Source organism: Euphorbia lathyris, chromosome 8 (assembly GCF_963576675.1).
Source record: "Euphorbia lathyris chromosome 8, ddEupLath1.1, whole genome shotgun sequence".
Taxonomy (NCBI): Eukaryota; Viridiplantae; Streptophyta; class Magnoliopsida; order Malpighiales; family Euphorbiaceae; genus Euphorbia; species Euphorbia lathyris.
Genome location: NC_088917.1, coordinates 14,296,127 through 14,368,215, shown reverse-complemented (window position 1 = coordinate 14,368,215; position 72,089 = coordinate 14,296,127). Strand labels below are relative to the sequence as shown.

The following is a 72,089-nucleotide window of genomic DNA, read 5'->3' as shown; positions in this document are numbered from 1 at the left end:
AATAATAATAATAATGAAAAAAATAATTATAATAAATAATTATAATTATAATAAGTAATGATAAATTACTGAACTAAACTGCACTGATTGATACTGAAATTAATTAATAAAGAACAAAGTCTAATTCCATATACTGAATGTTCATCTTTATCAGGCATCTTAGTATGCTCAACTTTAAGAGTCTTTCATTCTTTTATATTCAATAATCAACCATATAAATTGATATTCATACTTAACTAAAAATGACATAAATAGGAAAATATTACTCAAATAGGAATCTTATATATTTAGACAATAGATGATATGCAGATAATGATTCTTATTATTACTTTATTTACACTCCCCACATCAAGCTGAACATGACATGAAAAAACTATCAACTTGCTCCGAAGAAACAGAAAATGGATCTGTCTTGAAGAAACAGAAAACAGCCTCTGGCCAGTGGGAGTCACCATATTATCTAGGAACCCCTCTATATCTAACTCACCCCGAACGAAGACAAGTTAATTTTAAGCTTGAAGGCATCATCCTGATCGAAGTTTCCGACATCCTCCCCTGGCATGATCATCATCAAAATATGGGTTTCCCCCAACTATATCCACATTCTATTACCAACTAGACCAACATGTAAGTACAAAAGAGGGAATCGAAATAACTTATCGGAATTAAAAGCTGTGTCGTGGGCAGAACCACTGCGTTGAAAACGATTACGGCAGACTCTGATGCAATCTGGAAGTCCGATAGTCAACCAAGGTTTACACAACGAGCGTCGCACTAGTGCACTCTAGGGCGAAGCTTTGGAACAGCAAAATAATAATTGCCCAGAGAAGAAATCGTAATTGAGATGAAAATTGTAATCGGAAAGTTTTCTGTGTATATGAACTCTGTAGAGTTCGTCTTTTATTTTCTGTAAAACGAACGTTGTAGTGGACAACGTTTTAGGAGAGAAAAACGTAATGGTTGAGTAAAATCAGGGATAGTGGAGATAGGATTTTAACTTGTTGAGAAATAGTCAAAAAGGTTTAAAATATTTAAGGGCCAAATAAAAATCGGGTCCAGTCCAGTCGGGACGGGCGGGCGTCGCGCGAACGAGCGAGCGCACGCGTGTGGTTTATTTTGTAAAACCTACTAAACACAATTTAATAACTCTTTTGGCCCAACCCAATATAAACTCTTCAACTATCTCAAAAGTTTCCCATGTGGGATACTTAAAGTCACAAAAGACAAACAAAGGCTAAAGAGCCATTTTACCAAAATCTCTAACAATCCCCCACAAATGGCTTTATAGCAAAACAGTTTTAAGAAAAATCTTTTCTGGGCAATAAGTTACAGATTTTAAAAACTTAAGCATCAATATCTTTCGATTGAATTGATACATAGTGATGTGAGGCAACATGTTATAGTTTTAGAAGTGAATTGCTCTTGAACTTCTACAACTCTAACTGAGACCCTCACAACACGTAAAGAAAACCTTTAAACGAAATTTTGCTGTTCCGCGATAATAACAATAGCGCTTTTAATGGCCATGCGCACACCTTGGATCTCATGAGTGCTCTAGAAAGACAGCCCAATGTCTTTCATAGAAGGCGGCCCACCTTCACACACATGTAGGTGATCTCTATAAGAGACCATTAAGAGTTTCTCATAACTCAACCTCAAAAGGAGCATCCATCAAGTTCATATAAATGAACCACCACACCACGGGCTATGGATTATACACACACTATCACTAGTCATAGGAATGGGTAAAATATAGAGTATAAAAAGATAGTATGGTTTCGTTTGACCACGTATGGTATCCACCATATTTTCTTTAATCAGTGGGCTTTAGGCCTATTCCCCTCGACGTTTCTAGAACCATTCTTCTAGGTAACCCTTTGGTGAACGGATCAGCTAGATTCTTCTCTGATCTCACAAAATCTAAGGCAATTACCCCATGTTTCAAGAGTTGTCTTAATGCACTATGTCTAATGCGAATGTGTCTTTTCTTTCCGTTGTAGACACTGTTTTTTGCAGTACCCATGGCTGCCTGTGAATCACAATGAAGTGAGATAGGTGCATTAGATCTCCCCCACAATGGGACATCTGCCAATAAACTTCTCAACCAATCTGCTTCTTGACTAGCTAGTTCTAGTGCTATAAATTCTGATTCCATGGTTGAGCGTACAATACAGGTTTGTTTACATGATCTCCAAGAGACGGCACCACCACCCAAAATGAAAACATAACCATTAGTGGAACAGACCAAATCATTTTTGGATGACCAGTTTGCATCACTATATCCTTCTAAAACAGCAGGAAATTTATTAAAATGCAAATTAAAGTTCATGGTACCTCTCAAGTATTTAAGTAAACGACGAAGTGCATTCCAATGTTCATCATTTGGATTGTGAGTATATCTACTCAATCTATTTACAGCATATGCAATGTCAGGTCTAGTATGAGTCATTAAGAACATAACACTCCCAATAATCTTAGCATATTCTTCTTGTGAGACACTATGTCCTTTATTTTTAGTAAGACATATGCTAGGATCATAGGGTGTTCTAGCTGGCACTACATCAAAGCTATCAAACTTTTTCAATAACTTCTCAACATAATGTGATTGTCCTAAAGAAAAGCCATTTTCAGTTTTTGTAATTTTGACACCAAGAATTACATCAGCTTTTCTCATGTCTTTCATGTCAAATTGTGATGATAAGAAGGCTTTGGTGTTATTTACTGCTTCTAAATTAGTACCTAAGATAAGCATATCATCCACATAAAGACATACAATCACATAATTTGATCCAAATGATTTAGAATAAACGCATGTATCTGATCCATTAGCTACGTACCCATCAGAAAGTAAAGTGGAGTTAAACTTTTCATACCATTATTTGGGTGCCTGTTTCAGGCCGTACAATGACTTCCTCAGTTTGCATACCTTATCTTCCTGACCGGGTACAACATTTCCCTCAAGCTGTTGCACATAGATTTCTTCTTCTAAATCACCATTTAGAAAAGCTGTTTTTACATCCATCTGATGTACCACCAAATTATGTATTGCTGCAATTGCAATTAAGATTCTAATAGTAGAAATTTTAGTAACAGGACAGTAAGTATCAAAATAATCAATTCCTTTCTTTTGACTATAGCCCACGGCAACTAATCTAGCTTTGAACTTTTCAATGGATCCATCAGGTCTTCTTTTCCTTTTGAAGATCCATTTAAGTTTTATAGTTTTGGACCCTTTAGGCAAGGAGACTAGATCCCAAGTGTGATTGACCATAATAGAGTCTAATTCATTTTTTATAGCCTCTTTCCAAAAATTAGCATCTACAGAGGTCATGGCCTCGTTATATGTCTTAGGATCTTCTTCTATTAGATAGGCAGACATAAAAGCATCATCTATTCTATCTGAATTTTCTAGCAGAAAAGAGGAAACAAAGTCGGGTCCAAAACTATTAGCTATTTTCCTTCTTTTACTTCTTCTAGGTTCATGTTCACATTCATCATGTTTTTCCAAGGAACTAGAAGCAAGAGAATCACTAACAGATATAGTATTAGAGGGACCAACATCATCACTCACAATATTTTTCTTTAAAGGAAAAATATTTTCGAAGAATTCTGCATCTCTAGATTCACATATGTTATAGTCATTTAGTGCCATAAATCTAAATGCAGCACTATTAGAAGCATATCCAATAAAAACACAATCAAAGGTTTTTGACCCTATGTTGGGTTTTCTAAAAGATGGAAAAGCAACTTTGGCAAGACAACCCCAAACCCTCAAGAAATTTAAATTAGGCGAATACCCCTTCCAAAGCTCATAGGGAGCTTTGTCTAATTTTTTATGAGGAACTCTATTTAAAATGTAGCATGCAGACAAAACAGCTTCCCCCCACATATTATCAGGCATACCAGAACTAATCAACATGGCATTCATCATTTCCTTAAGCGTTCTATTTTTCCTTTCCGCTATACCGTTTTGTTGTGGTGTATATGGCGCACTAGTTTCATGTATAATGCCATTTTCCTCACAAAACGTTTTAAGAAAATTAGTTCCGTATTCTCCACCTCTATCAGATCTAAGCCTTTTTATTTTTCTATCTAGTTGATTTTCTACTTCCATTTTATATTTTAGAAACATACTTTCAGCCTCATCTTTTGATCTTAAAAGATATACTTTGGTGTATCTCGAAAAGTCATCAACAAAGGTCATATACCATCTTTTACCACCCCTACTAATGGAATTCTTAAAGTCAGCTAGATCAGAATGAATTAATTCAAGCAATTCAGTACTTCTCTTAGTAACAGATGGAAAAGGCTTTTTGGCAAATTTAGCTTCTACACAAATAGAACATTTTCTTTCATGCTCAGAATTGACAATATCAATAACATGCATATTTTTCAACCTTTTAATAGAAGCATAGTTCACATGTCCTAATCTACCATGCCAAACATCCAAAGACTCACATAAATAAGCAGAACCAGAAGAACTTGCATTAATTCCAACAGAGTTAACATCAACAGTGTTCATGATAAAAAAAGCCCATCACCTAGATACCCTTTCGCTACAAAGGTCCCATTCTTAGTAAGAATCACCTTATCAGCCTCAAAAGTAATTTTTAAACCAGCCTTATTTAATAAACTACCAGAAATAAGATTCCTACGAAGTGAAGGCACATACAGAACATTATTCAATGATAAACTTTTTCCAGAAGTTAATTTGAGTAAGACTGTTCCTTTACCAACAACACCAGCAGTTGCAGTGTTACCCATGTAGACGCACTCTCCATCAGCAGCATCCTCAAAATGATGAAACAGCTCCCTGTTTGAACATAAGTGTCTGGTAGCTCCAGTATCCAACACCCAATCAATTTTGTTTTCCACCAAGTTCGACTCTACCACCACAGCAGCAATGATTTCATCGTTCTCCACCAAATTGGATTGTCCGGTAGGCTTTGTGTGAGCATTTTGATTTGAATTTTGTTGGTTCTTCCTTTGGAAACATTGAAATGCTCTGTGCCCGGGTTTTCCACACACAAAGCATTCAACCTTTCGCTTTTGAACTTTTCCATGCTTGAAAGACTTATTCTGTTTGAAACCTTTTTGGGACTTGTTTGCATGCCCTTTTGATCTGTCTTTTGGAATCACAGCAGATTCAACCACATTAGCATTAATAGAAACAGAAATAGAGGAAAGTTGCTTATCTTTCATTCTGTTTGCTTCTTCAGTTCGCATATGACTAACAAGCTCCTGCAGGCTGAAATCTTTCTTTTTGTGCTTCAGGTGGTTTCTGAAGTCACTCCAGGAAGGAGGGAACTTCTCCAGCAGAACATTAGCTTGAAGCATATCGCACATATTCATCCCTTCACTGAGAACTTCAGCAACAAGGTTCTCATATTCGTGAATTTGATCAATAATTGGTTTCTGATCAACCATCTGATAATGTAACCACCTGCCAACAACATATTTTCTTTTTCCAGCATCATCAGACCCATATTTATCTTTTAGAGAAACCCAGATTTCTTTCGCAGACTTTTTGTTGACAAATATATCGAATAGTGGGTTCGACATATGATTAAGGAGATGTCCTCTAACAGTTTTGTTATCTTTTTCATATTTAGCAGACTGATTATCGTATTGTTGAACGATAAGCGACATAGCAGAACCGTTTGGGTCGACAGGGGGATCAGACAGGACGACATAATCAAGGTCTAATTGTTCAAAAAATATAAGCATTTTCTGAGACCATCTTTTGTAGTTCAGACCGTCTAAGGGCTCTAATTTTGAGAGATCGGGAATATTTTTTGAGATTAGAGCAGACATGATGACGGACAGAAATAACCGTTTTCAAATTGTAAGTACAAAAGAGGGAATCGAAATAACTTGTCGGAATTAAAAGCTGTGTCGTGGGCAGAACCACTGCGTTGAAAACGATTACGGCAGACTCTGGTGCAATCTGGAAGTCCGATCGTCAACCAAGGTTTACACAGCGAGCGTCGTACTAGTGCACTCTAGGGCGAAGCTTTGGAACAGCAAAATAATAATTGCCCAGAGAAGAAATCGTAATTGAGATGAAAATTGTAATCGGAAAGTTTTCTGTGTATCTGAACTCTGTAGAGTTTGTCTTTTATTTTCTGTAAAACGAACGTTGTAGTGGATAATGTTTTAGGAGAGAAAAACGTAATGGTTGAGTAAAATCAGGGATAGTGGAGATAGGATTTTAACTTGTTGAGAAATAGTCAAAAAGGTTTAAAATATTTAAGGGCCAAATAAAAATCGGGCCCAGTCGGGTCGGGACGGGCGGGCGTCGCGCGAACGAACGAGCGAGCGCGCGCGTGTGGTTTATTTTCTAAAACCTACTAAACACAATTTAATAACTCTTTTGGTCCAACCCAATATAAACTCTTCAACTATCTCAAAAGTTTCCCATGTGGGATACTTAAAGTCACAAAAGACAAACAAAGGCTAAAGAGCCATTTTACCAAAATCTCCAACACAACATTCCCAATATTTCCAACATTCCTAGCATTTCTAGCATGCCCAAAATCATGAAAATCATTGCTATCGCTATCCTCATTATGAAGAACAACATAGTTTGGTCTCCTTATCTCGTGAGCTCTAGGACCCACTTGTTGTGGTTGTTGGGGTGTTATATTCCTCCTTAGTGGTGGTGAGCATGGTGGTGTGAGTTCTCTTTGTGGTTGGGGTATCAGAATCTCCTCATCCACCGATTAGGCCTCTAGTGGGTTGTTGTGTTATAGTCCGCACCTCTAGCTTGAAGCTTTCTATGAAGGCTTTTATATGCTCTTTGAAACATCTTTGTCCTTCCATTTGAGTCCGACTTTTCTCCATTATGAACTCTCGAAGCTCTTCAAATCTCTTCTCTATAGATTCCATTGATTCTTGCGGTAGCCTCGGTTGAACGATTTCTATAAAAGTCTTGGGTTAGGAAAATGATTGGCTCAGATACCAAGTTATACTGATTCATCACAATAGATTTGATTTTGATCTTAAATCAACAAAAGAAGTTCGTCACTAGCGTAACTAGTAGGAGTTAATCCCTAAGATATAGGTTTGAAACCTTCTTGCAAAAGGAAAATAATGTTTGATTCATAAACCATTGACTCCATAACTCTAGTAAGAGTAACGAATCTCTAGTAAGAGTACCGAAATCTCCAAAGTTTAGCAGTTATGTCCTCGAAATTTAACAGAATCACAAGTCGATTTAGCTTTCCTGCATCACTTGGGGTCACTAATATATCAAACATATGTTCCTTCTGTATCGTAATTGGAGTAGCAGCTTGTTTTTGACGCGTTCTTCTTCTTCATCATAGATAGATAATATCCATAAACTCAAGCTTGGGTGAGTCGGGATTGATGTCTTGGTGGTGTTGTGGGTCATACTTTGTGCCTAACCAAGAATCCATCTGATGATTATCGTAGATTTGAGATAAAGAGATAAGATTAGGTTTGTGGAGTGAGGAAGAAGACGACGGTGGAGAAGAAGAAGATGAGTCTGAGAAAGGAAGCATAGTTATTGACGTTTTCTTCCAAGTCCGATCCAAATACGAGTATTTTAGTAACGGTATCAAGGATAAGAGTATTTTAGTAATTACATAACGAATGGATCTCACTTTTTTAAAAGTGTAGAATGAAAAATGCCACATTAACTTCGGATTGACCGGTCATAATTACCATTTATACACTTTAGTGTGCGGTAACTAAAAGATTATACAGTTGGTTTCAAAAAAAAAAATATATAATTTTGTGTGCAAAATTGAAAGCTGTACAACAAAATGTGAAAAATATCAAATATTGTACACCATACATGTAATTTACCCATCTTATAAAATTATACCACTTTTTTTTTCTAACTAATTGATTATGTATTTTATGACTATTCTTAAATTTCTTATTATTAAAAGTTTCTTTTCCTTGTTGTCTTAGTTGAGTTTCTAAACCCAATTCCCCTAGTTTAGTATACACATAACATTCATCTCAACTATTATAACTATTATGCATTTTAAACCAACTCAACCACTTTGAAATATTGAAATAATTAATACTATAAAGTGTAATTATAAACCAATATTAGGGTGCTACACGGGGCGGAACCATTATTACTCAAAGGTGAAACCAATCTGAGATGGCTCCACCCCTGACGATATGGATTCAAATATGCCTCCGTATTTATTATCTTAATAAATTAACATGATTATCTAGTCTTGTGATCGTATTGAATGATGTACATGATATTTTCCAATAATATGTTATTCTTGTATGTGTAGATATAGGTCTCTTGTAGAGCCAAAGCTAGAAACTTGAGAACTTAAAGTTTACACATCCTAATTAGGTTGACACATTCATCAAACCTTAAATTAACATGGTTCGAATTTTATTAAAAAGAAATAAAAATAATAATAGAGTCAAAACAACAACCCTAGTACGAGCAAACTAACAAAAAAACGAAACTACCGTAGATTACAAAAACCATCACTAATAATACCCATTAACCTTAGCCATCCAATTCAAATATCCTTGACCAAAACATCAATTTGTACCCTCTTACTTGCTAAATGTTACTAAGTATGTAGCCATCTGGTCCACCCTACCGATCTAAGTCTACCAGGCCAATGACACGACAATTGGTGTGACACCATTAGCCCACTTGGCAATGTATAAATTTTTTGACAGAATATGCAAGTCATGTGATAGTGAGATATTGGCTGCCATGGATGCTGCAATGCAATAGAAGATGGTGTCGATATACTTTCGCTTTCTCTTGGAATTGGCTCTCAATCGTTCTACGAATATGTGCATATGCAACTATTATAAAGTGAATCTTTTCGAGTTGTTCAGCTGGAAATTATAGGCCTTATAGTAGCTCCTTATGAAATGAAGCGCCATGGATTCTAATTGTTGGAGCAAGTACTATTGGTAGAGCTATAAGAGCAACAATATTACTTCGCACCTCCAGGCTCCACTTCGGGATCCTTTGACTTTGCGTCCTATGCAGTTTGAGTATAGTCTGACCGCTTTGGAGAACAACCTGCACAAAAAATGTTTTCATTGAGTTTTAAGGCAGAACAACTACGATTTCACTCTAATTCTATATTAAATTATCTAAAATAATCACGTACATGTTCCAAGTAATATTGTTGTTGTTATAGCTCTATCAATAGTACTTGCTCCAACGGTTAGAATCCATGACGCCTCATTTGATAAGAGGCTACTATAAGGCCCGGAATTTCTGGTTGAACAACTCGAAAAATTCACTTTCTAATAGTTGCATACGCGCCTAATTCGACCACGTTCTATTTCAAGAGAAAGTGAAAGCACATCAACACCGTCTTTGACTGCAACATACATATGGGAGCCAATATGTCACTACCAGAAGCCTTGCTTATTCTGCTAGAAACTTTATACATTGCCAAGTGGGCTAATGGTGACCAGAAAGCTATCTACTCAGTAACATTTAATCAAGCTAGAGCGTGCAAATGGATCTTTTGGCCAAGGATATTTGAATTTGGTGGCTAAGGTTAACGGGTATTATTAGTGATGACTTTGTAATCTAGAACAGTGGTGCGCCTCTTGCAGACCTCCTAGACATCCTTCATGAAGACCGATGCGGCTCTGCTCTTAGTAGAATTGTCTGTCTTTGATCTTTTTCTTGCTGCCGGGCTTCTGCCCTCTTCTGTAACGAAAAAAAATGAGTGAATGAAGAAGCCATTGTGAAAAGCCTCATATATAGGCAACACAAGAATCATTGAACATGGTTTAAAAAGAAGAAGTGAATCAAGAAGAAGGCATTGTGAACGAAGTGCCATTGCTGATTTCTGATAAGAAAGAAGGAAATGCACATGTTAAAGTGCTTTCTATTTATGATTCTATGAGGTGACTTTTCACCTAACAGAATATTAAACTTGCTGGATACCACTTCAACAGATTATTAATAGAGTTTCTAACTTTTTCTTTTAATTAACTACTTATTCCCTCCTCCGTTATAGATATGGCAACGGGTACTGTACCCACGGGTACCTGGTACTATCCAATTCTAATGGGACTATCTGTACTCTGTATAAAAAGTATGGGACGGGTATGAGATCAAAATCATTACCCGTTAAGGTAGTGGGACGGGTATGGGAATACTCCCAGGATATATCCCGTCATAAATTTTTTATATATTAATAAATATCATTGTTTTTTAGATGTAAGACGTGATATTTGAACCACAACCTTTTGTTTTTCAACTATTGAGTGATACTACTAAGCTAATTTATTTTTATTCATTAAGGTTCAATTTATTCAATTTTTAGATATATGATTTATTAAATTTATACTTTGTTAAATTTGTAATATTTTTTGTTTTATTTATTGATTATTAATGGGTAAGGGTATCCGCGAATTAAATGGGATGTGTATGAGATGCAAAAAGTATACCCGTTAGGGTAATAGGACGGGTACGGATAATTAAAAAATAAAAGGGTAAGGGTTTGGGATTGACATTACCCGCGGATATCATACCCGCTGTCATCCCTACTCCATTCATCTGCCTATAATTATGTCAGTTTGTACAAAATAATAAGTTCACGGAATGTTATGATACATTAAAATAAAGGATAAGCTAAAAATTATTCCTAACATTGACAATTAAGGACAATTTTATATCTAACATTTTAAATGGTGCAGTTCCATCTCTGGAGTTGGCAATCAGGATCAATTTCACTCTAACATTGACAAGTTGGATCAATATCAAATATTATTAAAAAAAAATACAAATATTTTATTCGCATATTCTATATCAATTGCATATTATTAGTTATTTGTAAAAAAATTTAGGTTATTAAATTTTCATAAGAAAATTAGAGATTAATATTTTCAATTCGATAATTATTTGGATTTATTGATCCAACTCTTACCGAATATATATATATATATATATTAATTTTTTTCAATTTTAAATATTTTTGATATTAATATTATAATGTATATCAATCAATCACATTTGATGTCGGTCGTATAATATCACATTTTTGGGTAATTTAGATGGTAATTAGCACATTCATAAAAAGAAATAAGTGGTTTTCAAGTGGAAAAGAACTCTTGTAAAAGTGAATAAACAAGTTGTTTTTGGTGTAAAATATTATATAAAAATTGATGCAATTAAGTAAATTGGTAAAATATTGTAATAGTTGTAACACAAACATTTAATGGTCTTATATATGCGTTGATTTTCATCTAAATTCAATCAAATGTGATTGATTAGTATTCTTTAATATCATAAAACAATAGATCAAAATCTAAGTAAACACAAATACTTTTAATGGATTTATAGTTTAATGTAACAAAATAATAGATTCGAAGAAAAATAGAAACATTTTTTTTAATAGGTGATGGCTAAATATTACTTTAACCCACAATCTTAAAAGCAACCAAGTGGAAAATAATTGATACACATCATTTTTTTTATTTCTAACCTTGTTGATTGCTTTTCTTTTTTAATCATGAATAATTTTTTAGCACATATATGTTTACATATGCAAAAGAAGAAAAAACCACTTTTGTTATTGATCACCCACTCAGCTTGCTAATTATAATTTTCTAATTAATCCAAATGGAAATTGATTTCTTCAAATACGAATAATATTCACGACCAGTCTTAAGAAGATCTGAATATATAACAAACGACTAGGAAGGAGCCGGGGTCCGGCGTCCCCTCTCCAATGCTTAAGTTAATAGTGTATTTTGAGGAAAGTGATAATAGTATGTAACCGAGAGAATGAATAATATACCTTATGATGTTTGACTTGAGGATATTTATAGAGATTTGTTCACATACCTAAGGCGAGTACCTTTCCATGTGTAAGCCTTTGATTGGCTCCGGCTTCGGCTCCTATCCATTCTCACTATTCTGTAATATACAACATGTTCTTAGGAATAAGAGTGTATATTTGAGGTTTGGATTGCTCATGCTTTTCCTTTTTAAGAAAATGGTTCCACCTTTTAGACTGAATTTTCAACCTGGCGTTTCTCTTAGCTCACTCATCTTATTTCGCTTCATAATCTGTAATTATTGCCCTAATGTTTGAGAGAATCGAAAAGACTTTTAGGAATATTACAAACTCTTGGCATTCTTCTTCTATATTTACGAAGAAGTGAAACTTCTTCATTTACTTTCTGCTTCGATGTTCCTTCTGTAAGTTTTCTGATCCTTTCCTCCATTTTCACTCATTCCTTTTTCTTAACTTTCACTCTGTAAGTTTTCTGATCCTTTCATTCATTTTTACTCGTTCTGTTTTCTTAACTTTTACTCCATGGCTCTAAAGTCACGAACAAACACCTCTAAGAAACCTCTACTTCTTCCACTTCGAAAAACCCTAAGAAATCTCCTATCAAAGTTCGTAATCTATAGTATTAAATGGCAAAAGACGGTTAGGTAGTTGTGAAAAATAGAAAAAGACATAAACCAATGTAATATATAGTTTGTGCTTTTTTTTTTAAAGAAGTCAAACTAAAGGTATTTATTTGAGTTTCCAATTTAAAATCATGTTACTTTAATGTATATTTTCCTTTAGATTCAAACATCGATATTTAGTTTTTAGAGAGAGAATGATATAAACGAGAAAGATATGAACAATGCGGGAGAGCTTAAAGAGAAGGGAATGATAAGAAAAAGTAAGAGATATAAAGAGGGTTAGGAAGTGGATATTAAAACTTTTGAAATTAAAAACATATTTTTTTTTTTATGTTAGATGAGATGAATTTTTGAGTTTCAAAGAGATAAAAAAATGATGATATAACGCATTCATATACATCATATTGGGAGGTCATCAATAAGTTGAGATATATTTACGTATAAAAACGAATGTTATACACCAACATGTAAAATAATGTACATTAGATATGCAGCAAGTATTTATTTACTCCATTGCTTTTTTCATATTAAAATTGAGAGTTTTCAGTATTTGGATAGGAGCTATAAGAAGTATTTTTTTACAAGAATTCTATTATCGTATTTCTACATGTTGAATTCTTGATTAGAACGTTGATCACCAGATAACACAACAACCGTCAGAAAAGGGGCCGGAGACCGGCGAATCTTCTCCGATGATTAAGTCAGTTGATAAACTTGGGGATATCAAAGACTAAGAAGAAAGTATTTTTTTTTTTTTTGTGATTAGAAATGAGTTACCTCAATTCTGGGAGCGCCTCAGCTATTTATAGATAATTAAAGTGATATCTCGGACACGTGGCAGCTTACGATAGGTTAGTGGACCCTAGCTTTGCGTGTCACTATGTGTTATGAGAATGAGGAGCGTGTATTTAGAATCCAGTGTTTTGATTGGTCCACGTGTCTTCCAGGATACATTTTAAGGAGTTGCGTTTGGCAACATGAAGATGACTGAACGATTGCCTTCGGTCAAGGTTGTAAAAGACGCTAGGTGTTAGTCGGGCGGACAGACCCTTACTAATTAATCGGAGATTAATCAGATTTGTATTTTTTGTATTTTTGTATTTTTTTATTATATAAATACAATTAATATATAAATTATACTATGTAAAAATAATAATATAAAATATTTAGGATAGAAAAACATACGCATTTTAATATTATTTACATTAATATCATTAAAAAATAACAAATGGATCAATAAAATAACATTTATAATAAAATGTGTCAAAATAAAATAAAATAAAAATTCTTAAAAATAAATTTAATAGTTTAAGGTTTTTTTTGTTATTTAATATTTTTTAAAATTAAAAAAAATTGGCATAAAATTTAAAGACAAATTTTTTCAAAAAAGTCGGCTGGGACCGTCTAGGAGCCGCCAAGGACTGCCTAGGACCGCCTGAAACCGTTTAAGAGCCTAAAAATCAGTTAACCGATTTATGCCGCCCGATAAGTGGAAATCGGGACGATGTTCTAAAAATCCCCATCTTGACTGATTTTTAGAACACTGTCTTCGGTTCATACCTACATCACGTCAATATAACTCTTAATTCCTCTTTATGTTGAAGAAAGTCCATTTCAACTTTCTAAATCATAGTGGGCTCATTTATCATAAACTCAAATGATTTAATACTATAACAGATTCCAACATCAAACAAAATGTAAACCAAACGGTCGGTAATTTACTCCTATGCCCATATCAGATCCATTGCTCCCTCAATTCGATCAATCACTATTTCCTTTTTACAAGGATATGAAACTAAAACATTTTTTATTCCAATTACAAGCAGCATTTTTGAAATTCCGATCCTAGATTCTTAAAATTAGGATGAATCTCTTCCGCTGACCAGATCTTCAAGGGCCAATTTTATTAATTAAAAGGGAAATAATAATTATTTATAATTTTCTCAATTATCTTTTATTTAATCGGATATTTATTTAGTTAAATTATGAGTCCACGATTTACTAAAATTCTAATTCTCAACTACTTCCCTAAATTGATTAATTTCATAATTAAATGAAATAATCATTCAATCAAATCCCCAGAAACCCATATCCATGGCTATCAGCTGCTCTTCTCCTCCATTGCTACTCTACCCTACACTTTTTTTCATTCTTTTTTTCTCTACCATTAACAATCATAATTTCCATTTTTTCACCCACTTCTCTTCTTCTTCTTCAAATAGAACCAATATTTCTGTAAAGGAATCCACCATCATTTCTCCATTTCCAAGTCCGATTTCGGACTCTAACACTGAAATTATAGCTAATAATAATGTTTCAGATGTGAAAATGAAGACTCGGATTGAGGAGATTGAAGAAGGTTTAGCTAGAGCGAGATCCGCGATTTGGAAGGCGAGTCGAACTCGGAATTACTCGAGTTACAGCCAGAAGAAGAGGTTTATTCCGAAAGGAGATGTCTATATTAACCGTTATGCCTTTCATCAGTTAATATCTTCTTCCCCTTCATTTATTTTTCTTTTTATTTTATATTTCTAAGGGTTCTGTTTGTTTCACATGATCTTGTTTGTTGTTTGTTGCTATTGCTTTAAAAAGCAGCTGTTTTGAATTTTAGTGATGTCAGATGTTATGGGCGTGACATTTGCCACATAATCTGATGATTCAGTCAATGGATCTTTATTTTGAAAATCGGTATACATCTGACACCAAAACCCCACTAGGATTGCACCATGTGGCGTTTTACGCCACATCATGCAATTCCGCCTGAACAGCCGGAGTTTCCAATAAGTTCTTACACTAAAATATCAATTTGTGGTAACGAGAAAACTAATTACATATATAGGGTGTTTATAAAACAATTTGCAGTGTATGTCCACTAATTAAAATAGCGGAAATTGATATATACATTAAGGGGTGTTTGGTTGCTCATTTTCATGCTAATGTTTGTCTTTTCACTTCAAAAGTGGGAGTTTTAGGTGTTTGGTTAGTGACCTCCTGTTTGACTTTTACATTCGAAAAATAGCTTTTTATAAAACAGCAAACAATATGTAAAACAAACGGGCCTTAAAATGTCATTCTATTCACGAATGGAATAAAATAATTATAATTATTCTGATAAATGGAATATAAAAGAATAGAATATATATTCCTTAGTAGGAGCATCTCTAATGTCATTATACTCCTTTAACAAACTCTCAGTCATTGGAGTGAGTTTAATATATTGAGTTTTTATCAACCACTCAATGTTTATTGAGCTTTTGATTATTTATATATATATTTTTTATTTTTAAAATAATATGATTGGTTTAATTAATTGATGAATTCATTATGATTGGTTTAATTAATTGGTAGATCATTTGTGATTGGTGGATCCATTATGATTGAGTGGTTATAGAGTTTAACCATTGGAGTTAGATAGTTTAATAAAATGATGTTTATTAAATTGATCATGTGGCATGTAAATTGAGTGGTTGTGAATATAAACCATTAGAGATGCTCTAATAGTTATTCCTATATTTGACAGAATAATATAAAATGAAATAGATTTGGATTGATCTTAGGGTTTGTTTGGTTCATGAAACTTCGTCATTTCATGAACCAAACAAGCCCTGGGATCAATCTAAATCTATAAAATGTTTTGCAAACACTGAAATTTTAGATAGAATTGGATCATATGGCGCAACATGGGATTTTACGCCACATGCTATAGGACCCGGTCTTACCTAAAAACCCTAAAATATATAATTAGTTTTCTCCTTTACTACAAACTAGTATTTTACCCGAAAAGAAATACCGCTCTTTCCCATACATATTTACTATTCCCTCCATTCCTTTTTAACCGTCGTTTTTTAATTTTGAATGACAGGAGCTACATTGAAATGGAGAAAAGATTTAGGGTTTGGACATATGAAGAAGGAGAGATACCATTATTTCATAATGGACCAATGACAAACATATATTCAACAGAGGGTCAATTTATTTCTGAAATGGAAACTGGAAAAAACCCATTTTCTACTTCAAATCCAGAAGAAGCTCTTGTATTTTTTATTCCAGTTAGTGTTGTTAGCATCATCAAATTTATTTATACCCGTCAGATTCATCAAAGTTTTGCCCACAGATTTCAATCCATTGTCTATGACTATATTCAGACCATTTCTACCAAATACCCCTTTTGGAATACTAGCTCTGGTGCTGATCATTTCTTGGTTTCTTGCCATGATTGGGTAAGCCTAATCTTTTTTTTGTCCTTTTTCTTGTAGTCCGGGGCGGATGTAACAATTTGGTCCAATATCATATAGACGCGTTTTAAAACCGTGAGACAAAGTGTGAGACTACATAGTAGGGACCCTAGATATGTATAATTGTATAAAGATAATATGAAAGACGCAGATAAAGGATATTATGATAGTAGATGAAGATATGTATATAGTCATAATATCCTTTATCTGCGTCTTTCATATTATCTTTATACGATTATACATATCTAGGGTCCATACAGGGATTATACATATTGGATCAGAGTATTATAATTGGTATCTGAGCTGACTTTCCACTTACAGTGTGTTAATTAGTTCATAGATGGAATGAACTGGATCTCACATCGGAATTGGAAAGAAGGTGATTGAGCTATATTAGTAGAGCGTTTTTGATACATATAGACGTGTTTTATAGTCGTGATATCTAATAAGTTGGATTTTAGGAACAAAGTGTATAATACCTATATGATATTGGATCAGATTGTTACAACGGATCTAAGTGAATTTTAGGGTATGTCGATCTTTTAGCATGTCGACAACATATGGGATTCCGCTCAAGGAGAGATCGGTTGTTTCAACCCTTATATCTCCTTCGGGAATCTTAGGGTTTTTGCCAACATTACGTTGTATCCCGTCATCTACACTAGGGATATCGGGATATCTCTCAAGGAGAGACCGACTATTTCAGAGGGAATTATTAGAAGCATTCGGTTCTCCATGTCACTCGGAGGACCGTCTATACATATTTTGACATGTGTAATACGGATCCACACATATTATAAGAGGCTCCACTATTTTATTTATTCAGTATGGTCACAAAACCCGTGTCCAAATGTGAAAGTGACATGGAAAATCAGGTGCTTAATATACAAACTCCTATTTCAGACCGGACATCTCCTTTAGCACCCCCGCAATTGTTGTCCTATCTCTGCCCTTGTTTACAATTTAGCAACTATGTTGCGTAAAAATTTTGATTTTAAAGCGTTTCACGTTTCAAAACTTTTCACTCCATATTTCCATAATTTATAGGGTTCATTTTTTAAAATTTGGAAACTCGAATGTAATATGTTTTCAAAAGTTATCGATGTCACTATTATAATTGTTTTAAAAATTTATAGCTATATTTTTATTATTTACGCGTTTCCTCACAAAATTCTAATTTTCATTTTCGGTTTCGATTTTCAGTTTCTGTATCCGTTTTTGTTTCCGTAATCTTATGTGTTAAATGTTTTCAGGCACCGGATGTTTCAGTAGCACAACCTCAATTTTACAAGCACTTCATCAGAGTACTTTGCAATGCCAACACATCAGAAGGCTTCATTCCGACAAGAGACGTCACCCTGCCGGAAATTAACCTTCCGAGTGGAAAACTAAACCCTAAACCCATAAGAAATTCTCCGGCGAATCGCACAATCCTCGCTTTCTTCGCCGGACAAAATCACGGATTTGTAAGAAAGATATTATTCAAGCATTGGAAAGACAATGACAAAGATGTTCAAGTTTACGAACATCTACCGGAAAACCTTAATTACACCGGACTAATGAGCCGGAGTAAGTACTGTTTATGCCCTAGCGGATGGGAAGTTGCTAGCCCGAGAGTACCGGAGTCAATTTACGCCGGTTGTGTTCCGGTGATCATTTCAGATAACTATTCTTTACCGTTTAGTGATGTTCTTGATTGGGGTAAATTTTCTGTTCATATTCCGATCTCGAAGATACCGGAAATAAAGAGGATATTAGAGGGGATTCCGATGAGCAAGTATTTGAAAATGCAAAAGAGAGTAATTCAAGTTCAAAGACACTTTATTCTTCATAGACCAGCTAAATCTTATGATGTTTTGCATATGGTTTTGCATTCTATTTGGCTTAGAAGGCTTAATGTTAGGCTTCCTTTATAAATTTTAATTTTTTGTTTAATTAGTGGTGGCTTTTTTACACTAATTTTTCTTAATCAATGTTTTAGAAATACTAATCTATTAATTATCAATGCATCATTGTGTATATAGAGAATTTATATTAATTATATTCTGGAAGTAATACACTCGATTAATTACAAAAAGATATGCGTAGTATTTCATAAGAGATAATTGGTGTTAAGAAATAAATATATATAGATGTGTACATAGATAGATCTACACTATGACTAGGGGGCTTGACGGAATAAGCCACAAAATCCATTTTATTTGTAATGATGGGTGAACTATTTCGGGCCCTTCAAAACCCCTAACTCGCGAAAAATAATCTTTTGTCCTTAATTTTCTGTCTCCATCCCTGTTTCTCACACACTCGTGAAAAAAAAGTTTACAATTTCATGTGCGGATTTTGTTGGCCGTTTTATTGGATGACAAGCGAATGTGTTGGCCCATGCATTGGCACAGTCTTCTAGCTCCAATACTTGTCTCGTTATTTATGATGTCATTCTGAGCTTTATTCCCCTATGATGTTAAACTTTTATGTTTCTCATTAATTGATTTTTCTTTTGACGTGGTTGAAATCCTAAAACCGCATAAAAGTAAGGTCAAAAGGGGGCTGTTTGTATGACAAACTGTTTTGATACCTAAGTCAGATTGTAGAAAAGACTGGAGAATATAATATAAACTTAATGTAAAAATGAATGGATCTTATTAACACGATGGTCTTACTTTATTTATACTAATGTTGAGTTGTAGAAGATGGTTACAGATTGTGAACCATGTGTTTTCTATTAATAGGAGAGATATCTCTCAAAGCCTTGGCCTAAGATTTCCATAGTCGGATGTGATTATGACGATGATGTTTAACGAGATTTTCTGAGTCAAATTTCTAATATGCAATCATTTTATTGTACTTCAATAAAAAAAAGACCGTACATGTTCTATTTTTGGAAAGTAGGTTCAGATTTCGACAACACAATTATATTTACTTGATATAGCTAAAATAAATAAACCACGATTTGCATATAATTATATATAATTTCATGTGCGGATTTTGTTGGCCGTTTTATCGGGTGACAAGCAAATATTTTGGCCCATGCATTGACACGGTCTTCTAGCTCCAATACTTGTCTTGTTATTTATGATGTCATTTTGTGCTTTATTTCCCCTCTAATGTTGAACTTTTATCTTTCTAAAGCTCATTAATTGATTTTTTTTTGACGTGGTTGAATCCTGAAAGTCCATGCGTTAATCTCCAACTGCACAAAAGAAATGTCAAAGGAAGGTTGTTTGTATGGGCGAATTGCTTTGATGCCTAAATCAGATTGTGGCAAAAACTGGAGGATAATATAAGTTTAATGTAAAAATGAATGGATCTTATTAATTCGAGGATCGTACTTTATTTCTACTGATGTTGAGTTATAGATTGTGGAACAGATGAATCACGTGTTTTCTATTGATAGGAGGGAGTGAAACAGGGACAAATATCTCTTAAAACCTTGGCTCGAGATTTCCATGGTCGGATGTGACTGTGATAACAGTGTTTAACTGAGATTTTCTAAGTCTAAGTTTGTAGTATACAATCGTTTTATTGTACTTCAATAAAGAAGACCATACATGTTCTATTTTTGCAAAGTAGATTTAGACTTCTCTAGTTCTACGGGCAAAATTATTTTTACTTGATATCGGCTAAAATAAATAAACCACAATTTGCATATGGATAAATTACACCCATGGCTATTGAACTTTACCCATTTTTACATTATGGCCACTGAACTTCATTTCTTTTCGGTATGGTCACTGAACTTTACACTTTTTAACACCGGTGGCCACTCAACGCCTTAAAACGACCGTTGACGGCTAAAAATAAAAAATCCAAAGCGTTAATAATATTTCAAGGAACTTTAATTCTTGAAAATTTTCGTTTTGAGGTCATTTAGGTGTTGTTTGGTTAGGAGGGAGAAAGCTTCAAAAAATGTGATTTTTGAAAATAAATGTCGTTCTGAACAACTTTAATTCTTGAATATTTTCATTTTGAGATTGTTAACTATTGTTAACGGTCATTTTGAGAAGTTAGTTAAAATTGAGTGGCTATTGGTGTTAAAAAATGTAAAGTTCAGTGAACAAATGAAGTTCAGTAACCATAATATCAAAATGGGTAAAAGCAGTGGCCATGGGTGTAATTTACCCATTTGCATATAATTATATATATTTCTTTTTTTTCGGTAATGAGGTTGGATTCTTTTTTTTCGGTAATGAGGTTGGATTAATCGTTTTTTCTCACTTTCTTAGTGAGCTCTCTCAATTAAAATAGGGTAAATTACACCCATGGCCACTAAATTTTATCATTTTATTATTATGGTCACTGAACTTTAATTTTTAACAATATGACCACTGAATGTAACACTTTTTAACACCGATAACCACTTAATTTTAACTAACTCCTCAAAATGACCATTAACGACCTTAAAATGAAAATATTCAAGAATTAAAGTTGTTCAGAACGATAATTACCATGAAATCATATTTTTTATTTTCCAAAATCATCTTTTTTAGAGCTTTCTCTATCTAAAAATTTACATTCTCTCTTAACCAAACAAAACTTAAATGACCTCAAAACAAACATTTTCAAAATTTAAAGTTTCTTATAATATCATTAACTCTTTGAATTTTTTATTTTCAGACCGTCAACGGTTGTTTTGAGGCATTGAGTGGTCACCAGTATTAAAAAGTATAAAGTTCAGTAGTCATATTGTTAACAATCGAAGTTCAATAGCCCAATGATAAAATAGTTAAAGTTCAGTTGCCATTGATGTAATTTACCCAATTAAAATATAATGACTTGAGTCAACTCGATTGGTGCATATATTTGTTTATAGAAAAAAAAAATAAAGTTTAAATAAAACTCCTATGGTTTCACTAATTTTCAGATAAAGGACTGTGGGTTACTTTTTGTCAAAACGAGGACTGAGGTTTTCAACTTTAGCAAAATAAGGACTTTTTCGATTGATACTATTAAAATCACTCTTAACAACTTCAAAAATGACATATTTTAAGAACTACTAATATTCTAAGCAATTTTAATTCTTCAACTTTTTTATTTCAAGATTATTTAGATGATGTTTGGTAAAGAGAGAGAAAGTTAATGTTTAGAGAGAGAAAGTTCCAAAAAAAGATGATTCTCTAAAATCGAAAATGTAGTTCCATAGAAAATATGACATTGAACAACAATCCTCGTTTTGACAAACAGTAAACCACAGTCCTTTATCTGAAAACTAGTGAAACTACAGGGGTTTTATTGAACTTTACCAAAAAAAAAATAATAAACATTCGTCTTCTTCCTCATTTCAAATCTAGTAACAGACAGTAGAATTCAGTTCCTCCGTGCCGAGAGAGAGAGATAGAGATACCACAAAACCAATGGAGAGTGATCAAGTGAGAAATAAGCAGGTAATATTTAGGGATTACGTATCTGGTTGTATTCGAGAATCAGACATGTACATCGCCACTGATTCTGTCAAAATCAAGCTTCAATCCGGTACGAAGGGGGTTCTTGTGAAGAATCTCTACCTATCTTGCGATCCGTACATGAGAATGCGGATGAAGAATCTTCCCGCCGACTTTTTCATGAAACCCTTCGCACCTGGTTCGGTAAGTGCTTTTTTTAGTTCCTTCTTTTTTGAGATGGGTTTGTTCAAACCAGAGTAATTCTATGGAATTTTGATAATTTTATTGTGTCTTAAGTTCAGATATTGAATTTTCTGGGAATTGTTTTGCGCCACTTCAAGAATCATTGGGAAATTATTAGCAGTTAATGCTAATTTTTTTTTTTTTTATGTTTTGGGGGTTTTCTGGGCTTCTATGATTGTCCATGTATGTGTCTGTTTGTTATGGAATTAAGGGTCATAATGAGTGATAAATTCAATTTATTACAAATTGAATTTCAGTTGATAAATTTTGAATTAGCTAAAATTTTATAAATTTTGAGATATTAAAACTGATTATATTTTGGAGTAATTTGTTAAAATTTACCTAATGAGTTGGTAAAGGCTATGCTTAAGTCTTACTTTGACTGTTTTTACTGTTACATTAATTTTCTAATCCATCATCCAATGATGAAAACATAGAAGGCACCATGAGTTGATACCTAAAATCGTTTTGGGCTAAATTCATCCTAACTGACTTGAAAAGGCGCATAAAATGTGTAAATAATAAAATCGTATATGATTCCAAAAAAAAAAACTCGTATAAATATATATGTAAATTTCAAAATTACAAGGATGTATGTTTAATTTTTCATATAAATTCGTTAAAAAAATTACATGTAAATCACATAATGAAAGAAAAAAAAGCTTTTTTTTTTTCATTTTGAAAGTTTGTAGATAACATTAATCTACTTCTGAAAACATGTTATGTTTCAGAATTACATCCTAGAAAATGAGATTTCAATTTTAAGTTATGCAAACATGACCTGAAACATTCTGTACAAGTTTCTAAGAGTTTCAGTTTCGGTTTCCGAAATGGATGTGGAAAAGTTTTTAAAATGGCTTAATACATGTGTTTCCCTTTATACTTGGCCTAAACTTTCAACTGCTCTCTGAATTTTTATAAGTTTCAGATGACTTCCTAATCTGGTCCATTATTAAGCCTTTTAAAATCAAAGTTTCCGTGGTAATAATGACGGATCCAGGAAGGCTTGAGTATACACTAGTCATTGGAAAACTCCGTAGAAGCTATGTAGGGTGCTTTAATTTTCATGCAAAAGCATTCAAAACTTATCATAGATCATCAGAGAACATCATAAATACCTAGGGCTGTAAATGAGCCGAGCCGCTCATGAGCGGTTCGGTGGTCGGCTCGATAAAAGCTCGGTTCAACTCGGTTCGATTTGTAAACGAGTCGCTCGTGAGCACGATTTACTGGCTCAGTTCGTAAACGAACCGAGCTTGAGCGGGCCAAAGCTCACGAGCAGCTCGATTAGAACATTTATGAACAAATTTTAGTTTTGTAGAAAACTATATAATTTTATGTTAGTTCACAAATATCTAAACTTAATATTATTACATTTGCTATTTGCTATTAGATGAGTTCGTTCACAAATATAATAAACGAGTAATAGACGAACTATTTGTAAACATCTTGTTTATTTATTCACGAACTTTGCTTGTGATCTTGTTTAAACTTTATGTACACAATTAAAGAGCTATTTGCGAGCAAACTTCATAAATATTCATTATTAGATAATTTTCTTAATGAACCAAATTCAAATAGGGTTTTGGACTCGAAGCTAGGCTCGAGCTCGTTTATTTTCTAATGAGCTGAGCCGAGCTTAAGCAAGCCAAAGCTCGGCTCGGACTTGAGCTCGTTAATTTTATAGCGAGAAGAACTTGAGGTGGCCAAAGCTCGGCTCGGCTCGATTACAGCCCTATAAATACCCCACCCCGTATTAGTGAATCTTGAATCCGTCGCTAGATCTAAATAGATGTGTTGTTTTCAAAAACAAAAGTTTATATTTGGCTTGAAAGAGTTGTTACACTATCTCCATTATTGACTTTGAGATGGTTTGCAGCCTATTGTTGGAAGAGGAGTAGCCAAAGTTTTGGAATCAGAGCATCCAGAATTCAAGGAAGGGGATATAGTTTGGGGAATGACTGGGTGGGAAGAGTACAGTCTAATAACATCCACAGATACACTATTCAAAATTCAGGACAGAGATATCCCTCTATCTTATTATCTTGGAATTCTTGGTAACTTTTTCCCCCCTCAAAACTTCAAATGAATCTATTGAACTTGGATATTTGGTACTATGAAAATGTTAATAGACCTTCCCTGATGATGATTGTTAACAGAAGCAAGTAAAGCATGTTTTATTCCAGAACATTTGCAGATGAAATTAGTTTTAAAGGCCCTGCTACTTCTTAATTCTTATCCAAATCTCGATATATGAACTAAAAGGTTGTCTAATTGATTTCATAAAAATTGTAGGTATGCCTGGTTTGACTGCTTATGCTGGTTTTTATGAGATATGCTCTCCTAAGAAAGGAGAGTTTGTGTTCGTTTCAGCAGCTTCTGGTGCTGTTGGTCAGCTAGTTGGCCAGTTTGCTAAATTATCAGGTTGCTACGTTGTTGGAAGTGCTGGAACCAAAGACAAGGTAATATCGGTTTTTCATCCTCCATACAGTTAGGGCTGTAATGGAGCCGAGCTTTGTTATGCTGATGCTCGGCTCGGTAAAAAATAGACGAGTTTGAGCTCAATATTTTGTTTGTAAACCGTTCGCGAGCAGCTTATTTATTTGTTCACGAGCTTTGCTTGCTAATTAATTTTGTTCATGAACTTTGCTCGCGAACAATTAATTATGTTTATTTGAAATTTTTTAACGCAAAACTACGTAGTTTTGATACCTAGAAAACTAGGTAGTTTTACATTTTCCCCTTTATAGAATACTATTATTAAAAAAAAAAATCTTTGCTTACGAGCATGTTCATGAACATTATAATCGAGCTTATTCGTGAACCTGTAACCAAGGTTGCTCGCGAGGTTTGGAGCCGAGTTTCGCCGTGCTCAAGCTCCGCTCCTTTATTAATCGAGACAAAAATGGTCGAGCTTTTATCGAGCCGCTAGTATCACCTCAACAAGAGTATATTCTGTATGCTTTTTCTATGCATAATACAAATAGCTTGTTGTTATAAACAGGTAAGATTATACAAAACGATTTACCGTGTTATAAAGGGCAGCCCGGTGTATTACGCGTCCCCGCTAAGTGAGGGTCGGGGAGGGGTCCCACCACAAGGGTGTATAAGAGGCAAGCCTTCCCCTGCCAAACTTTTTGGCAAGAGGCCGCTCCTACAACTCGAACCCATGACCTCTCAGTCACACGACAACAACATTTTACCGTGTTATGTAATTTATATATTCCACATGATTATATATTGATGTAAATGACAAAAAAATAATAATCATATCAAGTAATCATGTTGTCGTGTAAGAATTCGACGGCCCTTTATAAATGTTTTCAGGCAAACAGGCAGCAGCAGCCTCACTAACTAGCTTTTTCTGTTTTGGTTTGACTTGAAGGTTGATCTGTTAAAACATAAGTTTGGGTTTGACGATGCTTTCAACTATAAGGAAGAGCCAGATCTGAATGCAGCTTTGAAAAGGTCAGTATCCGTCTGACACGATTTGTTTTACACGATTATCATATTTGTTACATTTATATCATATATATAATAATGTGAAATATATAGATTATTAGATAATACAACTATGACACGACAATCCATTTTAACAATATCCTACGACTTTTTATAGGTACTTTCCTGAAGGCATTGATATATATTTCGAAAACGTTGGAGGGAAGATGCTTGATGCAGTTCTATTGAACATGAGACCCCGAGGACGAATCTCAGCCTGCGGAATGATCTCTCAGTACAATCTCGAGCAACCAGATGGTGTGAACAACTTAATGCATATCATTTACAAACGGATTCGAATCGAAGGATTCGTTGTTTCCGATTACTATGATCAGTACCCGAAATACCTGGAAATGGTGCTTAAATACATCAGAGAGGGGAAGATTGTGTATGTAGAAGACGTAGCAGACGGCCTGGAGAATGCTCCGGCCGCTTTAGTAGGACTCTTCAATGGCAACAATATTGGGAAACAGATTGTTGCAGTTGCTTCTGAATGAGTTTGTCAAAGTCTATAAATGCAGCATCGGATTGTGAACTATCGAATTGCGGGAAAAATACATCCATATGCCCCGAAATATAATTGTGTTAATATTATGACTCGTATAAAAATTCTTAAAGTTTGCATTTTTCAATATTAAAGTCCCGAAGAAAAACCGTTAAAGAATTAAAAAAATGATGATCTGAAAATAAGTATTTGATCGTAATTTATAGTGATATTGATTAAAAAGAACGGAGTCAAGTCAAACTTTGTCAAGTTATCATTTGGTTAATTTTTTACGGATTTCAGTTAATATCTACCAACAGCAACCAACAACTAAGAAGGATAAATGTAAACAATAACTAACTAAGCCAAGCATGTTCTTAATTCAAATTTGTTGTTCACCAATTCCAATTCGAGCTATTAATTAGGGATGTAAAATGGGGCGGGATGAGAAGGAATACATTTTCTCATTCCCATTCCAGATCTAACAGGGGATTCATTGTCCTCATTTCTGAAATAGGAAAATTTTTCTTCTTATCTTCGTAGGGATCTCCATTCCCCAGTTCCTTTCTCCATTTAAAACATCAATTTTGTTCTTTAAATTAAAAAAAATAAAATAAATATACTATTAATTACATAATTTTCATGGAACATTCAAATTTCAAAAGAAAGAAGATGTTAGAAACAACACAGTATACTTAACATATGAAAATAATAATCATAAAAAGGAGGTAAAAGTTTTACGGAATCTGCTAGGACATATTGGGAGAGGGTACCTATCCTCATCCTCACCTAGATTACGGGAGTAAAAAAATCTCCATCCTCGATTGGGACGGAGATGGGGAATTCCCGTCCCATTTGCAACCTTACTATTACCATTTTATCATTTCACTTACAGCATACATATGAGGGGATTAATTACAAATTTGGATCTATTTGAAAGCTCTCCCACTTCTTACAAATCTAAACACTTTCACTTGATTTGGACAAAAATACCCATCTGAATTAATAGCGGTTGGGACTAAATTTGGATTAAGGGGGCGTTTGGTTCACAAGGGGTAAGGGAAAAGGAATCAAGAAAGAAAAACTAAAGGAAAGGAAAGGAAATGAATAACCATTAATTCCCTGTGAGTTTTATTTTTTCTGGATTTTTATCAGAGCATCCGATACCCTGGTTCTAGGGTTCCTTCGTTTCTACCTTTGCTTGAGGTTTAAGTCTTCATTATCCCATCCTACCTCCGTTCGATTACTACCAATTACCCTCATCCATACCATAATCTCCACCCTAACCTATTTCGCCCTCCCCTCCTATCACGGAATATCACAATCAAACCTCCCAAATCTGAAACCATGAACGAACTCGCATCCAACTATCTTCAGCTATCGCTTGCGGATGAAGACACAGGTCATGTTATTGTTCCAGACAATAACCATCTCCCGGAATACGACTTATGTTGGAGCTGCATAGGTAGATTCATCTCGGACAAACCTATCAATGCGGAAGGTATGAAAATAACACTCTCCAAACTCTGGAAACCTGCAGGTGGTTTGTCAGTTGTCGAAATATCAGACGACAGATTTCTTTTCCAGTTCAATCACATCTTCGACGTTAGTGCCGTTTTAAACGGAGGACCCTGGTCCTTCGAGAACAAACTCCTTGTGCTTAAAAGAGTAAGTTGCCAGGAGGAACTCCTTTCGATAGAACTTAACGAAGCCGCCTTCTGGATACAGTTACGCGGATTGCCAGTGGGATTCAGAACCGAAAAAATTGCTATAGCCTGTAGCAGCCTGGTTGGGAAAGTATTACGAACAGATCCTAGGGACTACTCTCAGAATTTTGTGGGCTACCTTCGTGTCCAAGTCTTGTTGGATGTCAGAATTCCTCTAAAACGTCGCACAAAGCTGGGGAAAACAGCCTCAGAATGGGTCTGGATCAATTTTCAATATGAGCGGCTTCCCCACTTCTGCTTCTTCTGCGGTTTACTTGGCCATAATGCGAGAGACTGTGCGCCCTTCAGAGCACTGAACGACCCGGAACTTCAAACCGTATATGGCCCGTTCCTCCGTGCCGCTCCCCGCCGATTTACTCAGAATGCCTCGCCTTGGCTAAATAAAACCCCCGCCCTAGCATCTCACACTTCGGATCCAACAGCAGAACACGATTCGACTCAGACATTTAAACAGGTACAGGAACATCTACAAAACCAGATGGAGGAAGAGGAAATTACTCAATTTGTTACAGACACCAAACGGAAATGCACAGTTGATGAAAACAGTGACACAGACAACGTGATGGATACCACAATTGAAATAGAGATATCGGCAGGCTCTGAGGGGGCCAGTCGGAAGCTATGAAAATCCTCAGTTGGAACTGCCGGGGGGTGGGCAACCCGGCAACAGTTCGCGAGCTCCGGGAGCTTATTTCGACCCACAAACCTTCCATTATCTTTCTGATGGAAACAATGATCAACAAGACAGCAATGTTACAGGTGAAAGAAAATTTGAAATTTGACAGAATGTTCGCTACCGATAGTATCAGGGGTGGAGGTGGTCTAGCGCTTCTCTGGCAATTAGAAGTTGACATCAAACTGAACAAATATGGAACTAACTTTATTGATGTAATCATCACCCAGGAATCATTCCCTCCGTGGCGTCTGACTTGCTATTATGGCTTCCCCGAACGAGCATGTCGACAGGCTTCATGGCAGTGTCTGAAGGATCTCTACAGAATCTCCAATCTACCTTGGCTAGTCGTCGGGGACCTAAAGGACCTTCTTTTTTCATTCGAAAAAAGAGGTGGCAGAAGCCATCCATATAATCTCATTGCAGGTTTCGCGTCTACCCTTAGCTATTGCGAGTTATCTGAAGTTCATTGGCACGGTTATCCCTTCACCTAGTCTCGCAAATGGAATAATGAAGTAACTATCGAAGAAAAGCTAGACCGCGGACTGGCGAGTCAAGCATGGTTGAATCAATTCCCTCTGGCAACCGTACATAATCTTGTCGCTACCTAATCGGATCACTCAGTATTACTAATCTCAACGACAGACACACAGGCCTCTGATCCAGCTCCGTTCAGATATGAGAATGCTTGGGGCAGAGATGATGAGTGTAGGAATCTGATCAATCAGACATGGGAGCAATCAGATAGCATGACCTTTACGGATCGAATTGAAAACTGTAGGCGACGAGTGCAGGTTTGGGGTGCAAACTTCAGAAAGCAGTTCCGTGGTAAGGCGGCACGGTTACGACACAAACTTGAATACCTGAGAGGAACACACAATGAAGCAGAAATTAACAACACTATCAGAGAGCTTGAGGAGGTCCGCGTAGCCCAGGAACCTTATTGGAAGCAACGAGCTAAGATTAATTGGCTCCGAACAGGCGATAAAAACTCACAATTTTTTCATGCTGCAGTCCGAATGAGAAGAAGGAGAAACGACTTTGCTGGCCTAAATACGACGGATGGTGTTTTTCACAGCTGGACATCAGGACTCGCGGAAATTATACAAACACACTTCAAACAGCTCTTTACCTCGCAAGGAGTTCGAAATCTATCAGCTATTGATACGGTAAAGACAAGGCTATCGCAGCTATAGAAACAGCGCCTCTCGCGTGAGTTCATGGAAGAGGAAGTTAAATCGGCTCTATTCGCGATGCATCCAGATAAGGCACCAGGCCCAGATGGTCTCAATCCGGGGTTTTTCCAACAACATTGGGAACTACTTGGCCCTACGGTGTCTGATTTCTGCATAAATTGTCTCAATACAGGTACGATTCCGGAACAAATTAATATTACAAACATTGTTCTAATACCAAAGAAGCAGGCTCCTCTCGCTTTGACAGACATTAGACCGATTACCCTTTGCAATGTCCTTATGAAAATCATCACAAAAATGTTGGCCAACCGTTTGAAACCCGTGTTAGATACTCTAGTCTCTCAAGCCCAGAGCGCCTTTGTCTCGAAAAGATCCATTACGGATAATATTATGTTGGCGTTTGAAGCTGGCCATGCACTCAGATTAGGGAAGGGTGGAAAGAAAGGGTTCGCAGCTCTAAAAATTGACATGTCAAAGGCATATGACAGAATCGAATGGGACTTTCTCAGAACAGTGCTAACTAAAATGCAGTTTCCAGATCATCTAGTGAATATAATCATGCTCTGTGTCTCTTCAGTTGAATATCAGATTATAAACAGAAATTCCTCCTTTGAGCGCTTCAAACCATCAAGGGGCCTCAGACAGGGAGACCCTCTCTCCCCATACCTCTTTATACTCTGCACGGAAGTTCTCACCTCCCTACTCAGACAAGAGGAGGAAGACAATAGCATCCATGGTTGTAAGGTGTGCAGAGGTGCTCCATCGATTTCTCACCTACTATTCGCAGATGACAGCTACTTCTTCTTCCGTGCCACGGTTGAGGAATGTGAGGTAATTCAAAATATATTTCAGGTCTATGAAAGCGCATCTGGACAGAAGATTAACTTTGACAAATCAAAAATCATGTTTAGCACAAAAGTACCCGCCGACCGCGCGACCGTTTTGGCTCAACTACTCGGAGTCCGGTGGACTGTCAGGATATCTATCTAGGACTACCATCTAGAGTTGGAAAAAATCGGACATCCACCTTTTCTTACATCCTAGATCACCTGCGCCGAAATTTGAGAGGTTGGCAAGGAAAGAAGATATCCCAGGGTGGTAAAGAAGTGTTGATTAAAGCGGTAGCTCAGTCATTACCTTCCTACATTATGCAGGTATTCTCCCTGCCTAAAGCTATCTGTGTAAAAATGGAAACTCTTCTGAATGCTTATTGGTGGGGACGGGGTATAAAATGGAAAGCCTGGACAGCTCTGTGTTCAAGGAAAGCGTGGGGGGGTATGAATTTCAGACACTTTCATGTGTTTAACATAGCGTTTTTGGGGAAACAAGCATGGAAGTTCATCACCCGCCCTAACTCTCTAGTGTCTCAGATCTTCAAGGCCAGATACTTCCCCAACACAGACTTCCGTGAAGCAGTCATTGGCTACAACTCGAGTTACATCTGGTCGAGTATATTAAAAAGCCGCGAGCTACTTTTCTCAGGCACCTGAAATCGGATTGGTAACGGCAATCGAACACGGATATGGCGGGATAAATAGTTCGATTCCGACATTGGAGGCCCGAGCCATATGACGGACGCGGATTTGACGTGGACGGTTGATAAATTAATACAGAATGGGCAGTGGAATTGGAATATCATCTCGGAAGTTTTCTCTCAGGAGGATCGGCTTCGTATTCAAAGCATACCGCTCCCGATGCGTGATATTGAAGATAGAGTTTGTTGGCGGTGGGAGAAGAAAGGGAATTACAGTGTAAAATCGGCTTACTATGCCTTGGCGGAAAGCTACCCAAGGCCCCCAGAGGAGATTTGTAACGCTCCATGGAGTAAGCTATGGCTACTTCCTTGTCCCCCGAAAGTTAAAAACTTCCTTTGGCATACAGCCTGGAATATTCTCCCAACAACTGATAATCTTCAGCTTCGGAAGGTTAGTATCAATCCTACTTGCTCATTATGTAATAATGCTATGGAATCTATCAGTCATCTATTCCTTGGTTGCGCGGCTACTGTGAGCATCAGACGCCTTTCCGCTATGGAACCCCCCGATCAGTTATTGACGGACAGGAACTTCTTCAGCGAATGGCAAAGAATTCTTCATGAGCAGTCTCCCGAGACCGCGGGTCAATGGGCCGTGAGGATGTGGTTCTGCTGGTTTGGTAGAAACAAGTTGATCTGGGAAAACCTGCAGTTCTCGGCATCCAACATTGCGCTAAGGGCAGATGCGTTCCTATGCGATTGGAAACAGGCGCAACAACAAGTCCATACTTCTAGCACTCCCTGAGCTCATCGACATAGTCGCTGGTCACGTCCAAAATTGGGGATTAAAATCAACTTTGACGCCGCAGTAAATGCCGAAAGAAACCGTATCGGTTTAGGCGCTGTAATCAGAGATGTTACAGGTACTTTTATTGCTACCAGGTTTACTGTTGTTGAAGGGACCTTTAATCCTGTCCTGGCTGAAGCTATGTCATGCCGGGAAGCTCTCAGCTGGATCAAAGCGCGCGGGGATGAGATCGTAAGCATCGAAGGGGATTCACAGATTGTTATTAATGCATTACAAAGAGCAGGCAAGGAAGGCGTCGAAGAGTGATAACAAGTAGAGAAATTCTGATCAACTTTCGTCCCTGTGGGGGCGTCGTTGGGTTCGACGGGGGGAAGCTCTGATGCCAAAGTCAGTAAGATGATTCAAGGAAACAAACTGAATTGACAAAGGTTGTGAGAACGTGTACCTTGATAGCCTAGGGAACCAGGCTATATATAGCTGAGAAGTCGTAACCTTCAGGTAACTAGAAAGTCTCCATTAATGTTCCATTAATGGCGGTTACGAGTTATCTCTAACCTGGCAGTTAGCTAATTGATAACTCATTAATGATCTTTATGGCCGAGTCGGCGGCCAGCCGTTATAATGGCGAATCAGGTGAATGAAGAGATTCGCCCCATAGGTCCGCCAGTGGATCTCTCAGAGCAGATCCGTGGAGATCCGCCTGCCAGTTCCCCTTTGGGGATCACTATGCGGCGTTCTTGAGGTGAATATCCCTTTTAGTCCTCGGGTTAATATCTCGATGTTATCAGAAGCCCCCCCAAAATGCCCTTAAAGTCCTTTAGGGCTTTTGAGCTTCCGCACGCCGTCATAAACACTTTCTTCTTCCTCTTTCGTTTTCTCTTTCTTCTTCACTTCTTCGTTTTTTCTCCATTGCTCGAAGCTTTTTCCGGGAATTTTTTCAGAGTTTTGCACCAAGCTTCCGATTTCCCATGTAAGTTCGTTTTCTTTTGTTTAACTTTTCTCTGGATGTTTAGAAGTTCGTCTTCATCTTCTAGGTCAACTTCAGAACTTTTTAATTCAACCTCTTCTCCTGAAATAGAAGTCGATTTTAGTTGGACCACTTCGTCATCGGAGAATTCCTCTTCTTCCGAGGGTACGATTAACTCTGTTTTAGCTGGGTTTAGTGACTCGGCGCGTAATCATTATCAAACTCGTTCCACTAGGAACCCGACTCTTTTTACTTCTGTCTCTGGCGCCGCTCCGGCCGGTGCATCTGGGTGGTTTCCGGGGACAATGGCCTCTTCTTCGATTCCTCCTAGGAAAAAAAATCCCCGAGCGGAGTCTACTCCGTCTCGTATGAGCGCCGCGGATCTAGTGGATCTGGCGAATCGCTTTCCCTGGATCAAGAACTATGAGACCCAGCTTGCCGCATCTCATCAACGTCCTTCCTGTCCGCCTAGCGATTTCCTTACAGTATACTGTAGTCACGTGGAGAGAGGGTTCCGACTTCCTCTTCCGAAGATGATGGCGGACATCCTCTCCTATTTTGACATCACGGTTAGCCAGCTACATCCCAACTGCTGGTTGGATATCGCTTTAGACTGCTACCTCGCCTCAAATTTAGGAGTAGTATATACGGGTCATATCTTTAGAGCTTTTCACAAACCATCAAAACGGAAGTCCGAATCCTATCTTACGTTCGCCAAATTTGGAGTGTATTCGCCCTTTAGTGACAAAATGTCTAATGTCCATTGCTGGGATGAGAGATTCTTCTACGTGAAGATAAAAGATGGCGAACCACTGGGTTTTCCTTCGTTCTGGAATCCCAGGCCGTTACATATGGCGGGCGATATGCGAATTTTAACGGATAGTGATGAGAAGGTGGCGGAGCTCATGAAGCAGATCAAGGCGGATGCATGGACATATGCGGATGCCTTAGCTTGCATGATGAGTGATATTCCATTGATTCGCCGGGAAGGGGATCAATTCATTTACTCAAAGATTACGCAATTTGACCAAGGTACCTTTCATTTCTTCGTGAACTTTGATTACTTTAATGTTTTCTTTGGCAGGGGTTTATCAAAGGCCAATCACGCTCTTGCAGAGAAGTGTAGGAAGTTTCTGGAGGCTGAAGCACGTAAGAAAGATCAAGCGGCGAATCCTCAAACGGATACTGGAAAACGTCCTGCGGAAACAGTGGTTGAGCCGCCACTAAAGAGGAGGAAGCTTACCACCACTGGAGGCCCTAAGCTTATGGTGAATGCCATGAGGTCCGCCAGGCCTGCTGGGGAGATTGCACAGGTAGTTTACCTTTTATTTTTATTTGTTCATCAGGTTTTGGGCTTGAGTTCTGACCCCTGAACGTTTATGTAGACGTCGAAACCCGATATTGGTGGATACTGGTCCGCCAAATTTGGAGCCCAAGGTTCTTTCGAGAATGAATCCATCCTAAACGATTTGGATGAGGCCTTGGGTCAGGTGGGCGAAGTGCAGAGGAACCATAACCAGATTCCTGGTTCCATTCATGCGTAAAAGGGGAAAACGGAGCTCCTCATTGTGAGTTCCTTTAGCAAGGATTTTGTTTTGCAGAAAATACTAGTCCTTCATTCCCTTTTGCTTTTTGACTGAATTGTTTGTTTTTGACAGTTGTATTCTTGCATACGTACCATGGAAACAGAGCTCCTTCAAAATGTGGCGGATAAGGCAACCATCGAGAAGTTAGAGAAAGAGATAGCGGAAGCCAATGCGAATATCGCCTCTGTTAATGCAAACCTCGCTTCCGCTAATGCAAACCTTGCTTCCGCCACAGCCGCCTTGGTTCTTAGGGACGCAGAAATTGAGAAGTTAAAGGCAAAGATCGTGTCTGATGCCAAAAACCACGAGGACGCCCTTGGAGAAGCGGAATATATGGCGGGTGAGCAAGCCTTTTATTATGGCGAAATGCTCATGGCGTACTTCTCACTGGCGCATCCTGAGACTAATTTCACAGATCCGCAATTTGCCGTCCCCGAACCAGAGGATGTGGCAAAATTCAACAAAATGTTAGATGCTAAGGAGTACCTCCGTGATTATGTTCGGAGATGGATGAAGGGGCCTATGGAGGAAACCAAGCCGTCCACTACTGTCACGTTAGATGAGCTTGAGGAGGTGCCCCCTAAGGCGGGTGAAGAACCGATTCCTGACTAGACTCTTCCCCTTGGTCCCACTTCCTCTGTGGATAAGGAGGTATCTCCGGCTGGCGTATCTGTGGATGTGGAGAAGGAAGATCCCCAAGCAAGCGCCGTGAGCAAAGAAAGCGCAAAGGAGGATGCTCCCATTGTTACTTAGTTTGTTTTTATCTGTGATATTGTAAAAACGCCTTTAAGTACAATTTGTTTTAATCCTTCATGGAAGCTATGTTATTTTACCTTTACGTTTGCGTAAGGAAATATATAGGCATCTAGGATTTGTGTTGGAGTCGGTGGCCAGCCATACTCCATTGTATGAACCTTTGTGAAGGTTAGAAGCTGTTCTATTCCTTCTAGAGGAAGTAAAGCTGCCCAGGGGATCAATTTGCTACCTATTTTTGAGGTGAAGTGATCCGCCCGTAGGACTTGTGAATCCTTCTCTGGGAAGGATAAGAGAGTGTAAAGACCTTGCGTCCAAGGATCGTTTTAACTCTATTGGAGATTGGGATCCGCTTAGAGACGGATCCGCCCATAAGGTTGATGCTCTTATGTCTTTAAGGCGAAAATAAAGTAGCTATAAGATAGCGATACGTTGTAAATATGGAGAGCGTTGGATGCCCCCCTTCTTTTTAAGACTGGAATATTGATATTGCTGCAATAAACTTTAAAAAGAACATAGACAATAGAACAAATGATGTTTATTAATGGGAGAAATGCTTTATTACAGCAAGTAGGTCTTATAGGTGAGCCTCGTTAAAACCTTTAATAAGAAAAACCACATGGGAAAAAGCTTATTAAAGGAAAAAGAGTACTCAAGACCGTGTGTACACTTCATTTTCTGACAAAATATTTGCGGAGATTTTGGAGGTTCCATGTGCGTGGCAGTGTGTTGCCCTCCATGTCTTGGATTTTAAATGTGGCGAATCCAATCTTGTCCACTATCTGATATGGACCCGTCCAGTTGAGCCCTAACTTGCCCTTGCCTTCTCGAGACTGGACTTTGTCAGCCTTTCGGAGCACAAGATCACCCACATTTAGATCCACAAGCTTGGCGTTTTTATCATGGTAAGCTTCGATCCGCTGTTTATATGCCGCCATGCGCACATAGGATTGGTCTCTGCGATCTTCTATCTGATCTAGGTGCTCCCTTAGCCGTTTACCGTTGTCCTCTTCACAATAAAAGGCCACTCTGTCACTGGGGACCTGTATTTCGACTGGGATCACAGCTTCGACACCGTGAGAAAGGGCGAATGGTGTTTCCCCTGTGGCCGTCCTTGGGGTGGTGCGATAAGCCCATAGAACGATTGTCAGCTGGTCTGCCCACTTCTTATCATGCTCTCCTAATCTCTACTTTATCCCTTTTACGATCGTCCCATTTGTAACTTCAGTCATCCCGTTGGACTGGGGATAATAAACAGAGGCAAATCTGTTCAGGATGCCCAACCCTTCACGGAAAGCTTTGAATTCGCTACAGTTGAACTGTGTTCCATTATCGGTGATGATGGTATGTGGAACACCATATCTTCCCACGATGTTGTCTCTGACGAATTCCACCATTCGTTCTACAGTGATGGAGGAAACAGCTTCGGCTTCTACCCACTTGGTGAAATGGTCCACTGCCACTACCACGTACCTCTTCTGTCGGCGAGTCGGAGGAAATGGGCCAACAATGTCTATTCCCCAGAGGGTGAATGGCCGTCCTTCTATGATGGGCCTTTGGATATGTTTGGCAGTATGTGATTCATTCGCATGAATCTGGCAACTGTGACAAGATTCTACCAATTTTTGGGCATCCAATTCTGCCGTGGGCCAGTAGAAGCCCGCTAACCTGGATTTCTTCAAGATGGCGGCGGATGCTTCATGAGCCCCACATGATCCCTCATGTAGCTCTTTGAGGATTTGTTGTCCCTCTTCCGGCAGAATGCACTTCAACCAGGGATGGCTAAAGGATTTTCTGTAAAGGCCGTCATTGATCATGGAGAAATAAGCCGCTCTCCTAACTATCCGTCGTGCTTCTTCTTTGTCCTCAGGTAAGGTTCCATTTAGCAGATATTGGCGGATGACCGATCTCCAATCATCTTCTACCGTTGTGAGTAGGGATACTTCCTCTGAGGCGAAGGCTGGAGCTATTTTAACTTCGAATGGACAATCCGGATCTGTCCAGTTCTCCTCACAATAGGCCATTTTGGCCAAATGATCCGCCTCTGTGTTGGACTCCCTTGGTACGTGAATCAGTTCCCATTTAGTTTCTTTAATCTCAAGGTGATCCAGCAATTTTTTGACTTCTGCTACGTATTTGGCCAGAACCTCGTCTTTCACCTCGTAATTCTTGATTACTTGGTTGACCATTAGCTTAGAATCACTATAGATCACAATCCGCTCAGGAGTGATTTCTTTGAGTAGGCATAATCCCAATATCAGAGCTTCATATTCAGCAGCATTATTAGTTGCATGGAAATTTAATTTTGCTGCGTACCGTAATTTTATGTATTGGGGACCCTTGATCACAACACCTACACCAGCTCCATCCGCCGAGGAAGCGCCGTCGGTGTACATTGTCCATTCCTCTACTGGAGGCTTGGGATGATCTATCCCTTCATCAGTGAATTCATTCACAAAGTCTGCCAAGACCTGACTCTTTAAAGCTGACCTGCTTTCATATCTTACATCGAATTCGCCCAGGCGAATTGCCCATTCCATCAACCTTCCCGAAGTGTCTGGTTTCTACAACACCTTTCTCATTGGTATATTTGTTCGAACCACTACAGTATGCGCCTGAAAATATGGCCTAAGGCGGATTGCCGTGGTGACAACAGCCAGCGCCATTTTATCAAGTTTAGAATATCTGGTTTCGGCGTCTTTCAGAATCTTTCTCACATAATAAATTGGAAATTGCTGGCCATCCTCCTCTCGTATCATGACCGTGCATACGGCTTTATCCGTAACTGATACATACATGTAGAGGTCCTCTCCCTTCAAAGGTCGACTCATCATGGGTGGCTCCGTGAGGAACCGCTTGATTCCTTCGAAGGCTCTTTCACAATCCTCATTCCACTCGAATGCCTTTTGCTTCTTAATGACCTCGTAAAAGGGCTGACATCTGCGAGCTGAACAAGAGATAAACCTTCCCAAGGCTATGATATGCCCATTAAGGCGTTGTACTTCTCTGATATTCCGTGGTGCTTGCATTTCTAGGACAGCCTTAACCTTGTCAGGATTTGGGCTAACTCCTTTTTCGCTGATCATGAACCCTAAGAATTTCCCATACGTCGCACCAAAAGTGCACTTCTCTGGGTTCAGTTTAATGTTGTGGCGTCGGAGTACGTCCAGTACCTCCTTTATATCATCTGCATGCTTTTCTATAGTCGTACTTTTGATGATCATGTCATCTACATAGACAGAATAGTTGTCCCCTTTACTATCTGCGAATATCTTGTTCATCATCCTCTGATAAGTTGCACCCGTGTTCTTAAGCCCAAAGGGCATAACTTTGAAACAATAAGTGGCTTGGTGTGTTACGAACGAGGTCTTGATTCTATCTGAGGGCTCCATGGGGATCTGATGATAACTTGACTTCACATCAGTAAAGGAGTACATGGCGTGACCGACGGTTCCGTCTACAAGCATGTCAATACATGGCAAAGGATAGTTGTCTTTGGGGCAAGCTTTGTTGAGATCCGTAAAGTCAATGCACATGCGGTAAGATCCGCCCGCTTTTTTCACCAAAACAACGTTCGCCAACCACTGTGTGTAAAGCACCTCCTCAATGGCGTCCGCCCGCTGGAGCTTGGTGATTTCTTCTTCTATCACCTTCTGCCTTTCCGGACCATGGTTTCTCCGCTTCTGAGCCACAGGAACTGCATCTTTATCAATGTTGAGCTTGTGAGTGATCACGTCTGGACTGATTCCGGGGAGAATTTCATCCTTCCATGCGAAGACATCCTCCGCCTCACAGAGTACCTTGGTGATTGCATTTTTAATTTCGCCTTTGAGCCCTTTAGCCATTCGCACCTGCTTTTCATCCGCCATAAGGTACATTTCGGTCTCGCCCAAGGCCATTATGACGCGCTCCTCTTCATCTTCCTCCTTAGATTGTGGGCGAATCATTAGTGATGCCGAATATGTCTCCTGGGCCACCTTTTGGCTAGCTCTGATCATTACGCCTCCCTTGGCCGTGGGAATGTAAAGTGTTAAGTGGCGTATGGAGATAAGGGCTGCAACTTCGGAGATAAAGGGCCGTCCGAGGATGATATTGACTGACCATCCAAGACAGAAAATTCCAGATCACCCTTCCAGACCTGATCATCGTCTGTAAGCTCACAATCCAGAGTGACTTGGCCTTTTGTTTGGATAGTATGTCCCGTCACTCCCAAGATATCGACCACATTTGGCTCTACTTGAACATGATCAATCATGAGTTTGGTAAAAGCTCCTCTGGTAATGACATTGCATGAACTCCCAGTATCAATCATTACTCTTTTCATCTCCCAGCCTTCTACCATTATAGTGACGACCAGTGCATCCACATGGGGAGATATTTCAGGACCTACATCAGAAAATGGGCGATTTAACGACGTCCTGTCAAGGGCGGCAGTCCTTGCCTTTTTTAGCATTGGTTGGTATCCAGGTCCGCCTGCTATGACATTGATGGTACCCTTTCCTTTCTTCTTTGGGTCCTCCTTAGATCTATCACCATCTCCTCTCTTGCCTTCAGTTTGGATGAACCGATCCAATTTGCTCCTCTCTATGAGACGCTCGATTTCTCGAGCTAACTCCCAGCATGCGTCAGTGTCATGGCCATTTTTCCTGTGATATTTACAATAGTTTTTAGGATTTTTACCATTATTGGTGTACTCCCCTCCCTTCGGTTCGGGGTATGAAATGCTCCGTTTGTGTTGACTGTTCTCGATCCACATAAGGACTTCACTTTTAGAAGCATTGAGAGGTGTGAAAGAGGTGACAAACGTTGATTTGTTCTTAGAATCTCTCCGCCTGTTTCTAGAGGAAGAGTCCTGACGCTTGTCCCTGTCTCTATCTCGGGGACGAGATTCGCCCTTGTCCCTTTTCGACGATGATGGTGAACCTCGTCGAATGTCATCCACCTCTATAAAATCTTTACAACGCTCCATCAACTCTGCCATGCTGGTGGGTTTCTTTCGAATGAGATCTTCCTGCAAACTCTTACAGGTGGTGTTTCTTACGAAACATTCCACAGCTACGGAGATATCCACATCAACGATTTGTATGCACAACTGGTTGAAAGTGTCTACATACTCCCGAAGGGATTCATTCGCCTTCTGTTTTAACTCAAAAAGCTTCCCAGATTTCACCACTGCAGGAATACAGCCGGCGAATTTAGCGCAAAATTCCCTGCTCAATTGATCAAAGTTGTTTATCGAACCTGGAGGCAAAGATTGAAACCACAAATAGGCTGGGCCCCCCAGCGTGGTAACAAACATTTTGCAGAGCACGGGCTCGGTGGCACGGTTGAGCCTAAGCAGTATTCGATATTTTCTAACGTGAGCTTCTGGATTGTCACTTCCTGTGTATATTGCAAGATTGGGAATTTTAAAAGCTCTATCTGTTTCCTCCGCCTCAATCCAAGCTGCGAAAGGCGAATCCCTATTGGCGAACGGGTTATGCCTAGCATTTTATTCATTCATACGGAGCACCAGGGCCCTAACTCTATCATCAAAATTTTCCGGATCCGCCCTGGGACGACCTCTTTGTGGCGATCTGCTTGGAGAAGAAGAAGAACTTGAATCAGACGATGGATCTGATGGCGAATGCCCTCCTTCATTACCGCGTCTGCCTCCTCCTCCGCTTCCTCCTCCACCACCACCTCCTCCTCCGTTCCCTCCACCTGGGGGAGCCGGCCCGTTACCTCCCCCTTGGCTTCCCGACGGGATGTGTCCAACAGTTCCTAGAGGTGGCGGCGACGGCGGTCTACTTGAATGGGGTGTCTTTTCTGGCCTTTTATTCCGTCTACGACCGGTAGATGGGGGCGATCTGCCACGACGGGAGGATCTCGCTCGTCGGGGCGAGGGTGACCTTGACCGCCTATTTTTCTCCTTTCTATGCTTCTTGTGTGTTCGCCCTTTAGATCCGCCAAGGGATGAATTCGTCCGTGGACGCCTTGGTACATTGGACCCACCAAGATTTAACCCCGGACCCTTAGATCCGCCAGGAAGGGTCGAATCGTTTCTTTGACTTCCTTCTGTGCCACCAGGGAATAACTCCCGATTGATTGGTCGCTCGCCAATCAGTGCCGTGGTGGTTACCATAGAATCCGTGTTGTGAGCTTGGAGGAACGAAGAACTTTGGGCGCCCGGTCTGAGGCCGAAGTTTAACAGAGGCCAAGATGAAACGGCCGATGTGGACGCCATGCTCCAATGCGGAGGAAGGGTCATAAATGATCGGAGGCGATTCCCTACCTCGGATCCATACCGCTCTCCAATATCTTGAGCACACATATTGATGAAAGCATCCGGGGGCATGCTACTGTCGACGTGCGTTATAGGAGCAGTTGAATCGGTGCGGCCAGCACTAGACGGTGTAACTAAAGGTGTTTCAATCCTTGAGGAGGGATTTTGATCTCCGTTTGTCATAGTTTTTTAGTGTGAACGAAAAACCCTTTGTTTGATTAAGGATTCCACCTTCACCGCACCAATTGATAACAAGTAGAGAAATTCTGATCAACTTTCGTCCCTGTGGGGGCGTCGTTGGGTTCGACGGGGGGAAGCTCTAATGCCAAAGTCAGTAAGATGATTCAAGGAAACAAATTGAATTGACAAAGGTTGTGAGAATGTGTACCTTGATAGCCTAGGGAACCAAGCTATATATAGCTGAGAAGTCGTAACCTTCAGGTAATTAGAAAGTCTCCATTAATGCTCCATTAATGGCGGTTACGAGTTATCTCTAACCTGGCAGTTAGCTAATTGATAACTCATTAATGATCTTTATGGCCGAGTCGGCGGCCAGCCGTTATAATGGCGAATCAGGTGAATAAAGAGATTCGCCCCATAGGTCCGCCAGCGGATCTCTCAGAGCAGATCCGTGGAGATCCGCCTGCCAGTTCCCCTTTGGGGATCACTACGCGGCGTTCTTGAGGTGAATATCCATTTTAGTCCTCGGGTTAATATCTCGATGTTATCAAAGAGGATATCTCAAGCATAGGAGTTGTATTAGCGGACTGTCACGAGCTAGCTAGTACCATCCCGTTCTGTAATTTCCTGTTCACTCCAAGAGAAACTAATAAGGTTGCCGATGAAGCTGCTAAATTAGGCCTCCTCTCTAACTCCCTGATTGTAACCGATATTATTCCCCCATCTTTTGTAAGCCTTTTGGCTATTGATTAAATCTATTCAATTCATTCTTTCATTCAAAAAAAAAAAAACCATTAATTCCCTGTGTGTTTGGATATGTTTAGGAAAGGGAATGGGGTAAAGGGAATCCAATTCCCTAGAGGGCATGAGGTAATGGCTTAACCTAAAGTGGGGTAATGACTTAACCTAAAATGGATAAAGGGAATGAATTTTTTTTTTTTTTTTTTGTAAACAAACAAGAACAAATGGAATGAAACCCTTTCATTCTCATTCCCATTCCTAAAGACCCCAAATCAAACGCTTTACATAAAAACCCGTAAGGTCCGGCCCGAATTCAACCCATAGAAAGTCTATTGACCACTATTATAAGACGTGGTTTTCGATGGTCGGATGTATCGGCACTTGAATGCCCCTCTACATGGATCTCTGAGTTCAGGTAAAAATTTAGATTTATGTATTTTGTTAGCTACCTTAATAAATTGATGTACTAGAAACTCAAAAAAACAAATTATCCCAAAAATTAAATTTTTTGTCATCCTCAATGGTAAAGAATCCCGGCACGTGACTGAACACGTGCGATGATTTTTGTGCATCTGTGGATTTTGTCCATGAAAATGTGTGGATGAAAGATCAGATAAGGCCTTTTTCTCCTCTTCACTTCCACAAAATCTTAGCTTCAAAATTCCAAAAATAAAAATCAGAGATTACACTATCATCACTCTCTCTTCACAAATCCATAGCAAAGATCGAAACTTGAATCAATCGCCATGGCCGCCGCCGCCGCCGTGATCATGGCCGCCGCCTCCAAACCCTTAATTTCACTCTCTTCACCACTTCCCTCAACTTCCAAACCCAAATTCCAAATCCCCAAAATCCCCAAATTCACCAAACCCCAACTCCCCTCCTCCTTCAAATCCCTCTCCCTCCTCGCCACCGCCGCCACATCCCTAACCTTCGCACCGCCGTCACTCGCCGAAGAGATAGAAAAAGCAGCACTATTCGACTTCGATTTAACCCTCCCAATCATGATGGCTCAGTTCTTACTCCTCATGGTTGCCCTAGACAAGCTCTACTATTCTCCACTCGGTAATTTCATGGACCAGAGGGACGCCTCCATTAAAGAGAAGCTCGGAAGCGTTAAGGACACTTCGACGGAGGTGAAGCAATTGGAGGAGCAAGCGGTGGCGATTATGCGAGCTGCGAGGGCGGAGATATCGGCGGCGCTGAATAAGATGAAGAAGGAGACTCAGGCGGAGTTAGAGGAGAAATTGGCGGCGGAGAAGAAGAAGATTGAGGCGGAATTGGAAGAGGCGTTGGGTAATTTGGAGAAGCAGAAGGAGGAAACGATTAAATCGTTGGATTCTCAGATTGCTGCTCTGAGTGAAGACATTGTTAAGAAGGTTATTCCTGTTCAATGATTTAGTTTTTTGTTTTTGTAATTTTTATAATTTTGATTTGAATATGTATATGTTTTCCAATACGATTATGGGTAATTAAATGATATTGATGAAAAGATTTTAACTTTGATGTGTTTTTTGGTTTCCAATTTGATTTTTGTTCGTAAAATTTTGGGTAGGAGATGAAATTTTGTAAATGATTTTGGGAAATTGGAATTTGCATTTCATAGATGCTAATTCTGTTAATGACCAAATACCGTCCGATCATGGAGTTAATGACCAAATACCGTCCGGTCATTAAGGTCTATACGATCAAAATTGTGCTAATTCAGTTCCTATTAAGGGTTATGATGATCGATTTTTTTTTAGAGTGAATGATGATGATCGAGTTTATGATACGATAACTGCCTATCATATTTACGATAATTAGGGCTGTAAATTAACCGAGTAGCGGTGTTTGGCTCGATAAAAGTGCAATTTATAAGAACAGAAAAGTGCGGCTCAAGGATCATATTTACGATAATTAGGGTTGTAGATTAACTGAGCTATGTTGTTCGGTTTGATAAAAGCTTGATTTATAAACAAGTCGAGCTTTAGAACGGTAAAACGTGATTGGAAAGCTCGCGAGTAGACTTGATTATATTTTCATGAATAAACTCAAACTTATTAAATGTTTATGAATACGTTCATAAACATTTAAAGGGAAATGTAAAACAACATAATTTTGTGTAAATTTTAGTTTTGTAGATTTTAAAACTGTGGTTTTATATTAAAGAAGTTCCAAATCAATATAATTAGTAGATATAATTAATGAGTTGTTCGTTAGCGAAATTAATGAAATGAATTAAAGAGCTGCTTGTGAACAAAGCTCTTGAACATACTTATTAACAAGTTCGCGAACAGCTCATGAGCAGTTCAAAGCTTGGTTCGGTTATAGCCCTAACATGTAGGCTAAAGTTCGGTTTAATTATAGCCCTAACAATAATGATTTGATTACGGATAAGCTGCAAAAAGGGATAATTACAAATCTAGCCCAATTAAGAGGGGCCTTTTACATATCTAACTCACTTTGCTTCCATCTTACTAAATTAGACACTTTCAACCATTTTGGACAAAATTACCTTTAGTTCTATTCAATCATCGATCTACTTCTTCCGCTTCTTCTTCTTCTTCTTCTTCCGCTGCTTCTTCTTTTTTTCTTCTTCTTCTTCTTCTTCGGTTCATCTTCTTCAATTTCTGATACCAATCATTAGCGATTTTTGAAATTATTGACGTATTATGTTCAATTTCTCGTAGAAATGGTATGTTTTTATCTTATACGCTTGCTTTTCTCGTTGGTCTTGCCTCTTTCTTCATCTGTAATGGTATTGTTTCAATTTCCTCTATTTTCCACAATTTTTCTCAATTTTCCTCCATTGCTGTTGCATTTGTGACGTAATTTGTCGCATTTCGTCACAAATGCGACAAGAGTTGTCGCACTTCGTCACAAATGCAACATGTCGTATTTGTGACGAAATGCGAGAACAACTCTTGTCGCATTTCGTCACAAATGCGACAAGAGTTGTGCGACGAAATGCGACAACTCTTGTCGTATTTGTGACAAAATGCGACAAATTTCATCACAAATGCGACAGCAATGGAGGAAAATTGAGAAAAATTGTGGAAAATAGAGGAAATTGAAATGATACCATTACAGATGAAGAAAGAGGCAAGACCAACAAGAAAAGCAAGCGTTTAAGCTAAAAACATACCATTTCTACGGGAAATTGAATATAATACGTCAATAATCTCAAAAATCGCTAATGATTGGTATCAGAAATTGAAGAAGATGAACCGAAGAAGAAGAAGAAGAAGAAGAAGAAGTAGATCGATGATTGAATAGAACTAAGGGTAATTTTGTCCAAAATGGTTGAAAGTGTCTAATTTGGTAAGATGGAAGCAAAGTGAGTTAGATATGTAAAAGGCCCCTCTTAATTGGGCTAGATTTGTAATTAGCCCCTGCAAAAATATCCTAACGTTTAAAATGTTGCAATTTTACCCCTAACGTTGGTAGAGAAGAGCAATTTTACCTCTAACGTTGACAAGTTGAGCCAGTTCCAGACTTTATTATATAATACATATATTTTGTTTTTTATTCTGCACCAAATCCATATCCACTGTTCTAAAAAAAAAAATCATTTTTTTTGTGTTTTAATAATAGAATTAGAGATTAGTATTTATAAATTCAGCAAAATATTTGAATTTTTTGTCGAACTCGTACAAAAGACTATATTTTTTATTTTATTTTTAAAAAATTTCACGTTTAATCTTATTTTTGTAATCTGTTACTAATGGGTGATAAAATGACGCACATGTGAAGTCTAGATGATAAGATTCATGGTCGAGAAGACAGTTTGATATATTATTTCTCAAATTGACCAAACTTGACAACGTTAAGGGTAAAATTGCTCTTAACTGCTAACGTTTAGGGTAAATTGCACCATTTTGAACGTTAAGAGTAAAATTGCTCCTGACTGTAAACGTTATGGGTATCTTTACACCTTATCTCATTTTATTATGATCCGATAACTTATTTTAACATTCTTAATTCTTATGAATTGCTCTCAGTTTTTTAGTAGATTCAATTATTAATTGTTTTAACTCTTAAGGGGTGTTTGGGTATTCATTTTCTCTTCATGTTTACATTTTATAATTGAAAAGTAGCTTTTTATAAAAGTATATAATCTCTGCTTTTTAGAAACAGTTTTTTTTAATGGCAAACATCAAATCGTAACAAGAAAACGGTAGCAACAAACATAAAGTAAATCAAACATATCATTAATTTAGACCTTCTTTTAATTATAGAAATTTGAAATTATTATTTGAGTTAGCGATTATGTGATGCAAAAAGGATATCTTTGTTTTATTGCACTGTAAATTTATGGGATTGTGTATAAAATAGCTCCATGATCATATTTAGATTTTATGTACAAAATTTTACAATATTAAGTTTTGTAGATGGAATTATTTCAGACTTCTCTAATAAAAGATCTAAAATATCTAAAATGAAATCAATTTCTGCTAACTGGGATTTACACAGACGCAACATCTAAGTTTTACTAGCATCTAGATGTAACAAAAGTTAGTACAGATGTTAAATGGTTTTATATATGAAATCTAAATTTGTTCTCTTTCGATAATCATAAAACTAAATTTGTACTTTACGTGTCGTAATTTATCCGTGTTTAGGCATGTATTAGCCTCATACTATCCAGTAACATCCTCACTCTGTAAAGAACTATAAGAAAGGTGGTGGGGGTGGGTTGGACCAAGAAGATAGGTCACAAGTGGCCTTACTCTCTTTGTTTTTCAAGCTATTGAAGAAACAACAGCCAGCCCTCAATCACTTTTCACTTAAAAAAGCAATAGGTTTCTTCTCTTGAGATAACACTCCTCCAATCATAAGGTAGACTTTTTTTTTCTCGCGGGATCTAGTTGAAATCCTACTTTACCGGCCCTAAGCCATTGGACATTACATGGCAAATAAAAAGAATAACCATCGTAGAAATTTAATAGAATATTATTTAATATAAAATTTAATAAAATTTAGTTTCATTTTAAGCATTTTTGTTGAAAAAACAAACCCGTTGGTTTTATGAAAAAACGCCAAAGCCCCTTATCGGATAAGGATCTGATTGATGCAAAGAAGATTACAAATCCGGATTCCAAAGGAAGTAAAGCTTCTCTTAAAGCAATCGGACAAATGCCCAGATCTATTATACAATGTTACATAACTAGCTGGTCGGCCCTTCTATTTTTCATATTTTGTATTCGTGAACTTCTTTTCCCGGAAAATAAGTAATGACTCCTTGCGGTTAAGGTAACGACTTTGGGCTTTTTTTCATTCTTCTTTGGCACCTTCCTTTCCTTTCCTTTCTCATTTCAGTCCTCATTCAAATTAATAAAAAAATTGAATTTTATTGCATTTACCGTTAATGGAGTCTAAAATTGATTGATCCATAAAATATTAGTACTAACACTAAATAATTTTATACCTAGAATATATAATCTCGTAATAATTTTATGGCTAAATTTGTTAAAATTTATAATATACTAAACCCTTTACTCTATCAATTTGATACTTGAGAAGTAATTCATAAATTTGATAAAGCAATTGCTTTATAAGTTGTGAGTAGACATGTTCATGGGATTTGTCGGGTTAGGTTTAATCGAACTTGACATATAAATATTTTGTCCAAACCTAATTCAGTTTAATTATTTTTATATCGGGATCGGGTGAGGTGAACTAATTCTCAAATTTAATCCGACCCGCTCAACTAATATATTTATGTTAAAATATAATTAAAAATAAACTATTATTATGAACGCTAAAATACATCAAACTAAAATGTAATCCATTAATTCAATAAAATTCAATAAACATAATCTTAAATAAATTAAAAAAAAATTAACTATATATATATAAGGTCGGATCGGATCGGCGGACTTGAACTTTTGAAATAAATCTCAAATCTAACATATTTTATGTACGGAGTTGAGCGAATCTAAACTAGGTTAGACTAAATATCAAATATGCATGTCCAAACTCAATTTATAAATAACGAACTTAGACAGACCGAGCAGGTCAGTGAATCCATAAACCACACACATATGTGTAGTTGTGGGGAAACAAGCTCAAAGATTTATTATGTTGAAAAAATTGCTTTACTTCTCTTCCTTCTCTCAATCCCCCATGATTAAGACCTAAATCTAGCCGTCAAGAAACTTATGTCTTCTTTGTTCAGGTTTTGGGGTTTCTTTCATCGTTTAGCCGGAAGATAACCCATTTCTTTGTTTTGTTTTGCTTTTTTATTATTGAATAAAGTTTTTGATTGATCTATTATGATAGATTTAGTAGTTTATTCTTGGCTTAATACATCATTTGCCTCCTGAACTTGTCCAAAAAGCTTGATTGGCCCCCTGAACTTTTAAAGTGTACTGATAGCCCCCTGAACTTGCATAAAATATTCCGTTAGCCCCCTGAACTTGCGTAAAATGTAATCAATTGATCACTCAGTCGCAAAAAAGTAAGTTAAATGTGGAAGATGCATTGTACGAATCTTAAAAAGTGTAAAACGACCAAAATCGGAGTATGCAGTTCTAATATTAGAGAAGACAAGTTGTATAGTTGAGCAAGTAATAACTTTATTTTTAATTTATTTTTTTAACTATGTAATAACATTCTAAGATGCGTGGAATATATCTTCTACATTTAACTTACTTTTTTACGACCGATTGATCAATTAATTACATTTTACGCAAGTTTAGGGGGCTAATTGAACATTTTATGCAAGTTCAGGAGCTATTGGGACACTTTGAAAGTTCAAGGAGCCAATCAAGCTTTTTGAACAAGTTCAGGGGGCAAATGATGTATATTAAGCTTTTATTCTTTGTTTATAGTTTTTTGTTCTTTCTCTTTATATGTGGTTGTCGTATGTCTCCATATATGTCTCCATATATGATTGTTCATATTTTACTTCATGGAAAATCAGAAAAGTTTTGTCTATCATCACATAGATCTGGCTTATTGAAAAATTATGAAGTCATTCCTAGAGAAAAAGTCTACAAAATCGATTCTGGATGAAGTGTGTTTTTTATCGTGGTGGCAAAAACAGTTTCAAACATTGTCTACTATTATATCGAAGATTCTAAAAAAATTATGATGTTGATGTTTTTTTCGTAAGCAAAAAAGTTTAGGTAAAAGTAGACCTCCTCAAACCTGATAAGCAGTGGTTCAACTCCGAACCAACCCTCATTGTCATCAGGGGCGTATACAGGGGGCCGCGCCCCTCCGGCCGCCGAAAATACCATAGTCACGAGTAGTTTCGGCCCCCCCTAATATTAGTCTATATAGAAACTATGTAGTAATATTTCATTGTTTAAAGGTAGATGAGATGGTTAAAACACTTGTTTTTTTTAAAGGTCCTAGGTTCAATTCCTCCCAACCTCAATTTATTTTAGAAAATGTTTGTTTATTTAAATTTTATTTTTCAATAATTATAAAACTATGTTACCATTATTAATTACTTTATTTATTTTCATAACACTTTTGAACTCATTTTTATTATGTATTTTCCATTAAAAAAATTAATTTCTTATTTTTGAGACTCAAACAACTTAATTTCTAAATTAAATTTTAAAATTTTAAAACTAAACATAAAAAAATGTAAAAATGTTATAATTTTTTTAAAAACTAGTATTGAACTAATAAAGAAAATTAAATATATCTCATTACGATGTCTGGCTTGTCCAAACTTCAAAATTTCAATATTTGGACCTATTAGGTACTTCCTAAATCCAAATTTCTAATTTTTTTAAGCCTCTTAGGCATCTCTAAATCCAAATTTCTAATTTTTTTTAGCTTGTTAGGCCTCTATAAATCCAAATCGTTAATTTTTTTGGTCTAATAAGTCATCTGAAATCAAATTTTGTTAATTTTTTTACATGTTTAGCCATCTTTAAATCTAATTTTTTTTTTTTTTACATATTAGGACTATAAATGAAATCTAGCTTAATTTTGAAAAATTGTACATTAATACTTAAAAGTGGTTCTTGACAATTCAAATTATAACACTCATATATACAAAAAAATTAAGCAAGTTCGATTTAGCAAAAAAAAAATTCCCGAATACACGTGTAAAATCAGCCCCCAACCGAGCAATCATGTATTTGCCACTGATTGTCATGTCGATGTTTTGAATGGAGTAAGCAAGCAGTATTCTAATTGATATTTTGTCAAGTTATGAATTGAAGCAACAAAGTCTTCATAATTTGTCAATACAATCCTCAAGTTGATTAGATGAATTCAGTATAAATTTTCAAACTAGCCTTCAATGCGAATGCGACCTCTATAGCAAATATTCTACCAATAGCCCGGGGACAAGCTAAATTTTACGAATACCCGTAGATTTTTACTTGTTAAAAATAGACATATTCATGGACCGAGTTAAGCTGGGTCCATCAGATTTTTATATAAAAATACTCAGTCCAAACCTAGCCCAGCATACTGTTGATTTAAGCGGGTTCGGACTGGGTTGTACTCTGACTCAAAAATCAAACCCCAAACCAGTTCATATAAATCTACCTAAATATATATGCATGTTTTTTAATAATAAAAAACAAAATTTATACTTAGAAATAAAAAATATGGGCTATTTACATAAAACTCATATTTGATTATAAAATTACAATTAAATCATATCACAAATAATATAATTTTATATCGTAATTTATAAATTTTAGACCTCAATTCATAAATATTAAACCTTAAAAATAATATCTTGGACCCCTAATTCATAAAACATAAGGATATTTGGTTGCTCCTTTTTTACCTCTCGTTTGCCTTTTCATTTTGAAAATAAGAGTTTTAGGTATTTGATTAGGCACTTCCTATTTGTCTTTTGTAGCTAAAAAGTAGTTTTTTTAAAAAAGCAGAAAATCTCTGCTTTTTTAAAAGCGGCATTTTCAAAAACAGTAAACCATAACAGGAAATAGCAGGTAAAATAAAAGCGGCATTTTCAAAAACAGTAAACCATAACAGGAAATAGCAGGTAAAACAAACAGATCCATAGTTTGAAAATATATGAAATGTTTCAATTTGACATTATTTAAATTAGTATTTAATATATAGTTGTAAATAATTTTTCAAATCTGAATTTCTGTATAAATTTTTCTAATCTTATCTATTTTTATAAATTTCAAATTTATCCAACAAATTTGTATTCACTTTTCTTTAAAAAAATTTTACTAATCCCCAAGAATCTTTATCCAGCTATAAGGATAAAATTAAATTATTGGTTGGTAATGATAAAAATATTTTTGTATTTTATTTTTTTTAATCTTGATATTCTAGAACACAATATGTTGTAACTGAGAATCAATCACAGCCATGGTGTTGAATTCAAGTCACTGGCACATGAAAAGTAAAACCTCAGTTTTGTAATTAGCTTCCATGCCAATTTATACATCTCATCTCTTCACAAAACGGCAACATCTAAATAAATAATCATAGTTGTCTGGCCCGGACCGGACTGTCCGGGTCAATCCTATTCAACCGGAACCGATCATATTTCTTGATATCACTTGAGTTTATAAACTCTTAAAAATGAAGATCGGTTGATCGTTCAAACCGAATGAGTACAATGTGAACCATTTGATCCGGTCCTGGTTTATCAATTTGGTTCGATTAGCTCTTCGTTCATCTATATATTTATCTATATTTATATAAATGAAGAATTCTAAATGAAGTTCAATAAGATACCACATCAGATTTTACTGACATATCACTGAATAAAAAAATTATACTTTAGAAATCATTTTAATTTTTAGAATTCATTTTAAACTCTGGATTGTGTGGTTAGTAAAGAATTAAATCTCAGTAATGGAATTAATGTTCATTGTTAATTCTGTGAAATGTTTAGTGCTTACAATGGTTTTAATTGTTATTAACGTGAATTAATTCCAAGGTTGTAAAAAATGTTAGTCGGGTAGACATGGCCCTCAAAGATTAATCAAGAATTAGTCGGGGATTAATCGGATTTATATTTTTGTATTTTTTATTTATTAATCAATAAATTGTTATATAAATTCAATTGAAATATGAATTATACTATCTAAAAGTAATAATATAAATTTATTTAATATAAATTAAAACACGTATATTCATAACACATATTTTTAAATGCAAACATCAACATTTCAATAACAATATCATTGAAACAACTTAAAAATTAATTATAATAAAGAAAAAGATAAAGGAAAAATTACAAAACTAGGTCAAATGGGAGGCTCATTTACATATTTAACCCATTTACTCAACCTATTACATATCTAGACTCATTTTGTGTGACTTTCCAAAAATACCCCCAATATTTACGCGCGGCTCGCCCCATCCCGTCTGACTTCGCATATTCCATACTATGCGAAGTCTGCGAAGTAAATGTTTGGGTTTGCTTGATGAATTTAGTTCGCATATGCGAAGCCTGGATGTGTTCTGAAGCTAATTCGCGAAGTGGTATATAACAAAAAAAGGGCAAACAACAACGGATTCTAACATTAAAATCATAACATTATCAAAATTTACAACAAGATTGCCACAATAACGATATTCAAATCATAACATTATCAAAATTTACAACAAGATTGCCACAATGAACTCTACTAACATTATCAAAATTTACAACAAGATTGCCACAATAACGACATTCAAATCATAACATTATCAAAATCTACTAACAAGATTGGCACCATGGGATGGACGTGTCCCATGGTGCACCTTGAGATTGACACAACCTCTCCTAACGAATCATTTCAGGAGTGAATGTGTCAATCTTGGGGAAGTTCATCCCTATACAGGAAGGAAAATCATCTTCCCTGCAGCTCAGTACGCCGCCTTCCAGAAAGGGATGTTACGTATTCAACCATCTACAGAAAAAATTAACCGTGTTAGTTATGAAAAAGGACGATTTTGGATTCGCGAAATGAAAATTAGCGAAGCATGCGAATGTAAATGTGCAGGGGAAGAGGTGATTTTACTTCGCATAACGATTTTTTCGCGAAGTCTACGAGGTCTGAAATGTGACTATCTACGTCGCATAACGATTTTTTCGCAAAGTCTGCGAGGTCTGAAACGTAAGGATCTATTCGCAGACTTCGCGAACTAATAGATTCGCAAGGTAGATCCATACGTTTCAGACTCTTTCTCTTCGCAGAACGTCGCGAAATCATCAATAGACGAAGTAGATCATCACTTTCCAGGCTCGTTCTCTTCGCAAAGCTTAGCGAAACCATCGATTGCGAAGTGAATTCATGATAAAACGCAGAAAAAAAAACAGATACTTACATTTTTCGCCCCTTTCACCCCCAAAAGCGACAATAACAATATGATAACATGGGAAGAACGAATGAAATAACGTAGAAAAACCATTTCTTTGATGGTAACAAGAAGAAAGAAACCAAGCAACAAACATGAAGATGAAAAACCATGGCTTCGTTTTCTAGGGTTCGGAAGTTGCAGAATCAAGAGATGAAAAGAGGAAAATGAGAAATTCATTGTGATTTTGACGAAATGGTGCAGATTTCGTGCAATTTAAAGGAAGAAAGGAAGATCAAAAGTCTTGAAATCATTAATGCAGGAGCAACTTTTCGCATAACCAATGAGATAGGGGGGAGCGGTGATTCGCGGAGATAGGGGGGAAGTGGGAAGGTTGGGGGTATTTTTGGAAAGTCACACAAAATGAGTCTAGATATATAATAGGTTGAGTAAATGGGTTAAATATGTAAATGGCCTTTCCATTTAACCTAGTTTTGTAATTTTTCCAAAGATAAATTCACAATAAAAAAATTTACAGATTCCTTTAAGCAGAAAAAATATTACAAATTCTATATTTTATCTTCTTTTTTTTTTTTTTTAAGACAACTACGCTGTTTATCTTCATCATTGGCATATTCTTATTTATCTATGAAAACATTTTGGAAGCTTTTATGGTTAATTTTGGCTCTTGCAAAGTTCATTCACATGTTTGGTGTATAATTAAGAATATTCTTCCATGCTTTGAATCTCTTGTTAAAAAAGGGATTATGAATTCTGGTATGTACAGTTTTTGTGGTCTCGTTTAGGAATCTATAATTCACTTGTTTAAATTTTGCACAATCTCTACACTTTATTGCAAGTGTTTGGAGCATTCTGTCAAAGTCTATAAGTTGGAAGGTTTTGATTGTTGGGATTAGGTTACTGGGGTTCTTAATTACTTACCGGGGGTTGAAAGATCGAGATTCTGTGGCTTAATCTGGTTCTTATGGCTAGATCGAAATCGGGTTGTGCTCTATCAGAATCAGTTTGGACATGTTCATGTGGTGGATTCAATTGCTTCGATTTTGGAGGGCTATGGTGTTGCGTAGGATCCGAACTGAAATTTGTGACTGCGACATCTGCTGCTCATCGATTGCTCGGGTATGCTGCCTGGTTGTCGTTAGTTGAGCATTTATTTAAAGTTAATTACGATGCATTGTTTTCTATTAGGACATGTAAATGTGCTTTTGGATTAGTTGGTCGGGGATTGTTGTGGCTTGGCAGCGCTTTCGGTGGAGCTCCTTTTGGTTTAGCAATGTTTGCTTTACATACTGAGTTGCAGGTGATCCTCTTTTCTATTCGGGTTGTTCGTGAGGCTGATTTTCATTCCATTCTGGTAGCACCATATAAAGTATTTTTACTATTTGTTCTTCGTGGTGATCAAAAAGTTACAAAATTGACTTGGAACTGTTGTTCATAACATTTTAGCAGAAGCTATGGTTTTTGTACGTATCCAATTTATGCACGGACGACGTGTTGCTAATACAGTTGCACGTAATTTGGTCGCATGGGTTGTTTCTGTTTAACTGTCACGTCAGACCTTCCAAACAAATTTGTCGAAAAGTAAAACAGTTTATACATTTTTGTTGGTTATTTGGGACTATATTAATAATACATTAAACATTTTACATTCATACAAAAATTTGTAATTAACTTGTAGGTGATAGACTTATTTGTTAACATTTTACACGTGCGTGCGTAAAAAAAAAAAAATTGTTAAATCGAACTTGTCCAAATTATTTTTCGTATATATACGTGTTATAATCTTAAGTGAATAACCGATTTTTAAGTACCAATGTAAGAAATTTGGATTTAAGTGGCCTAACAAACAAAAAAAAATAGAAATTTGGATTTAGGAAGAGTTTAACGGGCAAAAAAAAAAAATTAGAAATTTGGATTTAGGTATGACCTCACAGGCTGGTCCCATCAATATTTCTTAGAGACGTGTGGTCAGAACCACCCCAAGTCACTGTGGTTCCGATGGCCGGAGGGGCCTGGCCTAGGGCTGTAATCAAGTCGAGCCGAGCCGAGCCGAGCTTTGACCTGCTCAAGCTCGGCTCGCTATATTAACGAGCTCGAGCCCGAGCCGAGCTTTGGCATGCTCAAACTCGGCTCGTTTACGAACTGAGTCAGTAAATCGTGTTCATGAGCGGCTCATTTACAAATCGAGTCGAGCTTTTATCGAGCCGACCACCGAGCCGCTCATGAACGGCTCGGCTCATTTACAGCCCTAGCCTGACCCTTGTATATGCCTATGGTCCCACATGATATTTAAATAACAGTTAAACTAATTTTTTCAAAATTTTGGTAAAATAAGACTAAAATTGATCTTGCTTAGTGAGCGTTTGTTTCCATTTTTCGAAACTATTTTTTGTCTTTTAATTTTGAACGGGAGATAAGAAAAATGTTTAGTAAAATTCTAAAACAGTTACTTTTAACGGAAAAAACAATTAATATCTACTTATTTACCTCCAATAGCAAATAGCAAACCGAACAACCGAACCAAATAAACTAACAAGTATTAAATTGAACATTTGTCACTTAAACTGTTATGATTAAATTCTTTATCCCATAAAAAAAATATTTAATTGGAAGAGAATCTGAACCGGATAAATTATATATATATAAATATATAAACTGTTATAGGAAACTTATTCTATAATTAGCCATGAAATCACGTCACAGAAACCAGAGTAAGAAATAACCGATGTGAATCAAGTTAAAACTATGGAGTATACGCAATTCAATCAGAAAGAAACTGCATTCCCTTTCTGATTATGGCTGAAATTAGTTCTGTTCATATGATTAGATCAAAATCCGACTGAATTTTCATTTTGGAAATTTCGTTTATGTTTAGGTCCCACCATTAGAGTAAAGACTGCATCTTTGGCTCATTTAATCCTTCCTTCTCAATAAATTCTAATTAGCAGTCGTAATTAGTAAGTATCTCTTTCACTTTCTCGATCAAAGAGCTGAAGAAAGAAGAATCCCACCGTTTCCGAACAACTCTTTCTTCTCAAACTTCTCTTGCGGTGAGCTTCTTTCTTCTCTTCTCTCTTATTTTGTCTCTTTCCTTGTCTTCGAATTGTAATAAATTCTGTTTTTCAGCTTGAGTAATTCGTCGAAATCTCTGATTTCTGGAAGGAAATTCCTGTCGGGTAAGATATGAAATTCAATTCTGCTTCTTATTCTTCTTCCTTTTCTTAGTTGCGTTGATGGAATATTGAGAGAATTAGAATTTGATCTGGTTTTTATAATGGTCTTCTATGTGTTTGATGTTTTGCCCAAAAGGGGAAACGAATTTTGTTTTTGGAAAAAAGAGAAGAATGTTGGAGTGTTGTTGTTTCTACTTAGAATATATGTTTGAATATTCTGATGGGTGTTTCTGCTAATTCATTAAGGGAAAAAAAAGTTGTATTATGCTTCAGTTTTTACTGGTGTGAACTGTGTTTGGTTCCCACAAATCTAGGGTTGTTTATAGTTTTGCTTTTGGGAGAGCTTGATGTGGCGTTTTCTTGTTTATTTGGGTGGATAGCATAGGTGCTATGTTGCAGGGAAACTCTTCTTCATTAGCGTTTCTTTTCCTTTTCCATTTCCATTACCATTTCCTAGCTATATTCTTTTTAGAAATAACATTTCCGGTTCCAGTTTCCGTGCAACATAGCATAGCGCAAGTATAACATGAAAGGATGCTCGAGCTATGAGCACGAGTAGGTAGGCAGGCGGTAGGGGGAACAAATACCTGTAGCAGAGGAGGAAGAGATATGACAAGACGGATTCAACCTCACCTCTGAATCTGCTTCCGCTGTCGTGGGGTAAAACTATCTGTGTTGAGCGAGGGAGTGCTCCTAACATCATAGAAGTAATGCTGCGGAGGCCCTATGGAGTAAGGGGACAGGGAAGTCTCTGATTCAGTAGGCATCTCTGGGGAGCAGCAAGATTAGCTGTGTCTTCCCTTCCACAATTTCACCTTGGGAATACTTCTATAGATCATAAATTGCAGTTTGAGGAGATTGCTTTTAGTCTTCTAATATCTCTAGATGAGGAATTTGCAATTGGAAGCATAGTTATCAAAGCCGCAACTAAGGCACTAGGCCCCTGGAATGCCGCCTAAGAAGCCAAAACGCAGCTATGTTCAAGAAGCGTGAGCGCGTCTTTGTAAGCCTAGAACCTTCTTGGAGGCACGCCTAGCACAATTAGACAAATTTTTTAGGGGTCTAAGTTAAAGAAGTGCTTGTTTCAATCTCAATCCTTCCCTGTCTATATCATCTACGGTCAAAGAAAGTGCTTGTCATACTAGAGTAGGAAAAAATATCATAAATGCCTCTATTTCAAGTATTAAGCCTAGGCTAAAGCCCCCAACGCTCGAGAAAGAACTCCTACAGATCTTAGAGATGAGGTGGAAGAAGGATATGGCTTTGTAGATAAGTACCGTGAAGGCGAAGAGGATGAGTTTGAGAACCTTGAAGATGAATTTGATATTGGCAATGATGACTTTGATGAGTGATGCATATGAGCTATGGAGACTTTAGTCTTGATGAAAAATCGTTATTAAACAATTAGTTAATTAACTTAGGGTTTGGTTGAACTTTAGTCTTTAGATTTAAAATCTGTTGTTATGAATTATGATTATCGAAGAGGTCATGGTTAATTTGAAATTTATTTCATGCTAGAATTTATGATTAAGACTATAGATAACTGGATCTGGTTTAGTATTTGACTATTTGTTTCATTTTAGAAATTTTAATTGTTGTTATTTACGCTTTTATATGTTATTTTTCTTTAGTGTTCCTTGTGTCGCTCAGGGGCACGCCTATGCCCTCTAATTATTTTAATTGGTGTGGTGTCGTTGGTTGTAATTCGAGAATTAATTCAGAATATTTTCTTTATTATTTTTGGTAGACAACAAGATGGCTGGAAAAGTAGATCCTGCTGCTACTTTTGAGTATGAGCTTTTTGAAGGTGATCCGGACAACCTTAGAACTGTTGTAGCCTCACCGAATGAATCAACTCCTTGGATTGATCCTGCAAATTTGAAACTTAGACACAGAATCGGAAGGGGTTCCTTCGGTGATGTCTGGCTGGCTACTCATCATCAATCAACTCAAGACTACGATGAGTATCACGAAGTTGCTGTGAAGATGTTACATCCTGTGAAAGAAGATCACTTGCGAGTTTTGTTCGATAAGTTTGATGATCTATTTTTGAAGTGTAAAGAGATAGGAGGTGTTTCGTTACTGTATGGAATTTCAATTATAAACGGAAAGGTGAGTGATTTTATCGGGCTGCTGCATTTTCCTTATGACTGTTATGCGGAAATTATACCCATTATTGATTGCAGATAGGAATAGTTATGAAGTTTTACGAGGGATCGATTGGCGATAAAATGGCTCGCCTTAAAGGAGGGAAGCTTTCATTAGCTGATGTTTTGAGGTATTATGCGTCATACCCTTTTTTTCTTTCTTCCTCTCATGTCTTCTTCCTGTTCTTAAATTTCTTTTTTTCTGATTCTGTAGGTACGGGATTGAGTTGGCTCGGGGAATTTTAGCGTTGCACGAGAAAGAACTCCTAGCTCTTAACCTTAAACCTTCAAACTTCCTTCTTAATGACAATGATCAAGCAATTCTAGGAGATGTTGGCATTCCTTTCTTACTGCTCGGAATTCCATTGTCCCGCTCAGATATGTCTCGCAAGCTTGGTACCCCGAACTACATGGCTCCAGAACAATGGCAGCCAGAAGCAAGAGGTCCGCTATCTGTAGAGACCGACTCATGGGGATTTGCGTGCAGCATTCTCGAGATTTGGACAGGCATTCAGCCTTGGCGGGGGAAAACAGGTGAAGAAATTTATGATTTAGTGGTCAGGAAACAAGAGAAACCACAGTTTCCTGAAGGCTTTCCTCCTCCAATCGAAAATGTTCTCCGTGATTGCTTCGACTATGACTTCAGGAATCGGCCCTTAATGACAGACGTCATACGTGTATTTAAAAGGTAGTTGCTTAGTTTCTGATATGAATTCTCCTAGATTTTTTTTCAGTATTTGACATCTTAAAATCATTTCTATCTTTATTGTATTTTGGTTTGCTTGGTTTCTCATCTATGGACACAAAAATTTGCAGCTCGCAGAAAGTACTTTCCGGTGGTGATGGAGGCTGGACAGAACCTGGGAGTATAACAATGTCAGACAAATCAGGTGGCACTGGTTACTCCACATGGTTCCTTTTGAAGGATCATCTGCTGGTTGGAGACACGGTGCGATCCAGAAAGCCACCGAACTCATACAAGGCCGAAAATATGGATGTTCCAGAAGGAACAGTTGTAGGAACGGAACGTGATGCAGATATGGATGGTTTTGTCTTGGTGAGGGTATTGGGTATCCACGACCCATTGAGAGTTCCAGCTTCAACATTGGAGCGGGTAACTTTTGGCTTGGCAGCTGGAGATTGGGTACGCCTGAAGGAAGAAGACAAGAAACACTCACCAGTAGGAATTCTTCATTCGATCAATCGAGACGGGAACGCTACTGTTGGATTCATAGGAATAGAAACTTTCTGGAAAGGAAATTCTTCAGAGTTTCAGATGGCAAATTCTTACTTTGTGGGTCAGTTCGTGAGGCTGAAAGCCAACGTTATCAGCCCTCGATTCGAATGGCCTCGCAAAAGGCGAGGAGAAGGAGGAGGGGGAGGAGCTTGGGCTACTGGGAAGATTTGGCGGATCCTACCCAACGGGTGCCTTGTTGTCAAGTTCCCAGGAAGATTTACTTTAGGCAACGAATATATCGCGTACTTGGCCGATCCGGCTGAAGTTGAAGCTGTTTCTTTCAATACTTGTCCCGGAATTGTAAAAAAATATCAACATCTTGAAGACTTCCATTGGGCTGTTAGACCACTTGTTATAGCATTTGGTATATTCAGTGCTGTGAAATTAGGTTTCCTAGCAGGGAAAAAAGTGGGGAGGTGCAAAGGTAAGAGGCAACAGAATGGTTTTCTGCAAATTGACAGTGAATACGATGATAACCGGAGTAGTGGTGCCCATAGCAGTGGCCGCGGCCGAGCGTGGTTTCCACCCGCTGTAGCGAATATCCTTGGTGTAACCACCAGTGGTAGCCGGTAGTTAGTTTCCAAAGATTTATTTATCCGCAGCTAATTTAACTAACTGTTTCTACTACCAAGTTGGCTGTCAATAAAAATACTGTAAATATATGCCTGTATGTTTGTGCAGCTTTTTGTTTTCAAAAAATCTATGAATCTATCCTTTTGCATTCTGTTTTTGTTTTCTGACTCGGGTTTCCTTATCCTTGCTTCTGATTTTGTACGGGCATTGTGATTTGCACCGACTGTTACTGAAGTTTGAGGTGTGTTCTTTCGATATTTATTTCAATAAAATCATTTCAGTCAATGTATATGTAACAGAATGTTGATTCGATACAAAAGACGGTTGATAGTTAATCGCCATGTCGAACAAAAATGCCATCTTTTATGGCATAGGATGAAGATGGTTGATTGTATATTAACTAATCGCCATGTCGAACAAGAATGCTATTTTTTAATGGCTTAGAATGTGCCGCGAGATAGATATGTAGTTGCTATATTAGTTGCAAACGTCGGGCATGAATGACATGACATTTCGTTAGTTTACGTTTACTCTTTTGCATGTCAAGTCTACATTTCGATGAATTTTCGTACACAAATTGGTCAAATAAACAACTTTATCGAAAATTCGAAAACCCTAAACAAACACATCACACTAGTTATACATACATCATGAATTTGTGGTACAAGTAATAATTAACAACATTATTGTTACATACCAAGAAATGAGAGACATATTTATACAAATCTCAAGCGAAGCTTCGTTATTCTGTCTCTTCCTATGTTGCACGGAAACTCTTCTTCAATGATGTTCCTGCATTGTGTCCGTTTCTATTTTGGTGCTACGTTTTGAAGACTGTTTTCCTTTTCCGTTTCCGTTTCAATACAATATAGGTCTCTCCCGAGGGTAACACCTGCTGCTTTAACCAGCTGCTCGGACAAAGCAGACAATTTAGCAACTCCCACTTTAACCTCCTTCAAACATTCATTGTTCTCAAACAAGTTTATCCCAAGATCACGCCCATTCTGCACAATCATACCGATATCGGAATCCATCTCCGCATCCAAGCTGGCTTTGCTTAGAAGTTGTCTACTCATCTCAACGATCTTATGTAGAGCACCGGTTGCAGCTTCTACTTCGAGTTGAGCTGCCTCGAGTTGAAGCTTTTCGATAGCGAAATCCCCAATGCTTTTTGAACCAATTCTCTCTTGTGCCAAAGCGTAAAGCTTCTTTAGATCGTTAGCGTCTTCAACCATTTCGTCTTTCAGTCTTTTTAGTTCCTTCTCCTTGGTATCTAATCTACCAAGAACTGCTTTGAGCTCCTCATCTTTGACTGTGAGAGCCCTCTTTGAAGCTAGAACTTCCTTTTCTTTCATTCTTAAGCTTTCTCTTGTCATACTGAGCTCGTTTTCGAGCTGTTGAATCTGCAACCTAGAATCATCGCGTGGGAAGTGTTGTTGCATGAGTTCCATGTCGGGCTGCATAAGTGCTTTATAATCATCATCATTGATGGAGATAACGAGCTTGTTAGTAAGCTCTGCAATCTGTTCAACTACATTTTCAGCTTCGAGTTGTTTCATCCTCGTGCCATCCAACTCATCTTCGATTATCTGCACATGTTCCTCCTTTTCCTTCAGTAGTTTCGTGGTTTGAATTAGTTGGTCTTCTTTACTGATCAAAAGCATCTTCAGCTCCGCAACCTCCTGATCTACATTCTTCAACTTCTCCTCTGCGATTAAAAGTTGTCGATCTTTCTCCTCGAGGAGGCAATGAAGAGAAGCCTGCTCAGACTTCAAATGCTGAATTTCTAGCTTAGCATCCACCAATTCCGACTCTTTTGCCGAAATTAGACTGCCAATCTCCTCAAATTCAGCATTCTTCTGTTCTAGTTCCTGCTGTAGCAAATACTTCTCCTGCATCGTCTGCTCCAGAGAAGATTTCTCTTTCTTCAATTCCTCATGCAACTCTTCCATGAGCTCCTTCTCCATGGATAAGTCTCGTTCAAGCTCCTTGTTCCGAGCCTCTACGACCCTAAGCTTAAGCCTCTCACTCTCAACTACAGCTTGGGCGTCTTTCAAATTAGTCATGTAAGTCATTACACTCTTCCTCTCTTCCTCAAGTTCTCCTAGCTGCTTTTTTAATTGCTTGTCCTGTTCTTCCATTCGGTTTCTCGATGACGCCAGAGATTTTTGTGAAGAAACCAGCTCAGTTCTCACAGCAATTAGAAGTTTTTTCACTTTTCTGAAATCATGAACAGTTTCCTTAGTTTCCACAATTTGTTTAGATGCTTTATCTGATATCTTCTTCAGTTCTCCCTGTGCTATTAACCATTCCATTGCCTGCTTCTCCAACTTGGCCTCTGCAACTTTTAACTTCTCCTCTTCAAGTTTCCTATGCGTACATGAATCTTCCAGCTCTTGTTCTTTTTCCCGGATAGCATTTTTAAGCTCTCGTAGCTCAATTGCTTGCTTATTCACAACTTCATTGGCTTCATCCAAGAGTTGAGCTTTGGTTTTCAGTTCTGTGACAACTTTAGCAGATTCCTCCCTCCGCTTCATCAATTCAATTCTCATTTTTTCCATTTCAGCTTCCTTTCCGGATAGTGCAGATTGTGCAGCAATCATATCCTCCTCCCTCTCTTTAACCTTAAGCTTTAAATCTTCAATCCTCCTGGCTTGAGAAACTAGGTTAAAATTCGCCTTCCTCAGCTCCGTTTCTAATTTTTCATGCTTAGAATAAGCAACAGAAATTTGTTTTCCTTGTCGCTCCAATTCCTCCTTTGTCCGGTGTAAATCGCTGTGCTCAGACAAAACCTGTTTCTCAGCATCTTGAAGATCTGCTTCTTTCTTCTTCAAGGCTTGCAGAACAGCCAGAAGATCAGACTCAAGGACTCCAAGGTTAAACCCGGATTCTACATCTCTAGCGAAATGAGAATCTCTGCTTATCTGCTGTTCAAGCTTATGTTTCTGTGCAAACAATCTCTCAAGTAGAATCCTAGCAGGTTCAGTCGCCCCATTGTCACTAATGCTTGAACTGCTACCATTGAGTACTGATTTCACAATCTGCACTGAAGATCTTGATTTTTTGGTTGATGTAAACGCCACTCTATTCAGCTTGAAGCTGAACCTCAGAGAAAACAACTGCAAACAAAACATAGAATTTGATCAAATTTCATAGCAATAAATCATACTTTGCAATCCAAAGCAGCAAAATTAAACATAGAATTACATTTCCCCTAAAACGAACAACAAAAACCCTAAATACCAAACTTCGAACTTCATTCAATTTGAATAAATCTCTACAAATTGCTAGAGGAAAATCATTCCACTAACTAATTGAACTAAAACGAAACAAGGAACACAAAGAAAAACCTCGGGGGAATGGTTGGGTGGAAGAGAAGAACGAAGAGCAGCTGAAAACCCCATTTGAGTTGGCTGCAAAAGACAGCAACATGCTCATACAAGTAGAAATAATGTTTATTGAACTCCACTGATTGAGTTCGGCATCCTCCGTCACCTGAACTGAACTCGGGAATTCGCCGGTGCGGCTGAATGAGGAGGAGGAAAAATCGGTGAATTGGGTAAGTTTTGGAGGGAAATGGCAGGAAGAGCACGCAATGGAGTAGTGGCTCAGTTTTAGCAATCCGTGGAATCATTTATGATTTCCTTCTTTGCCACATTTTTTACGCCTCACGCTAAAGTGAGCCGTGGGTCACACTTCCAGTTATGAACACCTTGCTTTTCTTTTCCTTTTTCCTTTATTATTATTGTTATGTAACCAGCAAAAAGGTCTAGAAATACAATTAGGGTGCTTCTATTATTTTATTTTATTTTTTTAATGCAGGGTCAAAATGGTCTTAACAGTTGCCAAGTGAGATTAATTTAGTTTAAATTGAAATTAAGGTATCATTCCAATTTTGAAGTCAGATATAATTTAATCATTATACTAACTAATTTATAAAATATTACCAATTTTAAAACTGAATTGATAATATAAACTGAATTAATATATAAATTTTAATTTCAACTAAATTGATTCTAATTTTAACTGTTTGATCCATTTCTTTTTAGGTGGAAAGTGGCCTTGAACCGCTCCTCTACTAGTAGCTTAATATACTTCGGGTCCGTTTGTTTTACCTACTGTTTACTGTTCCTGTTTGCTGTTACGGATTGCTATTTGTTATTGCTGTTTATTGTTACCGTTTGCTGTTTCTGTTACGGTTTGTTGTTTGCTATTGGTAAAAGTTGTTTTTCCAAAAAGCATAGATTTTCTGCTCTTGTAAAAGACTGCTTTTCGGGTATAAAAGGTAAATAGGAAATCACTAACCAAACACATAATGTTGCTTTTCATATATAAAAGGCAAACAGGATGTTACTAACCAAACACCTAAAACTCTCATTTTTGAAGTGAAAAGGCAAATAGGGGCATGAAAGGGAGCAACCAAACACCCCCTTCGTACACCTAGCGGTTGGGTTCATATTGTTTTCATATCGTGGTAATTTTTGAGTTAGTGTTAATTGAGTTAATTCTAACTCAATCTAAAAAAAATCCATATCATAATCAGGTTAGTATTGATTTCATATTGTATTTTCGGATAACATATTAATTGTGACATTTAAAAATATATGAAAATATGGTAATATTTTTAAATCCAAAACTTTCATATATCATAATAGGTCCGTGTAATGTGTTTACAAGTCATGTAATTTTACTATCTCTATCAAGGATTACATGTGAAATGTAGGCAGGACCGTCTTAAACATTTTTGGGGTCTGTGCTAAATGAAAAAAAAAAAATTGAGGCCTATTCATTAAAAAAAAATTTATACTTTCATATAATAATAATGTCTACAAAATGAAATACCAAAATATTTTTAACTTGATTTTTAGCATTATAAATATAATTAAATAATTAAATTAGATTGAATAGATAAAAATTTGGGCCGCTTAAGACTCTTAGAGCGTTAATTTAGTGGATAAATTATCATTCACTTAATTTTTCATATAATAATTAATAACAATAATTTATTTAGATTTCTATAATAATAAAAAAAATGGGCCCTCTTAAATTTGGGGCCTGTGCGGGAGAGCTCCTTGTACACCCTTCTCCTACTCCCCTGAATATAGGATGTTCGAGATGTATTTGTAGATAATACTTTTATTAATTAAGATCACATGTAAAAATATGGGAGAATATGGTAATAAATTTAAATATTTTATATTATTTCGTATCATTTTTTAGTTAGCATATCAACTCTAATGTAACCCAAAAATGACACATTACCTATACGTTAAACTCAAACACTAAAAGTGTGTATCGATTTCTTGTTGTGTAATCGGGTTGTGTGTAATTTTGCCATCTCGGTGCACTTTCTGATATGACATGATTGACACAATTATCTTCTTATATTTATATCGTATATAATTATATGGAACATATAGATAATGTATCAAGGAATTAACTGAACTAAAAGTTTAACTTGAAGCGTGTACACGAGGCCGTTCTTGACCTTTTAGAGGCCCGGGTGAGATGATTGAAGCGTGTACATGAGGCCGTTCCTGACCTTAGAAGATCTGATTGCAATTACGTCAACTGATGAACCATATTCAGATTTTTCGAGTGAAGCATATAACTTGATTGAACCTCAACATGAAGAAGTCCTTGAGGAATGTTCAGATATATGTTTGGTGATAAGTTGTGAAGATAAATCAATAGGAGAAAAAGAGCTGGAAATTTCAAATCAAGTGGAAAGTTCCATCACCCGAATAGATGAGATCACCACACCTGCACTTGTGGTGCAGAAATCCATGACTGAAGAGTTCGAAACTGTTGGTCCCTTGTTTAGTTGCAAGTATAGTTCCAAAGGGGGGGTTAGGAACTATTTAAACTTTTTGCAATTTAGGCAGACTTCTTTTTCTAAAGAAAAAGATTTGAACAGCGACGCTGAGTAAACAATAAGATACTGGCTTAGTCAACAGGTGACTAGGTCAGTTTCTTAGCTTGAGTCAGGAAATAGCACTTAGAGTCTATTCCTAAGCTCAGACGTTCAACGCGCACAACTCAACTTGACCTCTTTACTTGGTCAGTTTTGATTATTTAAAGCAAGCAATATAAATAAGGAGTTAAGGTAAGAAATACTTCACTCAGCAGATTTATCCAGGTTCGGCTTCTTCTAAGCCTACGTCCTGTCCCCGGAACACGTTCCGAGATTTCAAATACTCTACTGAGCTCTTTAAAGGTAGAGCCTCAAACCTTTTACAATATCAGCAATTGAGTATGACAAGAGTACCTTCCTCTATACTTCTACTCAATCCTAATCTCTCCGCTGAGTACTTAAAACCGAGTACTCAGCCTCTCCTTTCTATCTCTAGAAATGATAAGTGTTTTGTCCTAATACAAAGATGTGCTAAGACACTTTAGACGATTTACAATCACTCTAGACTTTTACACAGATATGAGAAATGTAGTGTAAGAATTTTTGCTTTGCTTCTTGCTTGCAGAACTTGTAGAGATTTGGTCAGCGTAATGGCTTGATCAAGTTCTGTGTGTAATGAAGCTTGTGATGGCACTATTTATAGATACGTCTGGGCATCGGTCATTTCGAATTTCGAAATAACCGTTGGAGGGAAACGGCTATATGTCGTTGTCATCCTGACTTGCTCAGAGCTCTCGGCCAATCACAATCGTGTATCTTCTGTCCTCGGTCAGCTCAGCAGATGAACTCTCCTTTTATGGTAAGGTCAACTGGACAGCATACTGTGTCGTCTGAACTTTGCCAAAAGAGGAAACACTTTGTCTGGAAGTTTTCCTTCGCCAGCTGCTGTCTTGTACGTTTGTTGAGACTACTCAGCAGCTTCATCTTGAAGTTGTTCCCGAAGGTCTTCTAGATCCTTCCGTTTGCTGAGTTGCGTTTTGTTCAAAACGGCAACGTCTTGACATACGCGGACCGAGTGTACTGAGTTGTTTGACTTGGGCCTTGGCTTCCGTATTGGGCTTGGGCCATTTTATCCTTATGTCTTATAACAGTTTTAACTCAACATTGAACAAACACATTAGTAGAATAAATCAAAGCATTTAAACTTAGTGTGTTTAGAATATGTATTTTAAGTTATACTTAAACAATTTTGTCAAATCAAAATTATGTGGAAAGGTGTTTCAACAGAAACAACCCTAACTGAAGAATTTTACGTGTTATATGACTTACCAAAAGAGTCAAAAAGGGAGACATCTAAACTCTTTTATAACTTTTATAAATTTATGTCATGGATTTTGTTGATTTATTTTGAAGCTAAAAATCCAATTTGCATTCATAGAATATTTATTAAAGAATTTGGATTTCTTATAAGGCTTCATTCATTTACATAAAAGGGAGGTTTGTAGTCAAGCTAAACGACTATAATTTTAGCGCTTTCGGGAGGCAACCCGAGTTTTTTTTTAATTTCTCTTTTATTTACAATATTTCTTTAAGTAAGTTTTATTTTTATTTATTTTATTTATTTTGCAGGTAAACCAAAAAAAAAACAGAAAAAACAAACAAATTGGCCCCACAGTTAAAGTGAACGATCTCTACCACCTTTGGTTTAAGGGAGTTTTTCTTTAACCCTTTTACTTTTTCACTTTACTTTTTATCGTATTTTTTGGAGTAAATGCATGCTCTAAAGTGTGAGGAAGGGTAAAAGGGGTTTTATCTATCTTAGTTTAGGTTTTTATTATTTATTGTTTATGTTTGTGTTTAATTTTTTTTTTTTAGGATAATTTCATTTAGTTGCATGCTTCCTTACATGTTAAAATCATTGTCTTCGCTTTTTCAAAAATTTGAGATGGACTTAGGAAGAAAACTCATAAACAATTGACCCTTAATAGGATGAAACTTCACCATGGCAGTCATAAATTTTGAAATTACATTTTTTTATAGAATTACGAAACTGAGGAACTTTGGATTAAAATGGGAGTTCCGGAGACTACACTTGTGGACTGAAAATAAGCATTGAACTTGTCATTTGGTTAAACTTTTTGGTACAAATATTAACCCGAACATATGTGAGATTTTGAGACCAAATATTTGAGCATTTTATTACACATTGCTCGGTTTATTTTTTTTCTTGAGTGTGCTCATACTTGCTATTGTCTATAGAATTTGCATCAAATGCTAGTCGAAACCTTGTGCATCTAGTTGGAACTTGGCGTGATCAAGGCAATTAAGTGTAGCCTTTTGTTAATGTTAGAACTTATTTTTCCTTGTTTAAACCCAAAACCCTTTTACATCATGTTTAGTTAAGCCCCGTTGAAGTCTACGTATACCATTTTCTTTGTTTCACCACATTACAAACCCCTAACGTCTTAAATACCCTTTTCTCACCCGTGAATTTACAATTATTGTGCACAAATAGGAATGATTTAGGGAGCTCAAAATTTGTGGAAAATAGGAAACCGGGAATTATTTTTGCTACTTTATGTGCTATTGCTAAAAAAAAAATAAAGAAAAAGACTCAAAAGAAAAAAAAGAGAGAAAAAGCATTGGTTTGAGTCATTTAGTTCGAGGTGGAGATTCATGCATGTACGATCAATCTTAAAAAATTCATTTGAAGCAAGGAACTGTAATATGTAATCATAAGTTAAGAATAAGGATAAATGGATGAATACTTAACATTGTGAGACTTGTTGCGGTCTTGGAGATACAAGTGGGTAAGAAGAAAAAAGCGATTCTCATATGCTTGCTTATGGAACTCTTGTTCTGGAATTAATACCTAATAAAGGAAAAAAAAGGGAAAATTATTTTCTCATCAGTAGCACATGTTATGTTTATCGGCTAATCTTTGAAGAGCTTCGAGTCTTATTGCATCTATTTTGCACAACTAGTTGTTTATTCACTTCCCACATATTTGCCTTATCCAAACCTGTCCCTAAACCAACATTACAACCCGTAAAAGACCTTGGGATCTTGTTTCTGACTTGATAAGCATAATGGTAACGACTGGATGACAATGCAAATTCACCATAGTTAAGGCTAGTATAGAGCTTGAGAGACAAAGTTTACACCCAAACACTTGAGTGAAATGAGTGACCACTAGTGAGGTACCAAAATAGTTTGCCTTTTGATTTTGTGATATGATTGAAGATATGTTTACTTGTGTTGGTTTGCGGAGAAACGATTAGAATCTTTTAGAGTCCAAACCTTTTGTTTTTCATCCAAACTTGTGAAATTGAGATCTATGAATGCCAAGTGAAGTAAATCGTGTTATTGTGTGAATTATTTATAGTGAGTATTCTAGAGTTTGTTTTGAGTCTAAGGCTTGCTTGAGGACAAGCAAGGTTCAAAGTGTGAGGAAGTTGTTATCTTGCATTTTCATATAGTTTTTAATATATTTTAATTATAATAATCATACATGTTAAGATAGTTTTTAATATTTTATAATTGTTTTATGTTTAGTTTTGTGTTTTAAGAAATAATGCTTGTTCCAAATGTTTTTAGGTATTATTTGAGGCAAAAATGCAATTATGGAATCATTACTGAAGTAAATAAAGTTGCCCAGTCAGAACTCCCTCCAGTCATGACCTCGTAGCAGTTTAAGAATGAAGAATCCATGACTCTTTAAATAAGTCTTTATTGTCATAAATTCCTTAATAACCATCCAATGAATGTTATGACTATTTGAAGAGTCTTTTGAATGCTCAAGAAGGAGTTACACTACTTAATGCTCTCTTTAATTCTATTAAAGTTAAAAAGTTGCAAAGAAGAATTCAACTCTCCATTAATCTTCTTTTTAATTACATTAAAGTTAAGAAGTTAGAGCAAAGAATTCAATCCTCCATTAATCTTCTCTTTAATGGCATTAAAGTTGGAAGTTTCAAGAAATGTATGAAGGCATGTGCAACTATAAATACCTACATTTGGAAGCATGAAAGCAGACCTGGAATACACATGGAACATGCCTCACCACACTCTTTTTATCTCTCTCTATTTTAGACTTTTTGTAGTTTTCTTTATTTTCATTTCATTTCTACTTTTGTAACCAATTCTAGTTTCTATTTCAAAGTTTATTCTCACTTCATCTTTTCTTCTCTTTACTTTAGTTATGTTTTCTAGTTTGTTTTCTGTTAACTTTCTTGTTTTCTCTCCATCTACCATGAACTAACTCCTCCATAGCTAGAGCTATGGCGGATCCTAATCGAAGTAGATGATTGACTTGCAATCCAATTTCAAGTTCATAATTTATTAAATAGAGAATTAAACTATGGAGCTTAATTTCCTAGTTAGATACCTGATCAATATTTAGCTAACTTACAATTAATTATTTTGGTTGACCGACACTAAGATAATTAATGGAATTACATAATTTAGACCTGTGTCTATGCGGTGCGGTTTTTCAGGGTTTAGTTTCACGACTTAACTTTGGGGTTATTTCAGAGAACTTAATGCTTTCATTATATCTTTATTCTTGACTGGACCAAAGCTAAGGTAATTGTATGTGAAATAGGATTAATCTTGACTGGCCCAAAGCTAGGTTAATTACTTTAGGAAATAATCACCGTCTCTAGATTAAAACTTAAGAACTTGGATAGGATTGTTGTGTGGATTATATACATTAGGTTAGGTGAAGCCTTGCTCTAGCACCTTTATCATAAGAGTTACAAATATTGTTTTTATTTTATTTAATTAATTGAGTGCAGTTATTTTTGTTTTTAGTTTAGTAATCATCAAATCCAAAATTTATTGCTTAGATAATAGAAATTCATAAAAATCAATAGCTATAAACACAATCCTTGTGGGAATGATACTCTACTTACTTTATATTACTTGATCATGATAAGGTGCACTTGCCTTTAGTTTTGCACGATACACATTTCGTCCATCAAGTTTTTGAAATAAAGAAAACTACAAAAAGTCTAAAATAGAGAGAGATAAAAAGAGTGTGGTGAGGCCTGTTCCATGTGTGTTCCAGGTCTGCTTTCATGCTTCCAAATGTAGGTATTTATAGTTGCACATGCCTTCATACATTTCTTGAAACTTCCAACTTTAATGTCATTAAAGAGAAGATTAATGGAGGATTGAATTCTTTGCTCTAACTTCTTAACTTTAATGTAATTAAAAAGAAGATTAATGGAGAGTTGAATT

At 36.9% G+C, this 72,089-nt stretch overlaps 5 protein-coding genes across 5 annotated transcripts; 4 read left to right on the top strand and 1 right to left on the bottom strand.

Moving 5' to 3' along the window:
* The first annotated feature begins 14,627 nt into the window (after positions 1-14,627).
* On the top strand, positions 14,628-18,557 carry LOC136203751 (probable glycosyltransferase At5g11130). Its single transcript, XM_065994977.1, has 3 exons — positions 14,628-14,889; positions 16,269-16,626; positions 17,895-18,557. Exons 1-3 carry the CDS (start codon positions 14,735-14,737, stop codon positions 18,555-18,557), a joined length of 1,176 nt encoding a protein of 391 aa, XP_065851049.1. The 5' UTR covers positions 14,628-14,734.
* A 3,361-nt stretch (positions 18,558-21,918) lies between these two features.
* Positions 21,919-26,467, top strand: LOC136203722 (2-alkenal reductase (NADP(+)-dependent)-like). Its single transcript, XM_065994935.1, has 5 exons — positions 21,919-22,223; positions 24,142-24,319; positions 24,558-24,724; positions 25,648-25,730; positions 25,882-26,467. Exons 1-5 carry the CDS (start codon positions 21,993-21,995, stop codon positions 26,258-26,260), a joined length of 1,038 nt encoding a protein of 345 aa, XP_065851007.1. The 5' UTR covers positions 21,919-21,992; the 3' UTR covers positions 26,261-26,467.
* Positions 26,468-43,251: 16,784 nt separating this feature from the next.
* LOC136203384 (ATP synthase subunit b', chloroplastic) lies at positions 43,252-44,123 on the top strand. The gene has a single exon (XM_065994531.1). The coding sequence runs from the start codon at positions 43,364-43,366 to the stop codon at positions 44,012-44,014; it is 651 nt and encodes a 216-aa protein (XP_065850603.1). The 5' UTR covers positions 43,252-43,363; the 3' UTR covers positions 44,015-44,123.
* Positions 44,124-56,556: 12,433 nt separating this feature from the next.
* Positions 56,557-61,145, top strand: LOC136202605 (protein KINASE OF THE OUTER CHLOROPLAST MEMBRANE 1). The gene is made up of 6 exons (XM_065993332.1): positions 56,557-56,914; positions 56,991-57,040; positions 58,785-59,149; positions 59,224-59,315; positions 59,399-59,872; positions 60,001-61,145. The coding sequence occupies exons 3-6, from the start codon at positions 58,793-58,795 to the stop codon at positions 60,992-60,994; spliced, it is 1,917 nt and encodes a 638-aa protein (XP_065849404.1). The 5' UTR covers positions 56,557-56,914; positions 56,991-57,040; positions 58,785-58,792; the 3' UTR covers positions 60,995-61,145.
* Positions 61,146-61,571: 426 nt separating this feature from the next.
* Positions 61,572-64,641, bottom strand: LOC136202604 (MAR-binding filament-like protein 1). The gene is made up of 2 exons (XM_065993331.1): positions 64,345-64,641; positions 61,572-64,113 (listed from the first exon to the last, which is right to left on the bottom strand). The coding sequence occupies exons 1-2, from the start codon at positions 64,396-64,398 to the stop codon at positions 61,804-61,806; spliced, it is 2,364 nt and encodes a 787-aa protein (XP_065849403.1). The 5' UTR covers positions 64,399-64,641; the 3' UTR covers positions 61,572-61,803.
* Positions 64,642-72,089: the final 7,448 nt, after the last annotated feature.

Coding starts and splice junctions, on each gene's coding strand:
- LOC136203751 (XM_065994977.1), top strand. CDS start 14,735: ATGAAGACTCGGATTGAGGAGATTGAAGAAGGTTTAGCTAGAGCGAGA. Junction 14,890..16,268: donor AACCGTTATGCCTTTCATCA/GTTAATATCTTC, acceptor TTTGAATGACAG/GAGCTACATTGAAATGGAGA. Junction 16,627..17,894: donor TGGTTTCTTGCCATGATTGG/GTAAGCCTAATC, acceptor AAATGTTTTCAG/GCACCGGATGTTTCAGTAGC.
- LOC136203722 (XM_065994935.1), top strand. CDS start 21,993: ATGGAGAGTGATCAAGTGAGAAATAAGCAGGTAATATTTAGGGATTAC. Junction 22,224..24,141: donor AACCCTTCGCACCTGGTTCG/GTAAGTGCTTTT, acceptor GATGGTTTGCAG/CCTATTGTTGGAAGAGGAGT. Junction 24,320..24,557: donor TTATTATCTTGGAATTCTTG/GTAACTTTTTCC, acceptor TAAAAATTGTAG/GTATGCCTGGTTTGACTGCT.
- LOC136203384 (XM_065994531.1), top strand. CDS start 43,364: ATGGCCGCCGCCGCCGCCGTGATCATGGCCGCCGCCTCCAAACCCTTA.
- LOC136202605 (XM_065993332.1), top strand. CDS start 58,793: ATGGCTGGAAAAGTAGATCCTGCTGCTACTTTTGAGTATGAGCTTTTT. Junction 59,150..59,223: donor TTTCAATTATAAACGGAAAG/GTGAGTGATTTT, acceptor TATTGATTGCAG/ATAGGAATAGTTATGAAGTT. Junction 59,316..59,398: donor TCATTAGCTGATGTTTTGAG/GTATTATGCGTC, acceptor CTGATTCTGTAG/GTACGGGATTGAGTTGGCTC.
- LOC136202604 (XM_065993331.1), bottom strand. CDS start 64,398: ATGGGGTTTTCAGCTGCTCTTCGTTCTTCTCTTCCACCCAACCATTCC. Junction 64,114..64,344: donor CACCCAACCATTCCCCCGAG/GTTTTTCTTTGT, acceptor TTTTGTTTGCAG/TTGTTTTCTCTGAGGTTCAG.